The 69,183-nt window shown below is 35.1% G+C and overlaps 8 protein-coding genes and 3 non-coding genes across 15 annotated transcripts in view; 6 read left to right on the top strand and 5 right to left on the bottom strand.

The window, feature by feature from the left end:
* Window positions 1–1,380, top strand: part of LOC21388324 (50S ribosomal protein L30) — a 3,054-nt gene extending 1,674 nt beyond the window's left edge. For both annotated transcript variants that reach the window (XM_010112334.2, XM_024174949.1), the window contains exons 2-3: window positions 621–828; window positions 916–1,380. In XM_010112334.2, the coding sequence (XP_010110636.1) occupies window positions 637–828; window positions 916–1,047 (324 nt within the window). In that variant the 5' untranslated portion in view covers window positions 621–636 and the 3' untranslated portion in view covers window positions 1,048–1,380. The remainder of the gene's footprint in view (window positions 1–620; window positions 829–915) is intronic.
* Window positions 1,348–4,209, bottom strand: LOC21388323 (protein NRT1/ PTR FAMILY 6.4). Its single transcript, XM_024174948.1, has 5 exons — window positions 4,036–4,209; window positions 3,803–3,926; window positions 3,489–3,706; window positions 2,860–3,407; window positions 1,348–2,494 (listed from the first exon to the last, which is right to left on the bottom strand). Exons 1-5 carry the CDS (start codon window positions 4,036–4,038, stop codon window positions 1,609–1,611), a joined length of 1,779 nt encoding a protein of 592 aa, XP_024030716.1. The 5' UTR covers window positions 4,039–4,209; the 3' UTR covers window positions 1,348–1,608.
* A 10,310-nt stretch (window positions 4,210–14,519) lies between these two features.
* LOC21388322 (endoglucanase 11) lies at window positions 14,520–18,774 on the bottom strand. The gene is made up of 5 exons (XM_010112332.2): window positions 18,297–18,774; window positions 17,939–18,151; window positions 17,629–17,829; window positions 17,162–17,416; window positions 14,520–15,386 (listed from the first exon to the last, which is right to left on the bottom strand). Exons 1-5 carry the CDS (start codon window positions 18,687–18,689, stop codon window positions 14,718–14,720), a joined length of 1,731 nt encoding a protein of 576 aa, XP_010110634.2. The 5' UTR covers window positions 18,690–18,774; the 3' UTR covers window positions 14,520–14,717.
* A 5,416-nt stretch (window positions 18,775–24,190) lies between these two features.
* Window positions 24,191–28,580, top strand: LOC21388321 (probable plastidic glucose transporter 1). Of its 4 annotated transcripts, none has more exons than XM_010112331.2 (12): window positions 24,191–24,422; window positions 24,515–24,635; window positions 24,715–24,915; window positions 24,995–25,094; window positions 25,803–25,915; window positions 26,318–26,411; window positions 26,503–26,659; window positions 26,935–27,081; window positions 27,173–27,246; window positions 27,526–27,614; window positions 27,756–27,870; window positions 28,077–28,580. In XM_010112331.2, the coding sequence occupies exons 1-12, from the start codon at window positions 24,227–24,229 to the stop codon at window positions 28,272–28,274; spliced, it is 1,605 nt and encodes a 534-aa protein (XP_010110633.1). In that variant the 5' UTR covers window positions 24,191–24,226; the 3' UTR covers window positions 28,275–28,580. The 4 variants fall into 4 exon arrangements, with proteins under 4 accessions (XP_010110633.1, XP_024030721.1, XP_024030723.1 ...); XM_024174953.1 differs by having other exon boundaries at window positions 24,992–25,094; XM_024174955.1 differs by lacking the exon at window positions 27,173–27,246 and having other exon boundaries at window positions 26,503–26,670; window positions 26,935–26,979.
* Window positions 28,581–31,153: 2,573 nt separating this feature from the next.
* Window positions 31,154–35,521, top strand: LOC21388320 (solute carrier family 35 member G1). Its single transcript, XM_024174957.1, has 10 exons — window positions 31,154–31,430; window positions 31,808–31,961; window positions 32,662–32,836; window positions 32,944–33,059; window positions 33,508–33,567; window positions 33,733–33,883; window positions 34,016–34,082; window positions 34,516–34,587; window positions 34,723–34,788; window positions 35,241–35,521. The coding sequence occupies exons 1-10, from the start codon at window positions 31,251–31,253 to the stop codon at window positions 35,373–35,375; spliced, it is 1,176 nt and encodes a 391-aa protein (XP_024030725.1). The 5' UTR covers window positions 31,154–31,250; the 3' UTR covers window positions 35,376–35,521.
* Window positions 35,522–40,979: 5,458 nt separating this feature from the next.
* Window positions 40,980–46,208, top strand: LOC21388319 (nucleobase-ascorbate transporter 1). Its single transcript, XM_024174950.1, has 14 exons — window positions 40,980–41,196; window positions 42,372–42,469; window positions 42,595–42,771; window positions 43,206–43,306; window positions 43,405–43,480; window positions 43,782–43,841; window positions 43,931–44,118; window positions 44,202–44,298; window positions 44,449–44,535; window positions 44,684–44,742; window positions 44,838–44,929; window positions 45,008–45,085; window positions 45,246–45,406; window positions 45,798–46,208. Exons 1-14 carry the CDS (start codon window positions 41,121–41,123, stop codon window positions 46,008–46,010), a joined length of 1,563 nt encoding a protein of 520 aa, XP_024030718.1. The 5' UTR covers window positions 40,980–41,120; the 3' UTR covers window positions 46,011–46,208.
* A 491-nt stretch (window positions 46,209–46,699) lies between these two features.
* Window positions 46,700–46,787, bottom strand: LOC112094339. The gene has a single exon (XR_002903481.1). It is a non-coding gene; the product is annotated as a small nucleolar RNA snoR77Y (small nucleolar RNA).
* Window positions 46,788–46,880: 93 nt separating this feature from the next.
* Window positions 46,881–47,031, bottom strand: LOC112094341. Its single transcript, XR_002903482.1, has one exon. It is a non-coding gene; the product is annotated as a small nucleolar RNA snoR2/U65 (small nucleolar RNA).
* Window positions 47,032–47,284: 253 nt separating this feature from the next.
* On the bottom strand, window positions 47,285–47,352 carry LOC112094342. The gene has a single exon (XR_002903483.1). It is a non-coding gene; the product is annotated as a small nucleolar RNA U49 (small nucleolar RNA).
* A 1,973-nt stretch (window positions 47,353–49,325) lies between these two features.
* Window positions 49,326–52,140, top strand: LOC21388318 (AUGMIN subunit 2). Its single transcript, XM_024174956.1, has 6 exons — window positions 49,326–49,462; window positions 49,999–50,124; window positions 50,271–50,375; window positions 50,745–50,813; window positions 50,943–51,056; window positions 51,595–52,140. Exons 1-6 carry the CDS (start codon window positions 49,340–49,342, stop codon window positions 51,946–51,948), a joined length of 891 nt encoding a protein of 296 aa, XP_024030724.1. The 5' UTR covers window positions 49,326–49,339; the 3' UTR covers window positions 51,949–52,140.
* Window positions 52,141–64,120: 11,980 nt separating this feature from the next.
* The window catches only part of LOC21388316, a 5,644-nt gene continuing 581 nt past the window's right edge, over window positions 64,121–69,183 (top strand). The window contains exons 1-8 of the mRNA XM_024174946.1: window positions 64,121–64,798; window positions 65,240–65,381; window positions 65,475–65,756; window positions 65,836–65,983; window positions 66,678–67,613; window positions 67,689–67,927; window positions 68,010–68,083; window positions 68,603–68,711. Of these exons, the coding sequence (XP_024030714.1) occupies window positions 64,743–64,798; window positions 65,240–65,381; window positions 65,475–65,756; window positions 65,836–65,983; window positions 66,678–67,613; window positions 67,689–67,927; window positions 68,010–68,083; window positions 68,603–68,711 (1,986 nt within the window). The 5' untranslated portion in view covers window positions 64,121–64,742. The remainder of the gene's footprint in view (window positions 64,799–65,239; window positions 65,382–65,474; window positions 65,757–65,835; window positions 65,984–66,677; window positions 67,614–67,688; window positions 67,928–68,009; window positions 68,084–68,602; window positions 68,712–69,183) is intronic.

The raw sequence follows: 69,183 nt of genomic DNA, 5'->3' as shown, positions 1-69,183 counted from the left end.
AAGAATGTAGGAGTGGGAACAATGTAGATAATAAACAGACCTATTTAGGGGAAAATAGAAAACAGTAGAATGACAAGGAGGGGATTTTCGTTAAGTTGCGTCCGAGCTTGCGGTTGTTGACTATAAGAATGAAAAAGGCTGCAATTGTGTTCTTCTTGGTTTGAAGTTGAAGTTGGGTTTATAGATTATTGAAGCTTTGTGTTTGAAATTTTAATTTGAAGTTTAATTTAGGAAATAGAAATTAGTTTATGGAACTCATTTTATTTAATTGTTTGATTGTTCAACGAATTATATTGTTTTGAAAAAAAAAAAAAATTCAAGCAAAAAGGTATATGCCCTATAGTGTTCAAGGTGTTTCAATTGCTTCAAGTGATTAATGATGATTACAGATAAACGCCATACATTTCTGATGAACAGGTTCTTCTTTGATTGTTGATTTTATCCTGTTTTTCGCTTTAGTGAAGAATGGTGGGACTCTGATGTTTTATCACAAAACTGATCTTTCCTAGTTCTGAATTCTGTTTTCTTGTTATATTTCTATTGTTGTGGTTTAGTTCACTATAATGCAAAACCTATGTTTGTGGAATTGTAATTTGTTGGGCTCATTTTGGTGTGTGTAGGTTTTAAGACACAGACATGAATGCCTTCAAGGCTTTCAAAGCCTCTGTCCCCATTGCATGGAGTCCCAACCTATACATCACCTTGGTGAGAGGTATTCCAGGGACCAGAAGGCTTCACAGGCGTACTTTAGAGGCATTACGTCTTCGCAAGTGCAACCGAACTGTCATGCGATGGAACACCCCTACGGTTAGGGGAATGCTCCAACAGGTTTCCCATTAACTTTCATTCATTGCTTGAATTTTCCTCATTTCTATGCAGCTGCTAGTATTTAGCACTCTGTATCTTTTCCTTCAGGTCAAGAGATTAGTTGTTATTGAGACCGAAGAGATGTACAAGGCCCGGAAACAAAAGGAGGCGAACCACCGAGCTTTGTGTCCCCCATTGTTCATTAGTCACCTACCTCCTCCTGCAAGTACCTCTTCCTAAGGGCCCGTGTAATACATCGGAAGGTCAGGTCTAAGAGTAATAGATGCCGGTTTGTAGTATGGGGCAAAAAAATACTTATGATGGTGTAATTTCTGTGAGCTGCCAATCCTATTCAGTTGTGGGTTTGATGTCATTTTTATTCTGGGTAAGAAATTCTATGATGTCTCTCAACTAGGTGTACTCAAGGGTAATAAAATTTTGTTTCCCAGAAGTAAACTGCAACCAAGAACCCCATCTATTTGCATATGCAATTTGGTAAAAGCTTTGTTTTTGTGAATGACTTGAGGCTAATTTCAGATGTTCAGCTTGAATATATCTTTCTTTCATATATTACTCTTTGGATAGCCAATCCCATTATCACATTGTTATCTAAAACACTAAAATCTCTAATAGGGCATACAAACAAGAAGAATGAATAAGTGCAAAATGACTAGGGAGCACATGGGTTCCCTTTTTCGTTGCCTGTCTCTTGGGCTACGAAAAACATCATGTCTCAAGTATAACAAGGCCAATATATAAATAGAACACTAAGATTTCTTTGAAAGTGGATATTTTTAATTTTTAGGGCCCCTCCATGGCTATTTTCTCTCCCAACTTCTCTGCTGTAACATCATTTGAGCTCTTAAGCTCCTTTTCTTCGCTGTCATCTGGGCCAAGGTAGTGCTGTTCTTTGTACTGATGTCTTGATGCAAAGATAAGAAAAACACCAAAATTCAACAATACTAGCACAGCTAGTAGCCAATAGAAGTTTTCTAACCTCCCTCTGTTCAAGTTACTCCTGAGCCAGCTTTTGTTGGTCACTTTATCCACAAGGGAAACCAATAAACTGCTGACAAAGAACCCCATTGAGAGGGTGCTTAGGAAAAGCCCTGTGCTCATGGACTTCATCCTTTCTGGTGCCTCTCTGATGAAAAACTCCAATTGCCCAACATACGCAAAAGCTTCCCCGGCACCCACCAGAAAGAACTGAGGGACTAGCCAGAAAGCGCTTAGAATCGCATCATGGTGAATAGAAAATTCCCTTCTTTGTTTTTCGACAATTGCAGCGGCCACCATAGCTACCATTGACAAGACAAGTCCGATGCCAATCCTCTGAAGGCTTGTGAGTCCTTGGGGGTTGTGGGTGAGTTTCCGAGCAAGCGGGACAAAGATCTTTTCATTCATCGACGTGAAGAGGAGAATGGATATGAAGACAAAAGTGGAGAAAGAGCCCGAAGGGACAACGAACGAGCCAATGTTTCGTTTCATGAAGGTGGCTTGCTCGATTGCGAAGGTACTAATTTGAGAGTAGACAGTCCAGAAGAGGATACAAGTGGACCAGATGGGAATGAGCTTGAGAACCATTTTCACCTCTTCAATTTGGGTGACTGTGGATACTATCCAAGGGTTGTTTTTGTTCTCACCACTACCAGCGTAGTCGTCCAAAATCGCAGCTTTATCCAGACACCTAAGCATTCACATGCGATGGAAAGGAACCTTATTAATGTCGATGACAGATAATTCTAAATAGCATGGAAGTTACTTGTTTATGTCCGCTTATAGAAATTGATCAAAATAGGGCTTAAAGATAAAAGTCTTAAAGTTAATGATTGCCTGTTGCTCGTACAATCTTATAGTTGATAATTACCAAGATTGATATATTTATTTCATTCCTCTTCCTTTCTTATTCTTACCAAGACTCATTAACTAGTTTTTACTTAATGAAAATCAGTCAAACAATCATCTCCATACTCGCATATATCAGTTAACATTGCCTGAAAATTCTATCTCATCCCTATCATAGATAGCTTCATTGAAGGTTATATAACTTACTTGAACTTCTCTGTGTGTGGGACCCTTGCTTCATGGTACTTATTCAAAAGGCTTGGATGAGAAGGATAAGGTTGGTTTCTCTTCTTCCAAGCCAGGAATATCACCCTCCATATTACTGTTAAAGGACTTCCACGGGGCTTCTTGAATCGATAAAATGGCGTCCCGCTGAGCAACACAAGAACTGCAAGAACCATTGTCCCTGCTGATATTCCATAACCCCAACCTCTTCCCACATTATCTTGCACATAAACCAGTACAATCACAGCAAAAAGAGACCCAATGCTAATACAAAAATAGAACCTATTGAAGAAGAAGATCATGGCCTTCTCCTCCTTGGGGTCTGAAACATCGAATTGATCAGACCCGAAACCCGAGACATTCGATTTTATTCCACCTCCACCGAGTGCTATTGTATACAAAGCTGCATAGAGCAACGCAAGTTGATTTCCATTGGCCTCAATGCACTGATGGTGTAGATTTCTGTAGTTGTCACATGGAGGCGGTCGCATACCAGAAATTGTTGTGGCCAGTGTTAAGATAATAACCCCCTGTAGTAACATAAAATAGCATGAGCCCTAACACTTTAGAGTGAGAATTTTGTGTACTTTGGGGGGGTCAAAAAGACTTACAATTGCAGTTATGGTTGCAGAGAGTACAACGGTGAGATACCGGCCAAGTTTAGCATCTGCTAAGAAGCCGCCAAGAAGGCCGAGGAGATTGAGAGTTCCCATGAAGTTGGTGACAATTGTTGCAGATTTTGCTGATGAAATATGCAAATTTCCAACCAAGTAGGTCACCAGATTCATTGATATGCCCATGACACATATCCTCTCAGAGAGTTCTACTCCTGCAAACATATTATGACACATGCTAATTCATGAGCATGGAATCAATGATTTCGAAAATGTTAAAAACAACATTTGTTCAAGTTGATTTAAAGCACCTAAGGCAAGCCCTGCGCCAAGCCATCCACCGGTCTTGGACTTATCCGCGGGGTTCCCGCGAAAATCGTACACAGCTCCATCACTTCCTCCTCCAACTTTCTCACCGTGTGATGAGACCAAAACCTGTCAACAAGCAAGAGAAAAGTTGAAGGAAGTAGAAAGAGAGAGAAATCCTATAACAAGTTTATCGAACTCATCAAAGAATTTGAGTAATTTGAGCAAGTTTATCTACCATCTTTGTTTCAGCAGCAGAGAAGAGGACAGACTAAGACTACTTTTAGCTGCTGATTAGCTATATTGGCTCGTAAAGATTGATAGTATTATGGAAATGCATATAAGATTTGAACTTGGAAAGAAGAGTTCTTATAAGATATGAAAGCTATCAGCTGGCCCTAGCCTCCACAACTTCTAGTGGTGAAGAATGGTTTAGAGGAACTGCATTAAAAAAGAGGAAAAATAAAAGCCGTGGAAGTTTTGGCAACACCTTCGAGGACGTTTAGTTGATAGATTCAGAATCATAATTCAGAATCTATTCTTGATTTACGTGTATTTTTTGTGAGAGAAAACACTGCGTTTGGTTCAAGAATTCGTATCATGGTTCAAATCATAGTTCGTGACTCGTTACAATATTTTCTCTCACAAAAAATATACGTAAATCGAGAATGATTCTGAATCATAATTCTAAATCCATCAATTAAACGTCTTCTATGATCAAACAGACTCTTGAGAGAGACAATTGCTTTCTAAATTTGATTCCTCTCTCTTCTATTATTACCAACCACTATATGGCACTTGGACGCTTTGATTTGTGTCATGGGAGATTTGCATAGTAACACGGAGATAAGTGAAACTAATCCGTTTTGCCAAGGGCCCGTTTGCATATATAGTTATCATGATGATTTTGATTATTATTATTATCATCATCACCATTTTTCATTGCTGGAAGGGGACTATCTAACACTTGAACCTTTAGCCACAAACTCAACCACAGTTTGCTATTAACAGTGATAAACCGAGAAATTTTTATTAGTGGGGAGTAAAAACTAAAAAAATAATGATGACATCATAAGAACAAATTTTTAATATCTTGATATCTTAAATTACACATTGACATATACGTTTTTTTTTTTTCAATAAATAAATTGAATTGGGTCTTGAGTCCCCACTAAAAATATCCGTGGATCATGATAATTTGAATGGACACAACCAAATATATATGATATGATTAAGTACTGTTTAAAGCTGATATTTAGCGTAAGTAAACTATATTTATATCTATTATACCATTAATGTGTCTGTTTATTCTTTTGTCATGCCAAACTGATGATACATATTTATTTATTAAATCCTAAGCGTTACTGATTTTGTTTAGCAGTGCTTAAAAGCTTGGTAGCATTTTGCTGTGTGGTCATAAGCTCATAACGATAATTAGGGATCCGGATTCCTTTGCAAGTGTGCAACTAACTAAACATGCACACACAATATATATGAATATCAACTTCTTCAAAATGATGACTCTTTTAAGATTTACATAATAAACAATGCAACTATAGTGTTTAGCAAATTTGTATAAAAGTACTTTGCACATAAATCAATGTATTTTTAAGTTATTTTAAGAAGTTAGAATGTGTAGTTTTTAAGGGTGTGTTCGGCAACCTCAAAAACTAAAAAAAAAAGATAACTCGAGTTATAACTTTATTCAAGTTCATGTTCTTTTAAGTTTGAACTCGAGTTTGAGACTAAAACTCGAGTTCAAGTTTTCCCTTCAACTCGAGTTCAGAAACTCGAACTCAAATTAATGAACAATATTTTTTCTATTCTTAAAAATGTTATAACTTTTTCGTTTTAATCTTGATTGAGATGATTTTTTTTTCTATGTGTTTACAACAAAAAGACGAATAAAATCTCACCCATATACCCTATTAAAATTTTTCATCACCATTGAGTTTTTATTAAAATACTATCTAAATACAAATTTAAATTTTGACTCACTCAAACACAAATTCAAAAAGATTCTTATCTCAAACTATAACTCAAATGTACACAACCAAATACAAACTCAAGTTACAACTTCAACTCAAATTATAACTTAAACTCAACTCAAAATCTTCACTCAAAAATGCCTAATTCAAAAATGCAAAAGAACTGTCCCTAAATTTTACTTCTACTTTTATTTTTACTTTAAGTAAAATCAGTGTTTCTATTAAAAGCACAATAATTATTTTAAAGGCACAGTTACTCTAAACTGACCATAGCTTAGATTGACATTTTGGATTTGCTAGTGGGGAATTCATTATTGTTTCACGAGACATGCCTAATCCGCTGTTACGTGGCTAATGACAAATATCTTCTGCACTGTTCCAATTTCATGTTCACTAAAATTTGTCACATATCAACAGGACAAAGGCATCAAGATAGAAAAGTAACTTTCTTTTTTTCCCTAAAGATACACATAATTGTGCATTGAGGATCTCTTTGTTTGCCCTTTTGGCTCTCTTTTTTTTTTGACTAGGTAACGCTGCTCCTAAATGATTGATGCATAACCTTTGTTGCATAGCAATGATTGATAATGGTCTTGGCTGAATCAATAGTTATCAGAAAGTGCAGCAGAGCAATATATATTGCGGATTCATTTTCTTAATCTTGCAAGAGTTTTCAAGTAGAAAAACTAAGGTCCGTTTGATAAAGAGATTTGGAACGTGATGGTTTAAATTTTTGCGATTTAAAATGGAAAGTTTAGATCATGTCTTCGAATTTTTGCTTTGAAAATTGAAACATTGAAAACGGACAGAGGAAAAGGCTAACGTTAAAATCAGAACTCTTATGTTACACAAAATCATTAGTTTGAACCAAGCCTTAAAAAATTTTGCTAAATTAGGCTGGTTCAAAATACTTGAACCTATTTACCAAATAGCCTCTAACCCTTTTGCTGTTTAAGAATTAGTTGTAATTTAGGCTGTTTGAGGGTTAATAACTAGAATCTTGCCTTTTTAAGAATTTGCCATATTTATCAAATGACTTAATCATTAGCCACGGCTATTCCCTGGCCAGAAATTTAACTTTGAAATGCATGAGAAAGTGGTCCAAGAGCCGAGTTAAGTTGTTTTTTGTGTTCTTGTTTGATTTCTTATAATAATAATAATAATAATAATATTATTATTATTATTATTATTATTATCATCAATATTAAGGGGAAAAGGAGATGACAAGAAAACAAAGTGTGTGTACTGAGAAGATGCCAATAGATGTTGGGTGGCATGTATAGGTGGAGTGGGACAGCATAAAACGAGAAAGACGTGAAAGAATGAATTCATCTTTATCATCTTGGACTGGTCCAGTTGCTTCCCCTCTCCTCTTGTCATTTTCAATTTCACCATCAACTGCTGATATGAGAGCAAAAAAAGTGGAATATGTGGTATTGCCTTTAGCTTTTAGGTATGGTTCTTCTTTAATTTTTCAGGTCGGTTGTATACATATTCACGTGAAAAATATCCTGATTTGCAAGGGAAAATACGTACGTACGTACGTACACACACATATGATGTGTATCTTAAGCGATGAGATCTACTATATCCTTAACAAAGTCCACTTCCGAATCAAAACTCACCCTAGAGCCAACGCCTCCGCCACCACTATAGCGTCTCCTTTCAAGACTGACCGGATTGACAATTTCATGTAGTTTCGCTAATTGTTTGATATATATATATATATATATAAGTTTTTTAGCATGTTGTATTATACATAACATAAATTGTCACACTCGGTTTAAGAGAATCGTTTATGACAATTATTAAGTGGACGTAAATCACCTTAACCACTTGTTTCTGTGGGACCAACTTGAGATATTCCTGTGGGAGCCATTTGTTTTATAACAAAATGTGGAAACTCGTGATACTTGGTCGCAGATGATCTTAAATGTGCGGATTTTATTGTCTAAAAGCAGAGAAAGATAACTCTTTCAATAGTGAAATGTCTTCTAAATTCGATCAAATAACTCACATTTGGGTTTGAGTAGAAAATCTGTGATCCCTCTATAAAAAATTATTTGAGAAATGGCAATTTGAACGCATAACTTGCAAGTTGCAACAAATACATCTCTCATAATTAAAAAAAACAAAAAAAAGAAGAAGAAGAAGAAGAAGAAAAAGAAAAACAATTACAAATCTCAAGCTTGAATGTATATCATGATTTACTTTCTAAGATCAATCATTTCACGTATGCATTGCAAATTGCAATGCAACTATGTAAGTCACAACATTCTTATTCTATCTTCTTCTTTATTTTTGGTAGGGTCACAAAATTGTTTTAGCATAAACGCAAAGGAGGAAATAATCACAAAAGTGATTCAGGAAATGGTTTTTTTTTTTTTTCGCCCTGAGCTGACAAGTATCCACTCTTGGGCCAGACGTATAAATTAGGGTCCCTCCATTGTCTCGATGCTTTAGTATCTACATTATCTGAACTCAAAGACTATGTTTTCATATGTGGACAGAAAATAGGAAGCAAGCACAGGTATAATTGTATAAAATGTAAAGTGAAGAAAATGAAATGAATGAAAGAAAGGGATTTTCTTTTATCGCGTTTGTGTGTGTTTGTAATACTTTTATTGTGTAATAAGAAAACAAAAATCATCTCTCCCTCATTTGGTATAGAGAACAAGGGGAGGGTAATATAAAACATATCGTTTGCCAAATTAGTGAATTACAACTATTTTTCCCATATTGGTGCTTACAATAATATTTTTTTTTTCCTGAAGCTTACAATGATGAATTAGTTAGATAGTAATTCTACAAAATACTAGTTTTTAAATTTTTTTTATTTTTATTTTTCTGCTGAAGCTTACAATAGTGAATTAGTTAAATGGTAATTCTACTCAATACTAGACCCCTAATTAGTTTTCTTCCCTCTAGAACTCCTCGCAATAGTTGGTTTCAATCTATACATGCTCCTTCCTACTAGGGCGGTAAGAAATCACCCCGAACCCGACGAACTCGGCCGAGCCGAGCCGACCCTACTCGAAAATCACGGGTTTCTAATTTTTTATTTAATTTTCAGTTTTAATTATGTCCAACCCACATTGTGCGGGTAAGAGCGCGGGGTGGGGTTCCATGAACCTGAGGTACCCTATCAGGCCGAACATGTTCAAAAAGTAGGTAAAATAATGCCCAACCCTAATGGTAATAAGTTTAAAAATCTTCCGAACACAATATAAAGAGCCGAGTCTTTAAATAATTCTTGTTGATTCTTAATTCTTGTTCAGGATGAGTCTATCAAAATTGAGTCTTAGATGAGGTAAGTAACAAAAATAAGTTAAAAAATGGTTTTTTTTCCAAAAAAACTCATAGTTTACCTTAGGTAACCCAGCCGACCCGAGGTACCCGAATGGTATACGGGTATCCTAATTCTACAAGCTGTTGCGGCCCAAATCATTCTCAACCTGAAATTTGCGGGCCGGCCCAATTTTTCTTCAACACTGACCCACCCCGGCCGACTTACAGGCCTACTTCCTACCTCTTCCATACCAAGTAAGCACGCTGCAATCCAATAACAACCAAACAGTTTAGTAAGTACCTTAAGTGGTCAAAAATTCGAGTGTTGGAGGATGATGTGCTCCTCATCGAGGATTGGTCCCATTAGTATTTAACGAACATTCTTGTCAGCTGAGAGCCTCTTTGATAATGCCTAAGAAGACAAGTATATTAACACCGGTCGTCCTTCTCCAAACCTTTTATGTATATATAAAGAAAAAAAGGGCTCATTGTTCTCAAGTCTCAACGTCTCCATTAGCATTATAACTTAGATGGTGCAGATTTATGTTCTGAACATTTTGTAGCAAAGAAAAGAAAAATCAAGCAAGTTCACTATGTGCAAGATTTAGACAAAATGAATTGTACAGTTCTGAGAACAAACCCTCCCCCAACTCTTTTTTTTTTCTTTTCACTATTAAGACAAATTAATCATCAAATTGAACTGAAAAAACTTTGAGAAAGCAGGCACCTTGGATATAGTATTGTAGTTGAGTACCATAATGTAGAGTAGGACTGACAATCTGGGTAGCGACATGACGATACAACACAAAATTCACACGAAATTAACGGGTTTGGATTTACTATAAATAAGTTTGGGTTATAATCGGATTGACACGATTAACAAGATTAATAAATTGGTTGGGTTAGGGTTGACCTCATAACACGAATTGACACGATTAACTATATGTGTCATATGCAATCTAATGATATGTAATATAACTTGAAAGTTTATATAACATAATAAATACAAATAATGTGAATTTTAATATTTATAGGTAAAATTCATTTATTTTTCTTAAATGAAAAGATAAATTGACTAATAAACATGTTAAACATGTCATGACCGTGTTAAATACGTCATTATTATATTAGTTATTTATTCAATATATTAATTTAAACATGTTATACATGTTGACACGATTATTACGATTACAAACACGACTTACTTGAATTGTCACCACAAATGTAGAGTAGAGACAATAATCGGTTTGGTCAAGTCTTCATAATTGCTCCCTATGTATTCCATCGCTCCAGTCCTATCCACATGCAGAAAGAGAAGAAAAAGAAAAGTCGGTTGATGAGAAAGGCTTGGTCATATTGTGGAAGTTTTGGAAAAGATGACGAGTGGTGCTTTTTTTGAACATCAGGAAGAGGATTGGCATTATCTTGTATTCGTGTCTATTACGAAGTTGAGTGGTGACACTTGAAAAATCGGACTTACTTCTTGTTCTTATGAGACTGATGAGACAGTACTTCATATGAACCACAAGCGATTCATTTTGTAATGTTATAATAAACTTGTATTACATCAAAAGTGAAAGGACTAGACACCTTGTTTCGTTCATAGAAGAACTTAAAATTCTTGGATCGATATAAGGTCTAACTTTTCTTGTGGAATTTCTCATAAAGGTCAAAATTCATGACATATTTAAAGAAATATCTGATTAACTTTTGACATTTGCTCTAGCATTTGGAACAAATATGCCTAAAACGTCTCATGATCATCATTACTTTGGTGCTTCTAACTACGTCACTATTTTGAACTTCTCATCAGTTCTTAATTGACAGTTTTTCACATTGCATCATTACTTCACAAGTGGGATTTCAAGTCGCTCTTTAGAATTCAGTTGAATACCTACCGACGCTAAAATCAAATTTTCATAGTACTAATTCTAACAACCGTTGATATTATGACTGAACTTCTTGTGTTTTTTTTTTTTCAAGCTTTTTATGGTAGAACATGCTATTTTATTTAATCGGTGGGGACTATATTTTTAATGTGAGACTAACATTTTAATAGGCCGAACTATAATATGAGTAATTTTGTATACCGCACTGTAAATTTTTAATACGAATTTGTACAGATTTAACTGTTAAAAAATTAATTTAATGATTAAAAATAATTATTTCTACTGGTGAAATAAAATAACATACTCACCCTAAAAAAAAAAAATTTTTTTTCAAAAAAAAAAAAATAATTCTTGCCTAAATGATTACGTTTATCATGAATGATTAATGGGGTCCAGTGGGATTACATGTTCCTTTTGTTGAAGGTGAATGATGAGGCAGTAGTTGTCATATTTAGCACAAAGTGTAGATCAGTCAGATCACTACTTATAATTAGTTGTCATTGAAGAAACCTCTAGTGCAGTGCGCTGGATGAGGTCTTTTATTTTTTTATTTTTTTATTTTTATTTTTTGAAGCTGAAGTAGGAACTCAATTATGCATCCCAGAAAGGATTAGTACAACACTACGACTAATTAAGAGGGTGGTCCAAATCCAATTTCATTCCGGATAGATATAAAATGGAAAAGATTTGAACTGCGTAATGGATTTAGATTCCAAAGAAAATAACATGACATGGTCATAGACTCATAGTGATGTGTCTCTTTTCCGAGCACGAAAATAAAACGAGTGTCACAAGGACCCGCATATATATAGGAGAAGAAGATTGAAAATTTTGGTGGTTTTATTTTTATTAATAAAATGAGAGTCATAGATCTTACAGGTAAAGTATAATAGAGAGAGGAGAAGAAGATCAAAAACCTTTTTTTTTTTCCTTTTTTTGCTGTTTCTTTGAATAGTTTTTGGTAAGCACAGCAAGCACACATTTTTAGGTCTCGTTCATTTTACCGATTTGAGTTTTCAATTCTAGGTTTTTACAGTTAAAATCTCTCAAAAAATATCACATTTAACTTTTTTTATTGCAGTTAAAAGCTCTCAGAAAATGTTACATCTCAACTCGAATTGAAAGCTCAAATCCGCGAAGCAAATGAGACCTTAGAGTTAAAAGAATTAGGTCAAAACTTGATCAAGAGTACTGTCTATGTCATATAAAAAAAATTATATTTATTCCCATTGAGATAAAACTCCATCACCTACTTAGTTAAACTCATTTTACGTGAATAGTGGAGTTTTAATTTCATTAAATAGGGATGCTCATGAGACTTGGAATCTCACTTAAAAGCTTTCGCTGCCTGTCCATCCAAGCTCCAAAATAAAATGTCGTTTTTATAATTATTATTATTATTGCCCCACAAGAAAATTAAAATAGAGTGGGTGATGCACGTGTTAGTTGTATCAAGAAAACCTTCTTGTAAAATTACATCACGTGGAATATTTAATATTGATAATACTATATAACGACATTATTTACAACAATGTGCTTCGTTACCTGAATTATAAAACGTAATTTTAAGATTAAGCTGCCTTATGTAGGCACAATGCAAGACTTAGAAGGGTAATTTTAAGATAATAATTTATATTTCGATTTCTTTCATGGCAAATAGGTTTGAGAAAGTACAATTTTTTTTTTTTTTTTGCTAATCGAGAAAGTACAAGTTGAAATGTGAAAAATACATATGTAATTTCTAAGAATAGAGGATTGTTGTTCATTTCTTATTCATTCAGGGGTGTCGGCCGGTGCTCCTTTTTCAAACCAGAATAATTCTGAAGATTACGGAGCTTGTTTCGTACCCTCGCAGGGAAATTCAAAATTTACTAAACATTAAAACTACAAAAATAAATTATGCAATTTTTAAATTTATTTTTTATTCTATGTGCATCTATATGTATATATATATATATAGACTAGTTATATACACGAGTTTTTAATAGTTACATTTCTATCGGTAGTTACTATTAAATATAAAAATATAATGACGTAAAGTGATAATAATTTAATATCGTTAATTGTATTAAATTTTTTTATCAACTATTCAATTTATCACGACCGTTACCATTGGATTAATATCTTTATCCGTTAGAATCATATCTTTATATATATATATATATAACAAATTAGATATTGCACCACCTCAAAAAAAATAAAAATATAAAAAATCTAATCTTTAAACTTCTAAAAATTAAGAAAAAAATACTACTTTTAAAAAAATGCCCTTAAAAGTATTACTTTCTAAAAACACAACTAATGTTAACTTTAAAAGCCTTTTAAAATAAGAATAAATAATACATATCTACTAATTTATCTACTTCTAATATTATATTAACTCTACTTGTTACTCCTACTATATAGAGGCATTTTTTGTTATGAATATTGTGAAAAATTGGCTACGAAATCGAATTGGAGATGAATTGATCAATAATACTTTACTTTTGTACATTGAAAAAATTATCTTCAATAACCTTGATAATATGGTTATTATGCAATATATTCTATGACTTGAAATCTTGTCGAGAACAAATTGTACTAACTTAACGGTTAATTTTGATCAAATTTTTTAATGTAGTTAAAATAACTCTCCCTCACCGAAATTTCTGACTTTGTTACTATTATAGATAGTCCTACCCTTATTAATATTTTCTAACATGACATTCATGTAGAAATGAGACATGTAACATGTTTTAAAAGCTTTTTCCACGTAATGAGAATAATAATATATGTTTCATAAAATAATATGACATTCTTGTAAAACTGAAAATTTATGTTAAAAAAAATATTTTTACTAATTGTAAATAAAATATTTACACAGTAAATTGTTATTTATCTGTTATTTATTGTATTTAGTTTCATAAATCTACTATTTACTACCATCTTCAAAATAAAAAAAAGTATTGGTAGTAAAAATAAAAAATAAAAAAAGTGTAGGTCGTGATTTTGCTTCACTTTTTTTAATATTATTTTGGCATACTAAATAAATCCTTAAATTTCGTCCTGTCAGATATCAATTCCAAGAAGTACATGATTAAAAGTCGGATGTGATTTGGAAAAAATAATACAAGATGATTGAAATTATTATGAAGATATGTAACATGACAGAATTAAAGATATTACAAGAATATCACGTTACATGTCTCATTTTTACCTATAATATTATGAGTTGAACCGCTTCTTTATAAATAGTTGAGGCGTTTGCCATTGAAATTATCCTTAAACTCTGAGGATGTTGTTCAGAGAGAGCATTGTCAATTTAATATTGGCATGTGTGAGTCCAAATTGATAGAGGACTAATTAAAACATGTGGTAATAATTATTTAATACGAATGGAATATTGTTCAAGTTGAAAACTCAAGGGGCAAATGGCACAATCCTCTGAACACAAAGCCAAATCTTTCTTTTGATTGAGTCCTCGTATTTCAGAGTATGATACAACGGCACCAAAGAGTACATCTTTCTTTTTAACTTACAAAACAAAAATAGAGAGCAAAGAGTATGAAGTAAAACAACAATTTTTTTTTCTTTCTTTCTTTTTGGAAGGAAGTGAAACAACAGATTTGAGCTTTATATTTTAGTATTATAAACACTTGAAACAATGAAGAAGGATACAAAAGTAGAGGTGAGAACCTTGGTTCACCCACAACTAACAAAATGGCACTAAAAAAAGGGCTCATTTCTCATAGTAAGATCCAATGTGATAATTTTCCTCAATAAGAAGCAACCAAAGGCAAACTCCTCTCACCACCCAACTTTTGGTCCCCTAATTGTGACAACTTAGCAAAAACTCCCACTAACGGCGCCGTATTGTAAGTGCATGCCTCAGTTTGCATGTAATTGTATCTCTCGTCACTAAAATTGTCTTGACAATCTGGGCCTCCCACCAATGCCCCCACCAACACATTTGGGTTGGGCTCGTCCCTGCCGTACCAATTGTCGTACCCTTGGGTGCACCCAATGAACCCTTTGTTCTCCCTATACGACCCAATTGAGGCTCCTCTATGGTGAACCCTTTTGGGGTAGTTGGGCCCATAGCCCACCAAGTAGCTCTTGTTTTGTGGGTTCGAGCCCAAAATATAGTCCACTTGTGATTTGGCAAAAGTGAACACTTCTTCATGGCTTATTGCTTCTCCTTGGCACGTGAGCTTTTGGTTTGAGGCTTTGAGGTAATCTGAGTAGACTATGAGAAGAAACGAAGCTGTGGAAACGTATTGCATGTTGTTCCATTGCCTTACGTACAATAGGCCTGAGGGTGTTCGTTCGACGTTCGTGCCGTTGATGTTCTTGTTGAGGCATGAACACATGTAGTGCTCGGCTTTCGACCGGTATTTTTCGAGTGTTTTCCGAGCGTGGTCTTGGTGCTTTCCTTCCGTTAGCAACTTGATAAACAGAAATTTGATTTGATAACAAGTACAAAGATGGGAAAAAGTAGACAGTACAAGCAACATCTTTTGCTACGTCGCGTTACATGTGTTCCAAAGCTTGCATTGTCAAATTAAGAACTATTTCTTCTAGCAAAAAAGTTTGAGAGCTATTTCTTCCTTAAAAAAGAATTAAGAATTATTTCTATCCAAAATTCTCGACATAAAAGTCTCGTTTTAATCCCTAAACTTATTCAAGTAGTGCTAAAAGTAACATATAAAAAGAACCAAAGTTTGAATTGTTGGATCTTACAAGAAATGATAAATTTTAACATAAGTTTTTTGTTTAAAAGAAACAGGCTTAATTAGAACAAGGCTCTTGTCATAATCTATAACCAACACGACGACTATGGCCTAGTACTTAAAAGTAGAAGGATACTCTAAAAGCTATAAAATTCAGTTTCTCAAAATAACTTAAAATTTACAACAATTATTGTGAAAATTGTATATTTCATACCTTTACTAGACACTAAGATAGTAAAATCAAGATCTATTATCTCATTTTCTTGTCTCAATGGATGTCCCTTCAATTAAATTTTGACATATCGTGATTTGTTTAAATATCTTTAATATTTTATTTCTATTTATGTGGCAAAATTTCTAAATATAAATTACATGACAAATAATTAATAAAAGGACAATCAACGAGATAGAAAAATTAAGACAACAGATCTAAACTCACCATCGTCTCGCTTTTCATACAAAGCGAACTCAATCCCAACCGGCCTATATCATTTTTAGAGTTTATTAAGTAGTGTTTGAATAACACACTTAAATAAAGGGATTGTGTCCACTCACTAGGTTTAGGCAGTGTGGGTCAGCCAAATGTGACACAAGGCTCCACCTCCACTCTTAAGTTTCAGAGAACCAAGCAGTCGGATCATTCTTGTGTTATCTTTAAGAGCATCTTGCCACGTTCCATGCCAATTTTTACAGTGCAATTAGTTAAGTTGGGCATATATTTCTCACTTGTACCACTTAAAAGAAGCATTGCAATTCATGGAAATGGCAGCTGATAGCTTACTCTAGGCCATCCTCTTTATTATTATTATTATTATTATTATTATTATTATTATTATTTTCACTCTCTATGAATCCTAGTAATGTGCCCTTAATTGAGGCGTACACCCTTTATAAAGCAAAAGAGCGTGGTTTTCTTAAAGTTGTACAATTATTCCCTCTTTGAACTTAGGGAAGAAAAGCAAAATCCCAAAAAGATTTTCATCGAGCAAAACTAAAGACACGTATCCGGGATTGGGAGAGACCCGACCAACGTAACCCTATAGTTTCTCCTTGAAAAAAGGGCAATTTAAATTTGTCTAAACTATAGACTTTTTGACTTAGGAAGTTGCAAACGAAAGAGACATGTAAAAATGGACACAAATTTTCTATTCAATTCCGTTTCTTCTAAATAATATTTAACCAATCATGATATCGAACACTAAATGCTTGTTTAGAAAGTATATTTAAATTTATGATTCTTAATTCTGACGTTTGAAATTTAAATTTTATGTTTGAAATTTAAATTTTATGTGAGAATTTTACATTGTAATAGAATTAATCATTTGAGTTTGAATATATAAAACAAACATCTCCTAAAACATCTAAAAGTTAGTTAAAAAGCAGAATTAATGTTTTAAATGATTTAACATAGGATTAATTGAGACATCAAGAATTAAATAGATGATTTGAATTATGTATTAAAAACGAAAAGCAATGTAAAAAAAATTTACCTGAGAGGCAATGAGTTGAAGACCAGCATATTTAACGTCCCAACTGAACTCGGTTATGGCCCAACCAGTTCCACCAAAGTCATGAGCCATGTTTATAACGTATTTCAAATAATTTTCATTGTCGGTGGCCTTGTACAGCCACAAAGCTGCCCACAACAACTCATCCATGTAACCGCTCACCGACGCATAGTAGCTCTTCACCACTCCCACACTCCCATCATACTTTCCTCTGTACTTGTCTCCAAATTCAAACAACTACATTTAACATTTTAAAAAAAGAAAAAAAAAACAACCTTAATTAATGCAAAGTTAAGGTACTAACTACTAAGAGACAACTTTGGTTTACTATAAAGTTTGGTATTTTCCTACTTAATTTGCAGGAACTAACACACTGAAAATCCCAACAACCCCCATTTGATCCGTATAATTAAGTTGACCGTCCAAGTAAAATAGTACTAAATTGGAACCTGTTGGGCGTGTTGTAGGAGCAAGTGAGAGTAATGCGGGTTCGTTGACTTGAACACTATGGAAGCAGCAGCCATGGCGGCGGCCGTCTCTCCGGCGAGATCCGACCCGGGGTTGCTCTCGTCGATCTTGTAGGCTTGCCGCGAAGTCGTCATGTCTTCGGGGCGTTGCCAACAGTAGTGGTCGGTGTCTCCGTCGCCCACCTAATAACGATGGAATGGATTCACCAAAATCTAGCTAAATCACCGCGATTTTAATTTTATTTTTTTAAAATGTACCATATGAAGTAAGTGAATTTTAATTAAATTTTACCTCTGCCCACAACACATTTGGGCTAGTATGCGCTTTGATGAAGTAATCGGTACCCCACTTGATCGCCTCCAAGGCGTGGCGCAACTCGCCGGCGTCGGCGATTTGCTGCCGGTATTCCATGACGCCCCAAGACAGCATCGTCACGGTGAAGGCCATTGGCAGACCAAACTTTACGTGGTCACCTGCATCGTAGTATCCTCCTACCAAATCTACCTACACAAAATTAATTTAGTGCCCACATTAGTACGATAGAGAATAATGTAACTACTTTTTGTACAACAATTACTTAGTACATGGTATTTGAAAAAAAAAAATGAACAGTTTTTGGACAAAACGGTAGAGCTAAGATTTGACGTACTCCTTGCTCTAGGCCATCGGTGAGGCCAGAATGGTCACGCCAAACGACCCTTTGGTTGTACGGCAAGCGACCCGAGCGCTGCGATTCGAAGTAGAGAAGGCTCTTTCCGAGTGCGTCGGCGTAGTCGAAAGCTTGATCTGCTTTGGCTAAAATGGTGGAGATTTGAAGAAGAAAAAGGATAAGAAAAAGACTCCAATTGTGAGTTGAATTTTGGAGCTTGCTGTTTTCCATTTTGATCCCTACCCCTCCTAAAGGAAAACTAGGCAGTTTTTCTTGTAGGAGTGAAGGGAAGGAAAAATAGCAAATGAAGGGAAAGTTGAACTCTTTCAAGTTTGAAAAACAAACTTTCTTGTCTATTTGTATTGACGGTATGATGGGGACAATCTTGTGCATGTGAGATTCACATGACAATGTGGGGGAGGGAATTGAAAAGGAAAAAAAGCAAGAAATAAAGAAGGAGAAAATTTCCCACTTTTTTTTTTTTTTTTTTTTTTTTTTTTACTACTACTGAGGTTGCGTGATTCTTGCAATGTCTAATGTTTCTGTTGGTGCTAAATATGGAAAACGGTGTGGACTGTGGTGTCACTTTTTATGACTTATTACTGAGATTTGGCATCGACAAATGGATCGACCATTTCCTTTATTTCTTATAGTGGTGCACTCATTTCTACAAACACATTTTAGAATTAAAGGATAGGCGGCCGATTCATTTGAATTTTCTCTTTTAATTATATATATTACTGAACTTTATAGTTTTCTCTCTTTAAAAATTTAAAATTATAATTTATTTTCCTTCAAAAAATGAAATTATATGTTTACTTTGCCTTGTGGCTGTGACTTCTTTAAGATCATTATCTAATAATTTTACATTTTGCATATTTTAGAATTTAGAAATGCCCAGATGACCATACAAGAGGCAGAGCCTCTCCTTTTTAAGGATAGACAGTCGTTTTATCCGAATTTTTTCTTTTAATTTTATAAATTAGTAATATTAAAATTTATGGTTTTCTCTCCTTAAAAATCTAAAATTATTTCATATTTTCTCTCAAAATATGAAATTATACGTTCGCTTTGCCTTGTGGCCATGACTTCTCCAAGATCATTATTTAATAATTTTACATTTTGCATTAGTGAATTTCTTTTCTAGGCTTGTTGTATATGCTTAGAAGTTAACTAATTCAAAAATCTTAGATGGGTGAGGTCAGCATAGTTGCTTGTAAAGTTTTTCATTATAATTATAAGTTGAGAGTTCGAGTCACCTTAAAATTTAAAAATAATGGCATTCTTCTCTTATCAAAAAAATAAATAATAAATAAATAATAAATAAAAATTCAAGGGTCTTGGAGGATGGGTATGAATTATTAGTTGTCTCCATAAATGCTTTAGGTAGGACTTCTGTACTTTGTCTTGTAAATAATTCTTGCACACCATTTATTGATGCATGGATTCATTATTTAATTAGATTTAGGACTAATCGATCATTATGGTGTTATTTTAATTTATTTGTTTGCCTCGTTTTAAGAATTAGATAACATAGAAAAATGTTTGACTAACAAGTGAAACTACACGTAAGGTGTACTTTGACCCCAGTCCATACTCACTCGTTGCTTCTGCACAGGACAAAACGGAGAAATCAATAAATTCAACGTAAGAAAGATACATAAATATTTTGAGAGATTTTTTTGGTACGCTCAACACAGTAGGTTAGATTTTTTTAATTGTTAATTTATGTAAATTTTAACTTTTACGTTATTTTATATAAATTTAACAGATAAAAAATTTAATTTAATGATATATTATCGTATCAGAAAAGGTCTCAAATATTTTATAATAATTTTATTTTGTATGATTAGGAATTTAATTTGGTACTCTTGGTGATATTAGATGCGTATCTTATAAATTCCAATGCCAGATTTATATTATATGTTTGTATCCTTGTACTAATATAATTTTTGGACTTGGTATTAATAAAACGTGTTATGAATCCCAAGGGACCCACAAAATGAAATAAAACCCATACATTGACGATTACCGTTAGTGATTGCAACATATACTCCAAGATTGGTGGTTGTCGTCATGTACATCATATCTATCATATCATGTCTTAATCATAGAATTAGTACAAATCAACATAATTATAGCAAAGTGATTAAAGAGATTTCAAAAGTTGTTTGCTTGAGCCTTGATGCACACCTAAAAAGAAGAAAAGGCCGTCCCACAAAACCTGGTAGTGAATGATAATTTTTTTAAACACTAATTTCAAATAATATTAATGTTGTTATTCTCTTAAAAGGGTGCCGCACGGTGGACTTACTTTGACTTAATATATATATATATATATCTGTGTGTGTGTGTGTGTGTGTGTTTGTGAAGATGAGGATGTGCGACAACCGCTTTAAAGGCCTTTACCAACTTTTGTTTTCCAAAAATAAAAAGGCACACCTAATGAACTCGTTGCCAATAAAATTTAAGATAGTAACTAACAAATAATGTTCGAAGAGAAATGCTATTATTATCTTTTTCTGTTAATTTTTTTTTTTACGTTTTTGATTCATTATTTAACACGTAAACTATATTATCATGATAAATAATAAATGTAAAAAGTGATAAAAAGAGATGATATTATAATTTCTCATATTCAAAAACATATGCATCGAGTTTTTGTTTTAACGATAAGAAGCTTAACATTAATTTTGAGGAAAATATTACATTGGATATAAGAAGCAAAACATTGAATGATAAAAGTTTCGACGTGGGCAGTTGAAATTTTTATTGTTTTTACCATGTATGGTCTTTTTTTTTCCCCCTAATTACCATTCCATTTCTATACTTGAATAGAGTTTCTATAAACAATATAATTTAAACGTAGATATCATGAAACTTTCGAAGACGTTGACCCATTTGTTTGATGCAGGTAAGACAAGAACAATGTGCATGCGTGGAGCTAACGATCATCTCCATCAAGCTTTTTTATTTACTTTTTTTTTTTTTATTGGGTGAATGTAACAAGAAAAGTAATAATTAAAAATTGCTCATAGATGGCTTCTTTTTTTAAGTCAAAAAATACAATTAGGAGTGTAGATTTGGAATTGATTATACACAAAAACTAAACGAAACAGAAGTTGCATACCTATTGAATTCTTCTTGTGCATAAATTAGACGCAATCCAAGTATAATATTTGTATTCCTTTATAAATTAGAATGAATGATCTAATAGTTAATAAAATCTTTAGAAATAGTTATAATAACTTACATGACTTATTTGTGCGAATATATATTTAATAATTTAACGCGTTGTTTTTATTAATTAAAGATTTTGAGTATTAATATTTGGATTCGCTTAATTATGCTTCACATATACGGTGTCGGTGCAAGGTTGGCATGTGTGTAGCTTTGAAAATAAAAAAGATTGGCATGTGTATGTATTTATAATATATTGGAATAGAAGATACATAATTAGTACGGCCACCCCCACAAGGAAGTTCCTGTATTTGCGGTGTTGTGTTGGGTCCCTCTAAAGCTAAACCGTCGACCGGAAGCACCGACGCCCGGTGGACCCGCCCTTTGCTCCCTCACCGACAACTCGGAAAATACTTTTTTACACCATTTTACTGCTCCTAATTTCACAAACTTCTCTCTCTCTCTCTCTACATATATATAGTTTTTTTTTTAATTACTTTTCAAAGTAAAGTACTGCGATTGAGAGTTTCCCTCCAAAAACTAATATCCAACCATGGAAACTTTTATGCGGTTAGTCCAAATAATTACCCAACAACTAACCAGTTGGTACAAAAAAGATCAAATTATGAGTTTGACTTGTAACAATGAGTAGTGTTTTTCCGAAAGCTTCTACTGGTTTCCAATTTCCATCCCCATTAATAAGTTGGTACAATTTTCAGCTTTAAAAAAAAAAAAAAAAAAAAAAAAATGTTAGCCACATCGCTGCTGATACTTTTTATTTTAGATTATGATAAACTGTTCTACAGATAAAATCAGTTTTTTAACCGTCAGATCTTATTAAAATTAAATAAAATTATAAAAAAAATACAGAATAAATAATTTTTAATACAAATCTGACGGTTAAAAAGGTTAAAAAAAATAAAATTATCCATAGTTTTATTTTTTGAGAAACTCCCTACTTTTTATTACTTTCCACTAGAAGGAAGTTTTTGTAATTTTGTCTACGGAAATGTTCAATCGATTCTGAAACGAAGAAGTTTACTTCTTTCCCCTAAAAAAAAAATAATAATAATAAGTTATTTATTGTTTCGTTTTATGCAAATAATGGATGTTACTATGGAGTGGGTCACTTGGCCTTTTGTTTTGCTTCGATAAAGCCAGGTTATAGTTAGACTCGGCAAGGGAAAAAAAAAAAAAAAAAGAGTTGCTTTTCGGTCAGAATTATGACATTCTCTTTCTCACATTCAATATATGAAAATGAAAATATGAGTATTGTCATAATAGACACTCCAAGTTTATAATATAAACTTAAAAGAAAGAATATTAATTTCTGTGTAAATGTCCCAACATAAAAAATACAGAAATTAAAAACATCTATAAATAAATTTCATATGATAAAACTTTATCTATTAGATTAAAATCTCAATATTAAAAGAAAGTTTTGTACTACGTTTCGATCGAAAAAAAAGAAAGTTTTGTGAGACTTAAACGTGATTAGAATCCATCTCAAACATTTACATGATACTTTGGTCTTGGTGTATGGTCGTTTCAAAACTCAAAAAATGAATTACACAATTGTGAGTATGTTTTATGTATAAAACCAAGTCCAATTGTTTATTTTCTTATAAAAAAAAAGTCCTATTATTTGTTTATGCCATTTTATTTTCATTTTTTTTTTCTAAAGGCCATTTTATTTTCATTTGAATTGGTCAAATAGTGATCAGCAGAAAAAAAAATAGTAGTTTTGAATAAATAGTCTACTCGTTGGTAGTTTAGAACTTTAAATTTGGTTAGTAGCTGTAATTTAATTGCTTATTATTTAAAGTTGATGAATAACTTTTCCTTAAAATAAATTAATATAGTTCATGAATTAAAAAAAAAAAGAAAAGAGTTAAAAGGGGATGGCAAGAAGGTGAAGCATGAGGCGAGGGGAAAAAGCGCATGTTAGAAAGAAAAGAAAAGGAGGAATAAGGTGTGTTGGATTGTAATAAAAAGAAAACACATTAACACTTCTCAATCTTATACCAAGAGTTAAAAAGAATACTGAAACAACAATATCTTTTTAACCGTGAGATTTTAACCTAACGAGCTTTTGATGTGTAAATATACATGTTCCATCAAAGGCTCCCAAAAAATAATATTAGAAAGTATGTTTAGGTGACATGTTCAAACCACTTCATTTTAAGTTTTAACAGTGTTTTTTTTATAAAAAATTTAAGAGAGTATTTATTTCATAATTTAAATTGTGTTTGTAAGAAATAAAATACTATAATAAAATTTAAATTTTAATAAGAAAAAAATACTATAATAATAAAATTTAAATTATATAAAAAATAAGATTTAAATTTAAAAAATTTTATTATAATATTTTTTCTAACGAATTGTTTTAAATCACCTGATTTAAACTCACGAGATCCTAAGAATGAGGCGGTAATTCAAAAGTTGAAATGAAGAATTATACATCACCGCATGTCTCCATCAACGTCCATTCAATAGGGACTTGTCGTGGGACATTTACTAACCTGTCCAAAATTGGGAGGACACGTGGTAACCACAGACGCATCCTTCAGCTGAAAATATACTTCTCATAAGTCATATCTTCGTGGGACCCTCACAACCCATATATCCATCCACTTGTTCACCACCACGTGTCACACAATCTTCCTCTACACCGCTGTCCTGACCATTATGTCCTCGCCAAACGAAATATTTGTTCCATAGTATCTCTCTCTCCGGACCTATCTGATCTGATGTGGGTGGCTACCGTTTTACTTCACACACCGGTCGGACCGGTCCGAACCGGCTTGACATCCCACTCGAACCGTAAAAAACTCTTTTATCTTCCCAAACCGGACGCGTTTCTTCCCGGTTCTCGTCCCCGGTCCAGCAGCTTCCGAGTCTCCGCCGCGAAGAAGCAGCTCTCCGAGTTGCGGACTCGGAAACCAGGTCCTCCACCCAACGATTCCGAGTTCAATAGAATCTGTCCATGGCGATAATTTTATTTTTGATTATGAAATTTAGGGTTTTGAAAATTGCAGAAACCGAGAATTTCTCGATAGAGAAAGACGACGGCGAAGGCTCCGATGTCGGGTGGCTACCTGCTTTTCCTCACGTGTTGGTGGCTTCCATGTCGAATTTTCTCTTCGGTTATCACATTGGGTGAGTAATGAAGATCCATCGTCCGAATTTTCTCTTCGAATTGGTATATATTTACTGAGTTTTTGTTTGTTTGTTTTAGAGTGATGAACGGTCCGATTGTTTCTGTGGCGAGAGAACTTGGTTTTGAAGGGAATTCGATTCTGGAGGGACTTGTGGTGAGTATTTTCATAGTTGGTGCTTTTCTCGGAAGCGTATGCTCTGGTTCAGTGGTCGATAAACTCGGTTGCCGGAGAACCTTTCAAATCGACACTATCCCTTTGATTCTTGGCGCTTTAATAAGGTAAAATTATTAGAGTTTTCGATGGTTTCACTATTTTGTTTCGGAGCTTTTTTGTTGTTGACCCATTTTTATGTAGTAGTGCACAAGCTCACTCCTTGGATGAAATACTTTGGGGAAGATTTCTAGTTGGACTTGGCATTGGTGTAAACACGGTTCTTGTTCCAATTTATATCTCAGAGGTACTTGTTAAGCACTAGGCGTTTAATTCTTTACTACCGAGAGCAATAAATCTGAGAAAGAAAAGCAAAAAAACAAGAACACACACAAAATTTATAGCGGTTCACGCTACGTGACAATAATTTACTTCGAAGAAGAAGCTTACTAGAGAAATCGCATGTCAGTAATAATTCGGTTGCACAATTTAATAGTTTCAAAGAATTATGCTAAGTGCAAGTGTCATTTTATACTGCATACATAAAAGCTGAAATTTTAACTCTATGATGTTTACAATGGCAACGACATAAATTCTGATCAGTATAAAGAAATGGGTAGCCAAAGTGTCGTTTTATACTGCATACATAAAAGCTGAAACTTTTAACTCTATTATGTTTATAATGGCAACGATATAAATTCTGGTCAGTATTGGAAAGAAATGGGTAGCCAAATGGTTAGAAGTATTTTTTGGAATTGGGCAAAATACTTGAAAATTGACTACCAAGGATTTCAGCTCTATGCTTGTAGGACGATACTTACATTGTGGTCACCATACTAGTTTCCATAGATTTTCTTGTCTTCAATAAGTGTCACGTAGTTTTTAGGATCAGTCTAAGTTTTACTTCTGTCCTTGGTAAAGTGGGACGCTTTTGATTGTTGGTTTTCTTCATACGCGAAGTAGAGGTATTTGATCCTCTGACAATTCATCCATTTCATATTGCTATTTGTTGCAGATTGCACCAACAAAATATAGGGGTTCACTTGGCTCCTTATGTCAAATTGGAACATGCCTTGGTATTATTGCATCACTATTTCTTGGCTTTCCCTCTGAAAGTGATCCGCACTGGTGAGGTTCTTTTCTTTATCTCTTGCTGCTATTTGGGCGGAACAACAATTGCCAATGATTATTTCCCACCAACACCCTCACACCCACCAACCACCACACCACACCCCAGCCCAATTAGCCATCTGATTATGTCAGTGCTACCGTGAGAGTGATGATTTGTGTTAAATAGATTTCAGAAGTTTTTCAAGTCGAGGAATGAGGAAATTCCCAAGATTTGTACGGTTCTTTAGTTACACTGTATGGTTATATCGTAGTACGTGTCTGCTTGAGACTTCTCCAATGGATGAAACCATTAAATGCTATTCCCTTATTGAGTGGTGGATTTTTTTTTTCTTTCATTCTTTCAAGTCTTAACACATGTTCGAAAGCTTTTGGTAAAATTTTATGACACTTATTTCTTAGGTGGAGGACGATGCTTTACATTGCAAGTATACCTGGATTTTTTCTTATACTTGGTATGCGGTTTGCTGTTGACAGTCCCCGCTGGCTCTGTAAAGTAGGTTTCTCTTCATTTTCCAATGCAAAACTCTGAAAAATCTCATCCCTTGGTATCTTATTCATAGGGATAGCATATTTTGTCTGTTCAGGTTGGGAGGACCGATGATGCTAAAGAAATCGTCAGAAACCTTTGGGGGGCATCTGAAGTTGAAAGAGCAATTGATGAATTTCAAGCAGTCATAAAAAATGATGGTAGTGATGTGGATAGCAGTTGGTTGGAACTCTTAGAGGAGCCACACTCTAGAGGTTGTATCAAGGTGGTTTTCAGATTTCAGGTTTTAATGGCACTTCCATGGTTCAGCTTATATTTTCTGGAAGATATAATTTGTTTTCCCATATAAACTGTGATTTTTTTACAAGGAAAGTTGAAACATCCGCTTGATCTTAATTTATGTTGTCGTGTTGTGAGACATATAAGCAACTTGATATAGTTGGCAACGGCTTGAAGTTATTATCTTAAATAGAATATTGGGTTTTGCATGAAAAATCTCACCTTTGGTCACTTATGTGTATTGGTGCAGTTGCGTTCATTGGAGGTTCCCTCTTTGTTCTTCAACAATTTGCCGGTATAAATGGAGTTCTTTACTTTTCATCACTGACCTTTCAAGATGTTGGAATTACAAGTAGTGCTCTAGCAAGTTTACTGGTTGGGGTTACCAATTTTGCAGGTTTGCTATTTTAGATTTTGTGTGTACTGGTAGGTACAACAAAATTCTTGAATAAACCCTTTACTCTTTTCATTTTTGTGCTCATTATTAGGGGCAATCTTTGCTTCTTACTTAATTGACAAGGAAGGGAGACAAAAGCTCTTGATTGGAAGTTACTCAGGAATGGTGAGTTGCACAGATAAAGCCTGGGTACACAGATCTCTACAAAGTACAGTTAGAGAGAGAGTTTATGTTTCTTGTGTTGAACCCGCAAAGCTTCTTTAAAGTCTGTGTCTTTTTTACCTCGATTTGCTGTTGATTAAAATGAAAGAGAGAAGCTACCTTGAACTTTAGCGCAGAGAGAGAGAGAGAGAAGCTATCTTGACTTTACGCTGTGGAGTTCTGTATCTCATATTTTTGTCTCAATAATCTAATCCTGGAGTTGGAATTCCCTTTTCTGGGCAGGCTGTTGCTATGTTCCTTGCAGTTGGTGCTATCAGTTTTCCACTTGACGAAGAACTAAGCCACAATTTATCCATACTGGGAACTCTCTTGTAAGTTGTAAACCTTAGTATACTTTCCAGCATATGCTTTTTTCGGCTCCAAGTAAAATGAAAACTTCAGATACATTGTTTAACATGTGAAGTACTCTACCTTTTATTAATACTTCTTCACGTCGTTTTGTGTATTTGTAGGTATATATTCACCTTTGCGATCGGAGCTGGCCCAGTTACTGGTCTTATCATACCCGAACTTAGCAGCAACAGAACACGCGGGAAGATTATGGGATTCAGTTTTATGACTCATTGGGTGAGGAAGACTATACGACCTAAACCGAATTACATTGCTTAAAGTAACTTTTAATCTTTGTAATTCTCAGTTGTCCTACAATATGGCTTCACTAATTTGCCAATTGTACTTCTCTTCCACTTCTTTAGATGCCTGCCCATTATGCTTTTCTTTTTTCCTTGGTGAGAGTGTTCTTGGTGTACTTATGAATGTTGATTTTGATTCAGGTTTGCAATTTTGTGGTGGGTCTTTTTTTCCTGGACTTGGTGGAGAAATTTGGAGTTGCTCCAGTTTATGCCACTTTTGGTGGTGTCTCCTTGTTGGCTGCAATATTTGCGTATTATTTCACAGTGGAAACCAAAGGACGCTCGCTAGAGGAAATTGAAATGTCATTAAACCCCAACTTCGGTGCTGGAGATAAGTAATTAACAGATGTAGTCAAGCGACGGACTCTGAAGGTTGCAATTACCTCACTGTCCTTTTGTATATGTGCCATAACTTTTATTCAGGTATAATAAAAGTGTAATTCTATTGCTGGAGTTGGTCTCTACGACTACAAGGCTGGTTTTTCCTGTTAAGATAAGTAGGGATACACTTAGGGGGCATTTGGTACGCAGTAATCAATAGGAATCATATTCCTAAGAAAGTGATGGAGAGTAATATGATTCTCAGGAATAATACATTACGTGTTTGGTTCTATATATATGAATCTTGTCTCAAATTTCCATGAATAATATATTACTGTGTTTGGTTGTGCATAGAAATATTGTGTATTAAAAAAACATTTAAGGGGTTAAAATATAATTTTTAAAAAATTAAATGTCAAATATAATTTTAAAAAGTTAATGTTTGCTAAATGAAGCATTTTTTGGTTAAATACATTTACCAAATAAAAATAATATAAGGATAAAATTGTAACACGTTGTATTGAAAATTTAAACTATGTTATTTATTTTTACTACAAATGGTTTAATAAAATGGGCTATTACGATTTCTCAAAAAAAAAAACCTATATTGACCTTATAGAAAAATGACCCGACCCGATAGTTAATTAGCATGGCTTACCATTATGTGCATGATTATTGATTCAAGAATACCACTTTCTTCAATTTCCTCTGAAATCCATTACTTCTGAATAGGCGGAAGACAGTTTTACCATTTTATTCAATCATTTGTGAATCTAGACCATACCTTCCATCTTCTTGAAGGTGATGTGAGCAAGATCGGTGAGAGATCCCCGATGTCACTTTGTTGGCTGACGGCCATATCAGCCGAATGAGCTTCTGTGGAGATCTTCGTCGGATCCTATGAAGAGAACAGAGTCACTCAAATGTCGGTGAAATCTCCACCGCTACCAGCAAACGACCACATCTTGCAACGGTGTTCTCCGAATGGCAAGCTGTGACGACAACTTCTCCAACGGAATTACAAACTGACGATCATCTCGAACGATGTAGTGCATTAAATTGTTCCTCATCGTCGCGATAAGCGTATGGGCTGAGAAGAAATTAGTGAGAGAGATTTTGATTCCCGTGTTATTACTTTCCTGATAAAGTGAATAACACTTTATTGGGTGGGTTTAAGATTACCCCAAAATGTGGTCATGTGAATCCCATAGGCTTCACTTATCAGGATGTTATTTGAAAAAAGAGAAAAAAAAAAGTGTAATAGAGCAAAGAATATAAAAATGAAAAAAAAAGGAAGACAAAAAAATAAGAATGAGAGAAAAAGGAAGGAAAATAAAAAATAAAAATAAAAAAAGAGAAAAAAGCGCCACTTACAAGACGTTTTGTCAAGAGGGTTTGAAAAAATTTTAGGCAGTGTTGTGAAAATTTGGATAATCATATAATCGTTTTTATGAACAACTTTTATTGAGAGTAGTTTTGTTAGAACATTTTGCATAACAACGTGCCTGCTAACAACTTGCCAACTTACTTTAGCAAAATTAAGGAAGCTCTGTATGGCCTCCTATTTCAATTATAAATTGGCATTAGTTGCTTATTGTTGTAACATATCATAAGAAACGTGAAGAGAAGCCTGTATACGAGAGAAAATATCGAGAGAAGTAGTGCGAGGTAGTGAGAAAGAGTAAGCTAAAGTCAATAGAAGAAAATTTTCTCTATATTAATTTTCTTTCTTTGCTATTCATTTACCTTACTTATATAATAATATATACATACAACCCAATTCACAACAGGCAGGAATATTTACCAGAAAATATTATTTTAACGAAAAAAAGGAAAGACAAAAAAAAAAAAAAGGACAAACTAAAAAGAAAAAAAAAAAAAAAAGGACAAACTAAAAAGAAAACAAAAAAAAAATAGAAAAAGTAAAAAATATGAGTGGGGGAAAACGTTTTGCCAGTTTCTTTATCCCCCCCCCAAAAAAAAACAGATTTATCTTTAGATAGTAGGTAAAGATAAAGATAGAGATAAAATAACATTTGATATGTCAATTCAATCGTCAAATTCCCTTTACATATTTTCCAAGAAAAAAAAAATCCTTATGTCTACTTCTTATGTTCTGTAAAATGGCAGGTCAAATGTCAACCTATACTGGCGTGCTCAGTTCCATTAAGCAATCATCGATTGAAATTCAGGGAATTATTTTCTTTGCAATTGTTGCCCACACCACATCAAAGTGTACTAAAGTTTGTCATTTGTATAGCCACGTTTTTTCTTAGCTGTTTTTGCAATATTTACATTTTGTTTTTTTTTTCCCTTTTTAGATACTATTTATTAGCATCAATAACGTAATAATCATATACATACGACAATTGATTAAAATAATCACATTATAATGATTTTTGTTTTATGATTATCAGTACCATCAGTCAATGCAATGCTTAACTTTTTACCTTAAACAAAAATCAAAACAGTTAAATTTATGAGGGTGAAATCATAAAATAAGAAGGATAATAATAGTTTTCACGGCAGTATATTTCACAGTATACGATATTTTTCTTTAATAATTCTATTGTGGACGGGAAAAGTCTATTCCTCTCCATTCCGTTACTGTTTGTAATCGCTATTAAATCATTTACCTCCAAAACTGAATCTTAACAGCCGACGCTCTGACTTTTTCTTGGGTCCACTACTCAACAAGAGAATTACAACCGTACGATTCGTCATCGGTCAAAATCTCATTAAAATCAACGGTCCGGGTTCAGATCCATAATCGTCCAAACATATTCTTCTTACTTACTTGGCAACTGGGTCCCGCAGTCTTCTAGTCGTTGCCACGTGGACGAGCCGCCAAATTACCGTTTACGCGTCACTTTCCAGCAAACTGTGCCAATGTGATTCGTACTTCCTCGTTATACCAATGGCCTCTTTGAGAAAATGAGTTTCGAGCTTCCGTACATAACCTAGGGTTTCTGCAAAATTTTCAGTTGCTCAGGAATGGCGTCGCTGGAGAATGGCGGCGATGACCACGTGGTCGAACTGAGCGTGCGTGAGGTATCGGCGTTGGAAATTGACGCCGGCGGCGAAGTTCCCGAGGAGATAAGCCCTCTGTTATCGCAGGCTGAGAGGCCCAAAATCAACATTTTCACGGTCTCTTATCCTCGGAGAAAGCCTAGGGTGAGAATCATTGCTTGTTGATATTTAATTTTGGCTCTAATTGATTGTTCTTATTGATCACGGTTTTTTTCCCCCTTTCTTTAATTGTGTTTTCCGTCGGAATTTTATTGTGGATAATCTGTTAGAATATTTCAATGGCCTGTTTGGTTGCTGGGAAAATTTAGGAAGGGACATATGAGGTGTTTGCAGTTTGAGACTTGCTTAAATGTATACTTCTTTTGCTGTGGCATGGAACTTTACAAAAAATATTCTCAAGATGTTAATTTTCTTGTTGAAGCCAAGAATCAAAGGGGTTTCGGAAAGAGAAGCAAATAATTGAACTTGGAAGAATGGTTTTGGTTTAGGTTTATTAAACATATTTTGGTTGTTCTATGCAGGAACAAGTAACAAGATTACCAGAAGCGGAGACATCTCCAATTACACAATTTGTTTTGTGGGTATGGAGTGGATCTAGATACTCTGGTCTTCTCTGTATGGCCGTTTCATCTATCATCTACTTTCTCATGGGAGTCATTTCTGATGTTTTCTCTGGTTAGTATTGCGTAAGTTTCGCGGCATAATGCAGATTGGTTGATATTATATGTTCATTGACACCGAAAAATATGAGAAGCTGGAGAATCTATTAGTAAATATGTAAAGGAAAATTGTTCGCGTTAGTTATGTATTTTGTTGCATAAATCCCACACGTTTGGAATTGTTTATGTGGAATGAAGTCATAGAGGATCTACTTGGAAATTGGCAGTTTGATCTCTTGGGATGGTTAGAACATTTTTAATATGGATTTAATAACTACTATAAATTTTGCATTCTAATCTACCAAAAGAATGAAATGGAGTAATATAACTGAAAGGGAAAATGAAAACTTTGAGGGGTTGTTTGGTACATGTATTCAAACCCAAACTATGATTCTGTGTTTTTCCTCGTATGAAAAATTTGAATAAAAAAAAATTCCCGCCAATAGTTTTCTCACAAAATATTTGAATCGAAACCCAAATCATGGTTCAAATACTCTTCCCAAACGGGCCCTCAAAGGTTGGGTTGCTCTAACCTTACTTATTTGGGACTTATATGATATATATTGATATGCTGCATATCTTTGTAAAATATAAGTTTTTGCTTACTTATATGTCCAACAATGTATATCAGAAACAGAAGAACTTGATTGATTATTTATGGTCTTTTTATGCTGTTCTTTGACACTTATCAAGTTCTTTTTGTTTTCTCGTGACAGTTCAGTCAATTCCTTTGTTTGAGACTGCATTTACAAGATGTACAATAATCTTGATTTCTTCATATATATGGCTACGAAGAAGTGGACAGCCGATACTTGGGCTAGCAAATAGTAGATATCTTTTGATTTCAAGAGCCCTTACTGGATACCTTTCATTGATGAGCTTTATTTATTGGTAAGTTCGGTCAACTGCTGGAATTCTTCTTTTTTGCCGTAATACGAAAAACTTTGCTAGCTGGATCATAGTAGCAATGACAAAAGGTTGGATAATTTTCGTTTCAGCATTCAAAGATTACCTTTGTCTCAGGCTGTAGTTCTAAGCTTTACAACTCCAATCATGGCTTCAGTTATAGCAAGAATCATTTTACATGAGAAATTGAAAATTTCAGATATTGGAGGTATGTATTACTTATATTCATCTTTTTTTATTGCTTTTAATGGTAAAAAATAGATCTGAGTGATGAGTTAATATGTCATGAACATAAAGTACGTTGTTAGAATTGATGTAACAAATGAGGGAGTATGTGGTCCCAATCTCTATGCATCTTCCACCTTCATGATGATTTGCTAAATTCATTGAGCCGTCAGTTGCGAGGCTCATGGAATAGGGTCATAACAGTAATATTAATTAGCCTGAGTTGACTTCCAATTCTATATAGTACAACATTTAGTAACTTTTGAGGACTCCCTTCTTTAACTTTGAATGAGACTCCTTTTTTTCCTTTTAAGAAGCTATATCTTGGTGGTCGCTATTTCCCTCAGCCATGATGTTCTGAAGTAACAGAACTTTAATTACCTTTTGGTAGGCAGGGAATGATGTTTGTCCAACTGTCTTTAACCTTTCAGGTCTGGCTTGCAGTTTCTTTGGGGTACTCTTCATTTTCCGTCAAGTGCTTACCATACAAGGTACAGTCCGTATGGAATTGAGTTAACAGAACTTGAACTGCTCTGGGTGGTATCATGCATTTATTTTTCAAAAATAACTTAATATATATATATATAAAAAATAAAATCATCTTTTAAGGAACTGGAATTGGGTGGCAAGTATTTACCATTTACAGATGCATGCAGGAGGATTAGCTAATAAAGGAGAAGGAGCCAATGTATATATCAAGGGAAGTAACCATATTTATGCAATCTTAGTCGGTATATTTTCAGCCATAACAGGTGGAATCAGCTACTGCCTTATAAGAGCGGGAGCTAAGGCATCTGATCAACCAATGTAAGACCACTGTTTGTTTTTTATCAAATATTGCCCTGCTATGGATGAAAATTACAGTGTGTAAGAGGAACAGTGTATGATCTTTTCATGCTAATCCTGTGCGAATGCTGCAAACTTCTACTTGATTTTCAGGGCTACAGTTTTTTCATTTGGCGTACTGTCCAGTCCTGCTGTGGGAATTTGTTCTTTTGCCTTTGAGGTAAACCTGAATATTGCCACTAGAATGCTTTTTATGTTTTGTTCTTTTCCCTTCGAGGCAACCTCATTATAGCTTTTACCAATAGATATACAGGTATGAATTGGTTTAGTAGGAAACTTTTGTTAGACAAAAGTAGCTGGATATAGAAACGTTTAAATGGAGGCTCATTTATGTTATTTACTCGAGTTCTATTGCGTTTGTAGAGCAGCTAGCTATTAACTATTAACTTTCAAAGTTTGGAAAAGTACAAATAAGTTGCTTCTCCAAACTTTGCCATCACCTTTGTTTTATATTAGCTGTGCCAATTGCTCAGATCCATAATCGCTTACTTCAGACTTTAGAAAATCATCGTTTTGTTGGTGTTTATTATTATCATTAATTTGTCCCTTTCTTGTCTGCAACGAGTGAATTGTTTTTCATGTGCATTTTGCAGGATTTTGTTTTCCCAGGTTTTTATTCGGTTACACTTATGCTTGTACTTGGCTCTCTGGCTTTTCTCGCCGAGGTTCCTTTCTGAACGAAGTTCACTCAAATTAAATTGCAATTATTACTGCACTAAAAACCCAAATTTTTTTTTTTTTTTTTTCTGACACTTTGCACTAGCATGTTTTGGCCTCTAACCATTTTTTGTCAATGTCAGGTATTTCTAGCCCGTGCACTTCAGCTTGAGAAAACCAGTAAAGTTGCAAATATTCAATTCATCGAGGTGCTCTTTCTATTCTGTTAATAATCTCTTCTTCTCTTCTCCTCTTCAAATAAGAAGTTTGTAATTTGCTAATTTTAGTGGTTCAAAGAGACGTCGTATGGATGACATGCCCCGTTTAGTATATATCATGTTCTTCCCTGTCCAAAAACCTTGCAAATAATTCTATGGATGGTCATTGGCCAGTAACTAACAATAAAACTAGATCCTGAGTTTCTGCCAATTGGTCTGTTCCTTGTTCAATTCTGCATATGATTAGAAAGGACCTAAGTTCAGTTTGTGCTCGGGGATGACTTTGCTTTTTTAATTTTCTTCTTTCGCTAAATTTTTTGCCCATGCTGTAAATTTTCTCTCTGTAATAACCTTTTCTTTCCTTGAAAGATCCTCTGGCAATAAATTAAATCTTGATAACTTGCAAAACCCCAAACTTAATTTTGGATTTTCTCATCTTGCAGGCTGTCCTATCGCAATTGTGGGGCATTGGTTGGTCAGGCCTAGCTCCATCTTTTGGTCGACTTGTTGGATGTCTGCTCATTGTAATTTCAGTGTGTTGCACTATGTACATTGGACCCGATAAAGAAACTGAGTGAAAGATGCGGATTCTTCTGCTTTCTTAAAAGGCATACGCACCTCTTTTTGGTGCACCCATTTTTTTGTACTCAACTTGGCAATGCCAATCAATATAAGTCCTAAAATTGTATATCTAATCGCTCCTGCATTCTTTACATCAAGGCCAGACAATCATGCAGTAATTTTAACATTGATGTCGTTTCATGGCTATAATAAGATTAAATCACCTTCTCACTGCAGCTTCTTGAAATAAATGCCATAGAATACCAATTTACACTCCTAATTGGAGATAGGAGTCCTATGAAAGTTTTGAATCGTTGCATCGCGTTAGAATCATATAGTAACATAATCATATGGTAGCGTTTTTTTTTTTTTTTTTTTTTTTTTTTTTATCAACGTCATTTGGACTTGAATCTACTCCTGAATCTCTAACACGATTTTAAACTTGATTTGACTTTTAACCATTTTCAGTTACACTCGTGGGAAACTCAATAGATACCATCAATTTTTTTATTTCTATTTTAATTTTTTTAAATAGAGATTAGAAGGGAAACGAAGAATCTTGCAAAACACAGAATGGTTTAAGGACTTATCGGGGGCAAAGGCTGATAGGTCACTATTGATCTATTAATGGATGGAGAGTGACAACTCAGAGTGGAAAAGAAAATAAATTTATAGCCAAAACAATCTGTATTCCTCAGCTGCACAAACTGACTTTATTCCCATTCATGATTAATTTATAATTTTATGCCACAAATACCTTGTCTAACACTATAGTTTTTGGTTTGTCACACAAAATAAGGGTACTTTTTTTTGTCTTTTTGCCCGACACAAAATAAGGGCACTTACTATCCCTAGTTTACAACTCACCAAGTTTAAGCATAAGCGCTTTTTTTTTTTTTGTTTTGGGTTTTTTTTTTTTGTTTTTTTGTTTTTGGTTTTTTTTTTTGTTTTGCCTTGAAATTGAGTATTGCTTGGGGCTAGATATTGGTTGGTAGACTAAATATTTGATAGTGTTTTTCTTTGTACTCTAAAGCTCTAATTTATTAATACATGGCATTTATTCCCAAAGCTTGGAGCAATTGCTGTACAGACTAGAGAGTACATGAAATAGAATTATGGGGGCAAAAAAAAAAAAAAAAAAAGAAGCAAATGGCATTTCACATTTGACATGGGACGGGAGATTAGGAGGATGTGATTTGTGAATACGCCGAAAGTATCGGAGCTTATTACGCAATTGCCCCTAACAACTATTGAGGGATAGTTTGGTAATTAAGTATAAAGACCATCGATCTTATAGAGCAAAAGGCAGATTATTTTAGCTTATTGGTTCGGGCAATGCATTGAAAAGCGCTTTTTTGTAATTGTATCGTATGGTGGTATTTCTATTTGGAAGCTAACCAAAGTTATTCCAAATTCCAAAACATTAAAAAAGTTAGGCTTTATCCTAAATGTTCGCTTATCATATTCTCGATCACTTTTTATTTATTTTTTTTAATAAGTTTCCTCGCATGTTCAGGAGGCACATTTTATGAAGCAAAGTGTCCCTTTTTTTTGTTCTTTCCTCCAAATCTCCGAATTGTTAGATCGTGTCGTTTGGGTTAGAGCCTTCTTCTCTTCTTCAGTTCTTCTTATGTTTTCAAGATTTGAAGGTTTTCTTCTTAGAGAGAGAGAGAGAGAGAGAGAGAGAGAGAGAGATGGCTTGGTAGGTTTCTTGCAAGTTGGTTAACTTTTAAGGCTCCCATAATGAAGATCATCTATAATTATTGTATTGTTAAAAAGTATGCATAATACAATTGAATTGGATGTAAACTTGACATAAACTACCCTAGTTCCATATTTTCAAGCGTCAGACTGCATATTTTTCTAATATAATATAATTTTGAATAAATTTAGCCGTTAGAAATAAATTTTACCGGTAAAGAAACCCTACCCGATTAACTTTTTCTATATATATAATCTAATGTGATTTTAAATAGATTTAACAATTAAAAATAAATTTTAAATATATATTTACATATTCTATAGAAAGATCTCCACAATAGCCAGTGACTATGAAGTATTAATGTTGAACTTTTGTCGGAAGTAAGTTGCATCATGTAAAACTTGAAAAGATAAAAATTCAAATATGGTGAACTTTGTAGGGTGGAATTACAATGTGATCTAGCAACCAAGGAAGTAGCCAAAAAGGTTTTTGTTCGCGAACGTGATGAACGGCAAGGCTTTTAATGCGTTGGGATTTGGTGCTGAGGCCTCCTTTTTTTTTTTTTTTTTTCTTATGTTTTTATAAATTTTGACAAGTTGTGCCTTAAGGCTTTAGTTTTGATAAATTATCCTGTTTAAAAGAAAAGTTATAAATATAGGTATATGATATCTTGTACACCCATTTATTTTGAACCTCATCAATTATATACCAAGGCATTTTAAATGTATAACAAATTCATACACTAACTGGTCAATTCAATTGTGACCATTGAAAGGCCAAAACTCCTTAAAGGGAAAAATGAAAGAAAAAATTAAAAAAAAAAACAAAAAACAAAATCTCCAGTCATGCACTGTTGATTTTTTTTAATAACAATTTATTTTTTTCTTTTGGTTCAAAAAATTGAATTTTTATTTCTGTTATCCCCTGAGAGTAATTTTGTGATTAAATTAGTCAAAATTAAGCATTGAGTATGAATTTGTTACACATTCTAAATGTGCTGGTTTATATTGGATGAGGTTCAAAATATGTAGTATACTTTCTTAATAAACCCAAAATACATACTACATTTATATGAAATTTTCATTTAAAAACGTGTTACAGAATATCCCAAAGTGGTAATAGTTAAAATTTATGATCCGTTTGGTAAATAAGTTTAAATTTGTGTGGTTTAAAATAAGTGCTCTGAACTTTTGGTTCAAAACATTGAAAACGATGGGATGTAAACTCAAAATTCTTAAGGATTTTTTTTTTTTTTTTTTTTCAAAACATCAAATTATTGGTTTGAAACAAGTCTAAAAAAGTTTTATTCGGAACACCTTTTTAGTTCAAAATATTCGACCCTGTTTAACAAACACCCCCTTAGATTAAAGTGTCCTCTTGCACATAGGGTTTCACAAATGGACTCAATGGTGTTTCTATCTAAATTATAATAATCTTAATTTTCAAGCGATAATTTGTCATAATTAAAAATTTATAAGGTAACTGGCGAAAAAATTAAATACGTATATAGTTCTACAAATTTCCTTCTGGTCACTAATTACATGAAGACACTTGTGGTCAATCTATCCGTGTATAAATTATAATGATCTTTAAGGGTCTCACCAATTGAAAATTAGCCAGTCCCTTCAGGCTTCAACTAAATTTTGACCACTTCCTTTTAACGCCTTTTGATTTTAAACCCATTAGAATACGTGAGTTGGAATGGCAATGGCTCTAGTATTACTCATTGATGCAATCCATTTGATTGAACTGTGTGTTTGTTTGTTGTCTGCAACCCACTATAGTACCATTCTTATTCAACAAATTGAAAAAAAAAAAAAAAAAAAAAACTACTATAGTACGATAAATGAATTATAAGAATAGATGGTGATACAAAACCTAGGCAAGTTTTATTGGTGTCACTTGATACTTGACAAAATTTTTCCCACAAAAAAAAAAAAATAATAAATAAAAAAGAACGAAGAGAATCTCGCAAAGGCCCAATTGATCCAGAGTGTTCATTTCAATTTCAATTTTTGAAAAAAGGTTAGAAGGCTCCTGATTCTTAGGCTGGAAATGCATGCAAAAACCAAATCCAAAGTTACCAACTAACCAACCCAAACGGAAAGAGAGAAGAAAGTGCGCCTAAGATTCTTATCTTGTGAGCTTTGAAAATGACTCGGAGTTGTGGGATATTGCGTCGTTAGAAATGGGCCGTGCCTGTTTTTCTTTTTTTTTTTTTTTTTTTAAATTGTATTCCATTTTCCATGGGAATCGAATTTTGTGGGGGAAATGTCACAGTCGTGGAGGGAATGAGGGAATATATATATATATATATATGTGTGTGTGTGTGTGTGTATGTATATGTATTTATATAAGGTGTTTATATATATAGCCGAAAGCTCTCTTTGTGCATGGCCCGTGCAAAGCCACCTTTCAATAATCTTTGAAAAAACTTTAGAAAAAATAAAAAATTTACCCATAAAAATATATTTCTAAATTTTTACTCTTTACCCTTATAAATATTCTTTTATTAATCTAATTATTTAACTAAAAATATTATGAATTAAAAATAAAAAATAAAAACTATAACCATATAATTTTAAAGAATATTTATCAATATTATTCTTGACTTTACACTCTCCTTTGACCTTTTTCTCATTTTGAATCTTGCCTTTTTCACAAATTTTACCATTATGGCCCTCTTCAGAAACAACCTTTCAATCTCATATATAATCCTTCTTTTGCCCGGCACAAACTTGAAATTCCTTTTACCTTTATTCCACACATAAATAATAAACGAAGCAGAAAACAAAAAGAAAATGAGCAACAAAAGGAAACAAAGGCCCCAATTTTGGAATTAGGAAGCAGAAACCATTAATGTTACACCAAACGCACACAACAGCTATTTTCATTAAATGCCCTCAGCAATTGCTTCTGTGAATACACACCTGGGCTGAATTTTGAGTTGTGACCCAACAATGGATCCCCACAACACTCAATAGTCATTGGTCAACACATTTTCTCATTAGTTATTCCTCTGTCTTCACCAACAAGGTCAATTGGTCATGGTCCCTCTTCTTTCTGCAAATAGTGTGTGCTGAGAAAAAGAGTACACAAAGCTCAAACAGCTCATCTGGATTGCTCACTCTCTTCACAAAACTTACCCCAAGTATATCTAATAGAATACGCTTCTCATGTTTTTTTTTTCAAAAAAAAAAAAAAAAGTTACAAATTAATGTTTTAGCCTATAAAATTTGATATGTCTTCACTGGATTAAAACTTCATCGACATCTAAGCCATCGTATAAGATTTACGGTTTATCTATGGTCTTGCCGGTGTGATCATATTGTAATGTAACATACACGATATGGATGAATAACGTCTTATTTATTTCATGTAACACTTGTATTGAATTAATATATCGTAAATGTGACATTGAACAAATATCATGTGCTTACATTATAGTTATGCTAAGGTGAGGAATATTACCAAGTGATTAAATGTGGATAAATTCCATTAATTTTGTCACTGTATAGTAATAGTGCTTCATCATCTAGTCCTATATTTCACTGTGGCAGTACATGAAAAACATAAGCAAATAAGATCATCACCTGCAACTAAAATAAAAGTTGGTACCACTAGCACAGAGGGTATTCTCGGACCCCACTTTCAAGATTTTCCGTACAAATGAAACCAAAATTGCACTATTACTGTGTTGGGGAAATGTGTAGCTCCAATGGCAATTTCGTAATTTAGTCAGTGACTTAGGGGATACTAATGTAATTTCGTCACTGATTCAATAACAGGCTAATCGACGACAGCAGGAGGGAGAGAGAGCGTAGCGTCACAGAGAGGCTTTGCTTTGCATATTGTTCTTTCTTTGCTTTCCTTTCCTTTATTTTTATTTTATTTTTGCAAACAAAAACTCTGGCTTTTTTTTGTTCACTTTATTATATCTCTGTACTTTACTTTGTTCTCAGTTCTTCTTCTTCTTCTTCTTCTTCTTCTTCTTCTGGGTTTTTTGAAGTTCCTCACTCACTATAGAAACATTAATAAAAAGAAATTGTTCACAACAACAATGGCGGACATTAGCCACCCTCCTATGGAACAGCTTCAAGACCTTGAGTACTGCATAGACTCAAACCCTCCTTGGCGTATGTTTCTCTCTCCTCTCTCTCTCTCTCTCTTAAATGGCTTGTGGGTATTCAAAGAATCAAAATAAGTAGTGTTTATTCATTTCAGAAACTTCTCTCTCTCTCTCTCTCTCTGAATATGGTCTGTAACAGAAAGGACGCCATAGAAGGAAGGAAAACGGGGTCATGGTTTTTGAGAAATAGTCTGTTAGCTTAATGGTTTGAAGTTAAATGCACTGTGTCATTCCAAACTTAAACCCCAGTAGAAGAAAACTTTTCTTCTTCTTTTTTTTTTCCCTTTTTCTGAAGAAAGATTTTTGTCTTCAAGTGGGTTGTTCACTAGTGTCCTGGCTTGGAGCAAAATGGGTGATCAGGAAAATGGAAGATTGCGCCTTTAGTTTGAGTTTGGTAGATGATTGCGAAGGCATATACCTTGAACTTGAACTTGAATTTTCATCATGTTGAGACTGATGGGACCATTTTTCTTTTCTTTTTTTTTTTCTTAGAAAACATTCGAGTTTTGCCAAAAAAAAAATAATTGAAAATGTAAATTCTTCTACTGGGTCCCTGTTTCAAAGTTTTAAAGTCTATTATTCTCTCGGGTATAGAACGAAGCTTTGGTTGTTACCAGGAGTCTGTTTTGCCACACTTACAAATCCTGTTCTAAAATAAAACTTCCAACAGTCCATTTTTTTTTGTCGGGCTGTCGTTATTCTTTACTGGTTTTTATTTTTATTTTTATACAACTCATGGCACGGCCTGCTTTGACCATAAATGACTGGTATGATTTGCTTGGGTAAGGATTTTTTATCAAGTGGGGCCTCATCTTGGAAAGATGATCATATCATGCACATGTTAGTAGTAATAATTTTGTAATGTCAGTTTCTTTTTCTTTTTCTTTATCTTTTTTTTTAATACTTAATGTAGAGGAGACTTTTGTTCCATAAAATGCAAGAATTTTTACATCCTTTTAATTGACTCATTGATCAATAATCAAATTCAAATATTTTGTAGTTCATTCAGTGCATTGTTATTGGATTCAGATCCTTGTATGTTTATTATGAGAAGTCCAGTAGATTGAACTTTGACCGAGGAAGGATATGATACAATCTTATAGTATTGAAGAGTGATTGTTTCTCACTAAACTCAAGAGCCATTAGTCGTTAGTTTGATCGATTTTTTTGTTTGTTTTGCAGCCGAAACCATCCTATTAGCATTTCAAAATTACATACTTATGTTGGGCACAAGTGTAATGATCCCTTCGATGCTGGTGCCTGCAATGGGTGGAAGTGATGTAAGCTTGTTTTCCAGTGAAATGCCACTCTTTTTTTTTTTGTTTTTGTTTTTGTTTTTTCTTTAGGTTAGTTCATCTAGAGATGTCAAAACCACCTTTTCAACTAGTTTATTGTTTTTGTACAGGGTGACAAGGCACGGGTTATACAGACTCTCCTCTTTGTAGCTGGGATTAACACACTTCTCCAAGCACTTTTCGGAACCAGGTTGCCTGCAGTTGTTGGAGGTTCTTTTGCCTATGTCATTCCCATAGCTTATATTGTCGGAGACTCTTCGTTGCAACGGATTAGTGATCCTCATGAAGTAAGCCACTTTCCCTACTCGCTTTTTTTCTTTCCATTTTCACTATGATTGATATGATAGAGGCTTAACCAGATGGCATTTCAATCAACAGTATGATAGCGAGTAGTTTGTGGGTTGAAAAATCGTGTATGGTTCCTTGAAACTGCTAGAATTTGTATTTGTTTATTGTATCTTCTTCTAAGGACCGATCAGATTCCGAATTTTGTTTAAAATTTGACAGAGGCTACAGATTCTGTTAGCCTTGGACAGAAGGAATAGAAGCTTCTTACTTGCTAGCATATCATGCAAAACGGTGTTGATTACTTTTAAGTAATGTCATAATGAATTATGTCCATAAGATATCTGAGTTTATTCCCTCTTCAGCAAATGTACTTAAGAAACTCTCTTATTTGGTAGGGTATTGAAAGAGATCTTCCCATGTCATTGGTTTGCAGAGATTTGTACAAACAATGCGAGCAATTCAAGGAGCTCTAATTGTAGCTTCAAGTATACAAATTATCCTGGGTTACAGTCAAGTATGGGGTCTCTTTTCACGGTATGTTATTGTCCTAAAAATAACTTCAAAAGTATGAAACTATCATATCAGTTTAATTGATTCACTTTATAGTTCTCATTTTTTGTTGCTTTTTTCAGTTTTTTCAGTCCTCTTGGAATGGCACCTGTGGTTGGACTGGTTGGATTGGGATTGTTTCAACGGGGATTTCCTGCAGTAAGTCTTTAGCAAACAACATTTTTACAGCTTCCATTACTTTTGAGAAAACGGAATGTTGCTTCCTTCTTTTTTCTTTCTTTTTTTTTTTTTTTTTTTTTTCCCTTTCAACCCAGAACTTTCAAAATCCAGTTAAACCTTAGCCATGTACCTTTAGTTTTTCATTGGCATAATGCATGCTTAAAGGATAAAAAGCATCTAACCTGATATATTTTAGATGGATACAGAATACTATTTTGCCAATTCCTGATCAACCTCTTCAATTAAGATGTAACTTTGTTATGCTCTCTTCTTGTTTCAGTTGGGAAATTGTGTGGAAATTGGAATTCCAATGCTGTTGTTGGTCATTGGAGTGTCACAAGTAAGTGATTTTGTTCTTATTATTGAAGCCGTATCCTTTTGTTTTAGAAATGTCTTCTTTCACACAGCAATGACTTTGCTAAAATGCAGTATCTGAAGCACGTCAGACCATTTAGAGATGTTCCTATTTTCGAGCGATTTCCTGTGTTGATCTGCGTCTCGATTGTGTGGATCTATTCTCTTATCTTGACTGCCAGTGGGGCTTACAGAGACAAGCCCAATAGAACCCAAATCAGCTGTAGGACAGACAGAGCAAATCTCATATCTACTGCCCCATGGTATGTCAAGGAAGAAATTTACACCGTGTTTCCTGCGTTCTTACTGATGGTGAACTGAAATCCTATGCGTTATGCTATTCCAGGTTCAAGTTCCCATATCCTCTGCAGTGGGGGCCACCTACGTTTTCGGCTGGTCATTCATTTGCAATGATGTCAGCAGTTCTTGTCTCAATGGTTGAGGTATATCTAATCTTTGTGCTCTACAATTTGTCCAACATGTAATGAGGTTGATCTCAAACGGGAGTATGATGTTACGCGCATGTGTGTGTATGCGCGCATGTATTTTTCCAATTATGCCTTAGCTGATTTCACCATAAATTTTTGGTGTAGTCGACTGGTGCATACAAGGCGGCATCTAGGCTGGCAATTGCCACTCCTCCCCCTGCTTATGTGTTGAGCCGGGGCATTGGCTGGCAGGTGAGCTATTTTGAAACAAGGAAGTTATCCTGGCAAACTTAATAATTTTTCGTTTCCTTTTCAGGGTCTGTTATGGAATCTTGTAAGTCGGTTTGTATTCTATGTTTCCGCATAGTTTGCGGACCTGAATTTTTGAATACTTGTGCAGGGAATTGGAGTTCTGCTTGATGGTCTTTTCGGAACTGGAACTGGTTCTACTGTATCCGTGTAAGACAGCAAGCTGTGGCTTTGCAAAACCTTCTTTTTATTATTCTCTAGATTGAAACTTATTTAACTGGAGAACTTGTTAATGTAATCTCCAGGGAAAATGTGGGACTTCTTGGACTGACCCGAGTAGGAAGTCGCCGAGTTGTTCAAATTTCAGCTGGCTTCATGATATTCTTCTCTACTTTGGGTGGGCACCAACTTTTTAGACTTTGAGGAAGTCACAAGTTCCTCTTTGCTTCATCGTGTTTTAATGTGGTTTTTGCAGGTAAATTTGGAGCTGTCTTTGCATCCATACCCTTCCCCATATTTGCTGCATTATACTGTGTTCTCTTCGGCCTTGTTGGTAATTCTTGAACCTTGAACAAAGTAACACAGTTGTAATTATAAAAAAAAAAAAAAAAAAAAAAAAAAAAAAAAAAAAAAAAAAAGAAAAAAAAAGTAACACACTCGTATGGTTTTTGTTTCCCCACTTTCACAACAATTCTTTACCATTTCTCTTTCAGCTTCAGTGGGACTATCATTTCTCCAATTCACAAACATGAACTCAATGAGAAATCTCATCATCACTGGGCTTTCCCTGTTCCTTGGCATATCTATCCCCCAATTCTTCAATGAATACTGGACACCCTCACATCATGGCCTCGTCCGCACCAATGCTGGATGGGTAAGTATTATTAACTTATATAGCCAATGATTTCGAGTAATTTGAATATTTTATGGAACGTTTGGTTTATGGGTTTAGAACTATGATTCATGATTCTAATTTTTGAAATTTAAATTTTGTGAGAGAAAAACACTATAGAGAATCAAGAACCATGATTCAGAACCAGTGACGAACCCTTAAAACAAACATAGTATTATTCTTGATGCCCGTTTATCATGAAAAATACTCAAGAACATTAGTGGTGTCCAACACCACAACTAAAATAAGATGCACTGAATTTTGAAAAATACCTATGTTGGACAACACCGATGCCTCCTAGTATTGTCTTATAAATTACGTTTTCTTCGTGTGATTGTACAATAATGTCAGTATCAAATGTGTTATTCGGCAGTTCAACGCATTCTTGAACACCATATTCTCGTCCCCGGCGACCGTTGGTCTAATAGTGGCAGTGTTTCTTGACAACACCTTGGAAGTTGAGAAATCAAAGAAGGATAGAGGAATGCCATGGTGGGTTAAGTTCAGAACATTCAGAGGAGACAACAGGAATGAAGAGTTTTATACTCTGCCATTTAATCTCAATAGGTTTTTCCCCCCAACATAATTACAAGCAGCCAAGAACTTTGAGAAAAATGTCCTGCACAAGAAAGAATGGTTACAACATCTTTGAAGTGACAGCATTCCATTGTTAACGTCCCTTTATTATTATAATTATTATATTTTTTTGTGGGACCTGATTTAAGCGGTCCCGAGATTAGGATTATAGATTTTAATCCATGCCTTTTTTGTAGATGCATTAATAAATTAGTGGAAATTAGTTCTTATTCATCTGTCTTAGATTCTATGGTTTTTCCACAGCATTGGCCAATCACTTTCTACTGGTAATTTGCAAAACGTTCTATTAGTGAGTTCCAGTTCGGATGTAATCATGGAAAATAAAAAAAATAAAAAAATAAAAAAAAACGAGGAAACAAACTACTTGTTAAAAGCACATCGTAATCAAAATATATGCCATTGTTGAAGATGATTAATTCTTTTTTCTTTCAGAATTTGCAATTCACAGTGGGTTAGTATGTTAAATTATAATTTTTGAGGAATTTCTTTGATAGGACAGTTATATCACTCAATCTATCACTAAAGTAGAAGTTTCCATAGTTCTTTTCTTTCTTTTTTTTTTGTCCTACAGAGAAACTCTCTAATTGCTTCTCTAATTTCTTTAATTAAATTGTGTAATTACAACCCCCAAAATAATACTGATCAAACAGTTGGAAAATTAACAAAATTAACAAAATTGTGAAGCCTCAGAAAGCAGCCAGTATGTTTGACATCAAAAGAATTCAGACGGTAATTCCAACAAAAATAATACAATCATCACCGGCTTCATACAATTACCATAAATTTTACCAAGGCAACAAGGCATTATTACGTTAGAGAGAGAAGAAAAAAAAAAAGAAATTAGAATTAAAGTTAAAACAAATGTAATCGCACAAAACGGCTCCGTGGACCAACCGGAATCAAGATCCACAGGTTCCTATCAAGATGCGAAACAGAGGATCACTCTTGGACCAATCATAGCATCGCCGGTCAACGCTCTCTCTGAGCTACCGGCGACGTGGCATTGGCCCTCAGAAAAAAATAATTAAAAAATAAATCAAACTTTCCGAGAAAATGGAAGAAAACCAGGAAAGGAAAATGGAAAATGAAACCCTCAGAGACCCGTTTCAAATCACCCACGCATTGGAAACACACCGAGAAGACCAAATCGATCCCGGCCGGTCGGCGAAACGGCGGAAACGACGTCGCCCCCACAAAGGAGGCGAATCGTCCGGCGTTTCACGAGCGGCGGATGGGAAGGAATTTGGGGGTTCCGCAGTGGTGTGCTCCGCCGCTGGTTTAAGTGTCATACGGCACTTCCTATCAATTTTGGGAGTGCTTCCTCATCGGGATTTCTTCTTTCGCTATCCTTTCGTGAGAAAAAAGAATAAAAAGAATAAAAAGAATCCTATCCTCAATCGAATCGCCATTTATTCTCAAAACAGACGAAAAACCGCCATACGCAGAGCCCTAGCCCTAGATTCTGAGAATGAGAGGTGGATGGGTAAGTAGGAGACACTCGGAGCGCTTATAATTTATATAGAGACGGAGGATTCAAAACCCTAATCCCCTATTGTATTTTGTTTTTCCCCTTTTTTTTAGTTGTTTTTTTTAAGTTTTTTTTTATTATTGATTTTTCTTTGTTTTAGGTAAATAACACAATTGGACAACGATCTTTTAATTTTGACTAATCAGTCCATGACCTCTTTAATTTATTTGGTCCAATTGATGATAATTAACTGCAAATGTAGGTTAGTTTGAAGGTAATAAAAGTATTTTGGGTGAGATTTTGATTGACTACGGAAAGTAAAAGAGACTTTAGGGTGAAAAATTATGGTTGATAAAAAAAAAATGTGGAAAAATTATCTCTAAGATTTTAAGCCAAATTGACATATGAAAATAATATTAGCATCTATAGGCGTAGTGCTGCGCTTACACGGCTGGTCACAATAGCAAACATGCATATCTTGGTCCTCTAGTCTAGTCAATTTTAGACGCCCATTTAAAAAAAAAAAAAAAAAAAAAAAAAAAAAAAAGACACTACAAAGTATAAATCAAGAGATCAGGGATTGATTTGGTAAATTAAAAATTTGAGGATCAATTAATTAAGAACTTAAAAGATCAAGGACCACGTGTGCTAATTATCCTTTACTCTTGTGGGCTTATATTTGGTAGTTTGAGCCCATTTTGATAGGGAGTTCCGACTTCCGAGGTAAAATATGAGAATTTTCTCAAAATAGTTAGATTATTTGACATGTTTATTTATTTTTTTAAGGTAAATGTATTATAAACGCTAATACTTACCTCTCAACTATTGATCAGTTCCACCACTTATTGTGCAACGTGGGAGGAGAGAAAATGTTCACAGAGAACAAACACATATAACTATTTAAAAACACAGAGCTCGCGCGATGAGAAACTGACACGGAGAACAAATACACATATAACTATTTAAAAACACATATCTGAAATGAATGGACAATTTCGATCGATTGAGTTTAAAATATATGTAGATCAAAACTCACCCATAACACCATTGAGAAACACCTTATGCGAATGGAACACGACAAAACAATCAGTCGGTGTGAAAATCACTTTCTTTATTGTAAACCTAAAATAAACACACTAAAACAAGATATAAAACCTAAGCGACAGAAAACACATCACGTCCCGTTATTTTTTGATATGTTTATAATTGTATAATTGAAACATACTCTACTTTTTAAAAACACAGTTAGGAATAATATAATTATTTAGTAATTATTTTAATGGTTTTTTACTTTTGCAGCGTTTTAGTTCATGGTATTTGTTAAATTTTCTAATTTTTGTTATTACATCGCAACATGATTAGTAAAATACTGTTATATTTATGAAACGCCAAACTATTTCGAGTAAAAGATAAAAAAATGATAAAAAAATGTAATATAACGACTTGTAAGAAAAAAATTGCTAAATGTAAAAAATTGAGCAAAACAAATTTTTGTCCAAAATTTAATTTAAAAATGCAAGCGACAAGTAAAATGTAATATCCACAACGAAAATTTGAGCAAAAGACAGATTTTTATGCGGGGTAACTGCGTTTCTTCTTCTTCTTTTTTTATTTTTTATTTTTTTATTTTTTTATTTTTTTATTTTTTTATTTTTTTATTTTTTTTTTATTTTTTTAAGGATGGTTTGTTACTTTGTTCATTTATTTGGTGGTATTTAAGTATTTTTCTTTAAAGAAAATAATGATCACGTGATGGGCACGGGATAACAACCATCTAATTTTGCGTAAATTTTAATAAACCTGTAAAAATCTGTTTTTTGAATTTTGGTACTGGAAAGTGTGTTGTTGAGATGTCGATGGGAAGCGACACTACTTGGGTCGGGAAGAAGCCTCTTCGACGGATCGGAGGAATGTCCGATGCTCTCTCTATCGCCTCCGATCTTGGTTTCTCTGTCTCTCCACCTCCTACCCAGGTCAATTTTACTCTTTCTTTTCCTCAGTTTGCATGTGTTTTTCCCATTTGAACTTTTTTATGTTTTCGGTTATCATGATGAACTATTGAACTCGACCCCATTTTGCTTCTGAGAAAGATCAATTTGATTGTGGTCTGTATTTTCAAATTTTGGGTGTGCTTAAGGTTTGTTATTTGATTAAAGTTCTAATTTTTGGTGCCCAATTACCATGGAGAAGCAATTTGGGTGCTATGGGTTTAGGTCGTGGAAACGAATTTTGAGTAGTCTGTTGGAGAGTTTTGTTTGTATGTTTGAATTGGCTTTGGCATAGAAACGTTTTCCTTAGTGGCAACTAAGCAATATGAAATTTTTGAAAAGAAAACGAGATACTTTTACATGTTGTGATAGTTTAGTTTTTCTTAATATATATATATATATATATATATGTTTATATATTGGTGTATATTGTAGGAAGCAATGGCATGGCAACATTACCTATTAGGTCAATCATGTAAGATGGTTGAAACTGAAATTGAGTTCGTCTTATTGTCTTGTAGGAAGAACTTCAGAATTTAAACACTAGCACTGGGGAAAAGGGTGATGACTTAATAAGGGTTTTAAGAGAACTTACCACTGTTCAAAGAAAAATAGCAGATCTGCAAGTGGAACTTCAAGGGAGAAAGGTAAGTTTTTGCGGTTTCGAATTTCCCCTTTTCAGTTTGCATTACGGAAGTTTTTGCTAACTAGGAATTTTAGATGGTAACGAGATGTAGCATTCTTTTTGCATCATTCTGGGTGTCATCTGAGTTCATGTTCCGATCTTTTTTAGGATGACAAAAATGTGGCCCATCTGACTCATGTAAGCGAAATGCAAAAGAAGTGCGAAACATTGGCAAGGATTACTACTATACTGAAAGATGTAATTCAAAACAAGGTAAGTTAATTTCTTTGGTTTTTTCACCTTATTTTCGTCTTTTCACTTTAAACATATACGGGTTATTTCATTATTTTATGCTTTTACATGACTTTGAGCCAAATAGTTCCACCAGGCTCTGTGGCATTGCTAGTTGATCTCAAAGAAATCAACGTGGTTCTGAGTTCTATGTTTATAACAGAATCAATTGTTTCTTTATTTTCCTCCAAGAACGAGTTTCACTCCTTTGTTTGGAGGATGGAGGGAGGATGAAGAAGGGACAACATTCTTAATCTTCCTATGAATTTATGAAATACTTTCCTTTTTCTAAAATGAAAAAATTCTAATTCTTGAGGCCTCCTGATGCGGTATGTTCTTGTTTGCTGGTAGGATCGCATTATAGCTCGTCTTCAACAACCATATTCTCTAGATTGCATTCCAGTGGAAGCCGAGTATCAGGTTGGTTAAACATAAAGTCCATTTATTTTGATAAGATAAAATAGTAGCATTCTATTGTGCCAAGTCTGCATTCTAATGCACTAAGAATGTTCTCTCAGCTTATGGTATGTTTCACTTTGGTTTATCCAGAAACAATTCTCTGAATTTTTGATGAAGGCTGCTAGTGATTACGGGGCCTTGACGTCATCCGTTGCAGATTTCCAATGGAGTCAGACATTTAAGGAGCCACCTTCAGTATGGGGGGTATGCATTTAGAAGCATTTCATATTTTTTCTTTATCTTACTCTCCATTAATTAGAGCTAATTATATATGTCGTTTGTTTTTTGACGAGTGATCAATTGTCAAATTCAATATCCACAACCATGAACCTATTAAATGTTGCTACCAGTATTGTTGACTATTGAAGGAAAATTTTGTACTTGTGGATGTCCATAGATTAGGACCCCCAATTATTAGATGTTAAGAAAGCAAAAACTGGCCTCTTCTCTTTTATGTTTCCCAAAAATGCACTGATCTGCCTCAAAAGTACTCTTGTTGATGTTGAAATGTTGGCACCTGAGCGAAATCCTTCAAAAAGATGCAACTTATAATGCCTTTGAACTTATAATTTCACTGCATAGAATAATATTGGGTCAACAATTTTATTACTGGAAACCTTCAACTTTCTACATGCTTTAGAACTGAAATAGATTTTCCCCAAAAACTATGATATTGTTTGTCAAAGTAAAGGGATAGTATTGGTACATGTAATGGTGCGACTTCATTGGGTAATTGATGCAGGAAATGCTTCGTCCGATTCCCATTGCTTTGGCATCATGTACCCGGTTTTTCGAAGCAATGTCGGCAATGAGAGAATCGTTTGCGACACTTCAAAATCTAAGAGTGGGTCATTCTGCTCCATCCCTGCCTGCGACACCAGCCAAGGATTTCTCCCAAAGAGATTCTGACTGTGTGACTCCACCTCCTTGGAGAACCGAACCGAGCTGCGATGACTTAGCCATCAAAAGCTCCAGAAGGCAAGAAATCGACCAACAAATACAAGATGGAAGTAATCAGCCAGGTGACTATAATCAGGTGGATGGAACAAGCCAAAGGAGATTGTCTTGGCCTCCAGTTAAAAAGAATGTTAGTTAATAATACGAACTTCTATTTTCAATGGTGTTTGTTATTTCAGCTTTTATATTATGTGTCAAATAGCCAATGAAATCACTTTTCAGCTCGGGCAACCGAAGTCGAGCAATGTGTGTATTCTTTTGTGATATTTTAGCACTGTCGTGCTAGCTGGAACTCGCTTATTTGTGCAGTTATACACATTATTTTTTTCTCCTTCATAGTTTCATACTTTCGTTAACAATCTCAGTAGCCAAAAATTAAGGCATGTTCTCCTGCCAAATGTTTTGGAAAAATTTAAAAATTTTAGACAAGGGTCTGCTTTGAATATGTTTTTATGTTTTGAAGGTAGGAATTTCCTCAAACAGCGCCTTATGAAGATTCTTACCCTTTATTTCAATTTTAAAACGAAAGGCAAAATATGGGTCCATTTGGTTGTACTGTAAAACTGATTTTTTGAATCAAATTCTCCCCAGGGTCTCCCGCAGGTGTGTCTCGGGGGTGTCCCGGGAGTGTTCCGGGGGTGTCCCGGGGTTGCCACGGGGTGCCCTAGGGGTGCCATGGGGGTTTCCCGGGGGTCTCTTGGGGGGTCTCCCGGGGTCGTCCCGGGGGTGTCCCGCAGGTTCCCCGGGGGTGCCCCGGGGGTTCCCCGGGGGTGCCCCGGGGGTTGTCCCGGGGGTGCCCCGGGGGTCTCCCGGGGGTTGTCCAGGGGGTGCCCCGGGGGTCTCCCGAGGGTCTCCCGGGGTTGGCCCGGGGGTGCACCGGGGGTGCCCCGGGGTTGCCCCGGGGGTGCACCGGAAGCGCCCCGGGGGTACCCCGGGGGCGCCCCGGGGGTGCACCAGGGTTGCCCCTGGGTTGCCCCGAGGGTGCCCCGGGGATCTCGCGGGGGCCTCCCGGGGCTCTCTCGGGGTGTCCCGGGAGTGCCCTGGGGGCCTCCCAGGGGTCTCCCGGGGTTGTCCCGGGCGTGTCCCGGGGTTGTCCCGGGGGTGCACCCTGGGTTCTCCGAGGGTGCCCCATGGGTACCCCGTGGGTGCCCCGTGGGTGTCCCGGGGGTGTCCCGGGGGCTCACCGGTGGTGTTCCGGGGTTGACCTGGGGGTGCCGTAGGGGTGTCCCGGGGGTGCCCCAGGGGTCTCCCGGGGGTGTCCCATTAAAGTTGATCTGGAAGAGAGCTGCTCAAGCATGGCCAAATTCGCATGACATCCCAAGGCTCACGTGCATGGGAATGCTCCAAGGGGTTAGGCGCACATTCTAGGAAGTTCCAAGAAGTTAGGCGCACATTCCAGCAAGGGATCAAGTCAAAATTACGGATTAAACATTTAAATTCCATATTATGTGATTTAAGGGAGGAATTGGATTCAAATTCGGATTTAGACTCTAAGTCGGATTCCTTCCCTATGAGTTATCTTTGGGCGATTTTATTTTATTTTAGGAGTCTATCTTCATTTAGGCACCTACCTCATTAAGGGTAGGATAAGACTTTTCAATTTTTAAACATTTTCAGCTTATATTCGACTATTTAAGGCTGAAAAATGAAAATTAATAAAGTTTTTATGTTTGTTCATATTGTGAGTTATTCTTCTTGAGTTCTTGAAAAAACTATTCCGAACTTATCAAGGGTTTCCTTGTGGCGTTCAAACTTGACTTATCAAATGGATTTCCATACCCGTTTGTGGCGTCTTCACCATACCAAGGTTCTTGCTTTGCTAAGCAACAGGTCGCGGTTTCCATCAATTCTTGATGATCTTGGATCGTATCCCATATTTGGCTACGGGTTTCGTCACATTGTTGGTGGGGTTCGTATCAGTTGGTATCAGAGCTTAGGATCGTCAGGTTTTGCTATCATTTTTTTTTGTTTATTACGTTTTCTTTCTTTATCAAAAAAAAAAATCGCACATTAGGGTTAGGGTTTTCTCAATTCAAAAAAAAAAAAAAGAGAATACGATTAACGATCCCTTCCTTGTTTTGAGTTTGAGTCCAAACCCTATTGCTGAATTTGAATTCAACTAGGGTTTTACCAAGTCGAAAAAAAAAAATTTGGGAAAAGAAGGAACCTCATGAAAACTGCTATAACTTTTGATCTATGAATCGTTATGGGACATATAATATATCAAATCGAAGATCTTTTCGAGCCCTACAATCTTCACCAGGGCGGAGCCCGGGATGCTCCTGGGGTGCCTCGGGGCTGCCCCGGGGGTGCCACGCGGGTGCTCTGGGGGTTCCCCGGGGGTGCGCCGGGGGTGCCCCGGGGGTCGCCCGGGGGTGCTCTGGGGGTGCCCAGAGGGTCTCCCGGGCGTCTCTTGGGTGTCTCCCGAGGGTGTCCCGGGGGTGTCCCGGGGGTGCCCAGCGGGTGCGCCGGCGGTCTCCCGGGGGTCTCTTGGGGGTGTCACGGGGGAGTCCCGGGGTGTCCGGGGGTGCCCCGGGAGTCTCCCGGGGGTCTCTTGGGGGTCTCTAGGGGGGTTTCCCAGGGGTGTCCCGGGAGTCTCCCGGTGGTGTCCCGGGGCAGTCCTGGGAGTGTCCCGGGGGTTTCCCGGGGGTTTCCCGTGGGTGTCCCGGAGGTTCCCTGGGGGTGCCCCGTGATGAAGACATCAGGGATGCAAGGAATACTCACTATCCAATTCAAGTCCCAGTTGGTCCGGAGATGAGATATCGAGTCATTACATGGTCAAATTCGCATGGCATTCCAAGATACACGTGCAAGAGCAAGACCAAGAGGATTAGGCGTATTTTCCAGCCAAGAATCAAGTCTAGATTGCAGATCAATACTTGATTTCGTCCTAATCTTATCTTTTTAGAGTTAAGTTTCAAGTTAGCTTTTAAATTCCAAATTATGCATGTTTAGAAGGAAGGAATTTAAGTCAAATTCGGATTCCTTCCCTAGGATAGGCTTTTAGGAGTTTTTTTGGAAGGAGTTAGATTCAAATTCGGATTCCTTCCCTAGGATAAGCTTTTAGGCATTTTTAAGGAAGGAGTTTGATTCAAATTCAGATTCCTTCCCTATGAGTTATCTTTAGGCGTGTTTATCTTATCTTTAGGTGTTTATTTTCATTTAGGCGCCTACCCCATTAAGAATAGGATATGACTTTTTAATTTTTAAACCTTTTCAGCTTATACTCGACTATTTAAGGCTGAAAAATGAAAATTAATAAAGTTTTGATATTTTTATTCATATTGTGAGTTATTCTTCTTGAGTTCTTAAAGAGACTATTCCGAACTTATCAAGGTTTCCTTGTGGCGTTCAAACTTGACTTATCAAACGAATTTCCATACTCGTTTGTGGCCTCTTCACCATACCAAGGTTCTTGCTTCGCTAAGCAACAAGACGCGGTTTCCATCAATTCTTGAAGATCTTGGATCGTATCCCATATTTGGCTACGGGTTTCGTCACATTGTTGGCGGGGTTCGTATCACCCCGGGGGTCTCCCGTGGGTCTCCTGGGGGTCCCTCGGGGGTCTCTCGGGGGACTCCCAGGGGCCTCCCGGGGGTGTCTTGGGGGTGTGCCGGGGGTGTCCCGGTGGTGTCCCGGGATGTCCCGGCGGTCTCCCGGGGGTATCCCGGGGGCATCCCGAGGTGCTCCAGGGGTGCGTCGGGGCTACCCCGGGGGTGCCACAGGGGTTCTCCAGGGGTACCCCGGGGTTGCCCCGGGAGTGCGCCGTGGGTGTCCCGGGGTTGTCCCGGAGGTTCCCCAGGGGTGCCCCGGGGGTCTCGTAGGGGTGTGCCGGGATGTCCCAGGGGTGTCCCGGGGTTGCCCTGGGTGTGCCCCCGGGGTTCCCCGAGGGTGCCTTGGGGGTTTCCCGGCGGTCTCCCGGGTGTCGCCCGGGAATCTGCTGGGGGTCTCCCGGGGATCTCCCGGTGGTCTACCGAGGGTCTACAGGGGTCTCCTGGGGGTCTCCCAGGGGCGTCCCGGGGGTGTCCCAGAGGTGTCCTGAAGGTTCCCTGGGGGTGCCCCGTGGGTGGCCCGGGGGTCTCCAAGGGGTTTCTCAGGGGTGTCCTGAGGGTGTCGCAGGGTGCCCCGGGGGTGCCCCGGGGGTCTCCCGGGGTTGTCCCGGGGGTGCCTCGGGGGTCTCCCGGTGGTCTCCCGGGGTTTCCCCGGGTGTGCCCCGGGAGTGTCTCGGGGGTGCCCCGGGGGAGCCTCGGGGGTGTCCCGGGGCTACCCCTGGGGTGCCCCGGGAGTTCCCCGGGGGTCTCCTGGGTGTCTCTCGGGGGTCTCCCGGTGGTGCCCCAGGGGTGCCCCGAGGCACTATGCAAACTGGATTTTTAACTCTAAAATCAATAGGAGGTAATTCTGTAAGATGAAAAAAAAAAAAAAAAAACAAGAAAAAATCTTTCTGAATATCTGCTCATGTTGTTTGGGTTTAAAATGGTTAATTCACTTTACCAAACACAACCATACATATATAAAGGCGTGGGTTGTTTAGTGTTGACCAACGTCCTTCACATCCTTAAAATATAGGGATGATAGTGTGAAGTATCTATAAGTTAGATTTTTTTAACTGTTTGATCTGTATTTTTTTAATTTTTACGTGATTTTATGCAGATCTCATGGATAGAAAACTTGGCCACCGGTATGTTAGCGTACCAAAGAAGGTCTCAAAATGATAACATAACTCTTTCTGTTACTCTTTTTATCACTCTATGTATTTACTGGTGGACTCTGCTATCTTATTTTTTGTTTAAATAATAATATATCATATTAATTAAGGTCACGTGTCAAATAGTGAATAGAAGAGTGATATTAGCATTTAAAAAAATCCTTGGCATCCATTATTGTGTGTTTTAGACAAAAATCAAAGGACTACGATAATTTTATATATATAAATATATATATTTATATATTCTCATCTCCAACAAGGTGGCGCTTATGGGCTGTTTGCCAAACATTCTTTCACCTCAATCGTGTCTTCAATCTCAATAACCAAATATTGCCCATTACACTAATGTTTCTAGACTTTATTATTGACGTTCTTGAGCTTTTTAATTTTATAAGAGTGTATTTATTTACACAACTCAAATTATGAATTTAGTTGTGTATGTGATAGATAAATATTATAATAAAAAAATTAAATTTAAATTTATATAAGAAAAAATATTATTATTTAGTTGTGTATGTAATAGGTAAATATTATAATAAAAAAATTAAATTTAAATTTATATAAAAAAAATATTATAATAATATGAATTCACGCCTCCTAAGATTTTAAGGCTTTACTGCCTAAAAGTAGGAGCAATATTTCTCCTTTTCAGTCTACATTTATTTCTGTTCCATTTATGCATGAACTAACTCAATAAAAGCAGCCTTTTTCTAATGGTGATCGTGCCGCACTTGTTCCAACATTGTTCACTTCTTTCAAGGCAAAAGATAAATATAGGACATCATAGGGATCTAATATTAGGGCTGTTAATACACCACATGAGGGCACATTATTATTTTTCACTTTACTTTGAACTTGAGCCCCATAAAAAGCGTATGATTACACAAACTATTTGACTATAATCTATTAGGACAATTTAAGATACAATTATATGTGTGTTTTTAAACGTTTTCATGTGTTTCCTATGGAGATTAGAAAAATTAATGTCATTGTTAGCTATATAAATCATAGCTTCATTTCTGTTCTAATTAGTATTTAATTGCTGTTTTGTCTTAAATTATGATATCCATTTTCACTGATTGGTTATTTGGCTTAAAAACGGTTTTTTTTTTTTAATTCCACGACTTGTTTATTAAATAAATATGTTACACGATTTCGTGTTTATGTTTTTATTTATTCATATCAGGATAAATTTTCACTTTTTCAAAAGACATCCATATGGATTTACATTAGAGTCTATTAAATCCCGTATTATCTCAAGTCCCATCCTATATATGGATCTGTGGTTTTCATAATAGATAAAGAAAATAAAAGATGGGATTACTTTTTTTAAAGATATTTATGTAAATTTTATTTAATAGTTCATAAATTGCCAGTAGTGAAATTTGAAAGGACCCATCTCCACGTGTCATTTTGTTTTCAGAAGAACTTCATCAAATGTATGAAGCCAAAAAAGAGAAGAATTGAATGCATCTTTCACATTTACGGCCCTCAAAAGATGCAACAGATTGTGAAAGCACGGCCATCCATAGGAGGCATTTTTAAGAAAATCAGATTCCCAGATTTTACTTTCGAGATTATAAAAAAAAAATCAATTTTACTTTTGAAAAATTATAATTATCATGTGACAATGATCATATTGTCATTGTGGAATATGTAACATATAATACATGGATCCTACATGTATTATGGAATATGTAACATATAATACATGGATCCTACATGTATTATGGAATATGTAACATATAATACATGGATCCTACATGTATTATGGAATATGTAACATATAATACATGGATCCTACTTCAAAATATATGTATACGTATGTATAATACATGGATCCTACATGTGAGGCCGAAACATGTGCTTTGTTGAAAAATATTAGTGACAAAAAAAAAACTTAAAATACCTAATATTGCCTATTTCTATTACTCTTTTCTTTTTTTGGGCTAGTGTTTTTCTAATCACCGTTGAACGACAACTAACAATTAATGGTCCACAAATTTGGTCGTATTGTTATGGAGTGAACTGCAATCGTTGTGGAATTTTTTTTTTTTTATTTTTTTTTTATTTTTTATTTTTTTTTTTTTTTAGGGTAATAACGGAATTGGAGGTATATTTGACAAAAGAGCAGAAGACCTTAATAAAGTCGAGCTTGAAAATTTTTCAAAGTGTACGGTGAACGTCATGATTATATTATTATTCTATATTCTAACCGGTTGAAAGAATGAATGCTTTTCAATCCCAGAAAAGAAAAAAAAAATAAAAATAAAGGGTTGTAGAAAACGATTTTATTGAACGCGTTTGCAGATACGTTTGAGTTTAATGGTGTAAATACATGTCACACTCTTGAGCCGCACACTAGAATTTGAAAAGAACGTGATGATAAAATGTCAAATGAACTTAGTGTAGAAAGAGTCATTTTTATGCTTGATTAGTTGTGACTCTTTTTAATTTTTCTCTTTAAAATTTGGTATATGTGTTATTTTTAGAGCGTTTCAATCGAATTTATCAGTGATTCCAGTCTATAGTAAGGATCGAGTCATTAAATGTATTGTCATCTTTCAAGTATAAATTATTGATGATTTTAAATACAATTCCTATTTTTTTAAAATAAAGTAAAATAAAATGTTAAATGAATAAGACCCCATTTTGTATTGAGGTAATGAACTTTTCAAGGTTTTATTGGGATATTTATATTTTTATACTATGTGTTTTGGGTTTATTCAAAAATCATACATTCAATTTTTAATCTCATATACCTTCAAATTATATTTAATACTCAAATTTATACCTTTTCACAGTTAACTCTCGATTTTAAAACATAAAATACCTAAAGTACCATTAAATAAAAATAGAAAAAGAATAAAAACTAAAAAAAAAACTTTAAACTAAAAAAAAAGAATAAAAACTAAAAAAACTTTAAACTAAAAAAATCTAAAATACAATTGAAATGGGTTTTTTTGTGTTTTTATTTTTTATTTTTTGTAGTGTTGGAAAGTTTTAGTTTTATTTTCTCTCCTTTTTTTAAGGATAATTTGGTCATTTAAAGGTCAAAATCAATTATTGATTGAGATCAGCGATAGATTTGTATATTAAATCAAATTTAAAGATATACATTTGATGAGATCAAAAATAAAAAATATAAGTTTTAAATAAACTTAAAACATAAAGTATAAAAATGTAGATATCTCTTTTTTCTTTCCAAATAAAAAACAGATACATTTTTTAGGTTTTTTGGGAATAATGAAAAAGTTTGCAAAGTAGAAAAAAGCCAGGAAACATTACAAAAAAAAGGGTTCTTCTATTGTGGGACCTTATACGAAATGTGCATGTTTTTTTAATTCGTGTATTTAATTAAAATCACATCAAAATAAAAATATATACATAATAAATAATTTTTTAAACAAATCTAACGATTAAAAAGTAATAACATACCAGTAATTTATTTATTTTGAAGGTGTAGTTTATTTTTCAAACCATATAATAGAAATCTCTTTAAGAAAAAAAGGTGGGCAAATCATACATAATCTAATTGCGACTTGGTGGCCGGTGCATTCTCCACCTACTAACCAACGTGTCCTCAAATTTTGCCTTCTAAACTAAGAAATCAACCACTCGTTTTCCCACAATAATATTGGAAAAATGATTTTCAAACATCACAATCAAGAGCCCAACTCTTTGCACTCATAGAACTTAGAAGGGCATAAAAGTAATTGACACTCAATATAGTTCTCATTAAGAAAGTGGCATAAAATATCCATCATGTGTTCTAGAAAGGCCTCAAATTTGCGGAGCTAATCCTCTAGAATGGGCAAGGAATGGTTCAATTTTCTATCGGCCTATGCAACTTTAGCAACAAAATGATCACCCTGGATTTGATTTGCCTAATAGATTCCTTTAAATGAAAAACCATCACAAGCAAAAATCTTGCTAATCTAATCTAAACAAAAAGAAAATTGCCATTGTAAAATGGGCCCTACTAATCAATCCGGATAATGATTTCAGAAAATCATGAAATATTCAACAACTATAGCATATGGAATCATGCATGGCCTTTTGTCTTTCATTGTTCATTGTACTCTTTTCATTGCTCCCCATCTAAATGCCAACTCATGATACCCTCACATGAAATGCATAATGCTCATACAATACATCTGTCATATTGTATTATTTTACACAACCTTCCTTATTAGACTATATATATAATAATATATATTCCTCCTCAATACGACACAGAACTACAAACGGTTCGGTTGGGAACGGCTCCTGGGCCCTACCATGAGATCGCAGATTGTTCGGCTCAGATGCAGCCAAAAGGAATTGTGGGTCCCTTTAGTATAATAATATATATTCCTCCTCAATACGACACAGAACTACAAACGGTTCTGTTGGAAACGGCTCCTGGGCCCTACCACGAGATCGCAGATTGTTCGGCTCAGATGCAGCCAAAAGGAATTGTGGGTCCCTTTAGTTTATGATTGTAATTCTTTTTGGTGGGGTCCATGGTTCATGAATCATGGAAGCCTAAAGTGGGTGCTCTTTTTTTCCTTTGGTTCAAAATAGCATATTGTTCTGATCCGACTCATACAGGGATTGCTCATTTCTTCAATTTATTTATTTATTTATTTTAACTATATATGGATTGCCCTTTGAAAGAATAAGGCTTTATGTACATGCCATCTAGCCTCTCTTTAAGGTAACACATTTTTGACAAATGAGTGACAAGTTAAGATGCACTGACGCCTAGGTTGACCTAGATAGTGCAGAATATAATTGGCTAAAAATACGAAAGAAAGTATGAAAAGAACAAAATAATGTGAACCAGTTATTTCATAATCCTTGATTTTGTATTCTGTAACTCATTAGTATCACGTGTTAATATGAGTATATCCTTGAATTAAGCTCATTATTAATCTAGACTGAAATAATTAAGCTCGTTGTTATCAAAAGAATATCACAAGACACAAAGTGAAATGTAGGAGGTGCAGAATGCTTGGTAGCAATAGAAAAAGAAAAGTATCAAAAGGTGATTCCATCATTTGGTTCAATAAGACAATGACACGTGATTATCATGTGTTAATGTGCACGTTATATGTGCAAGTATATAATTGAATTTGTCATAATGTTATCAGTAGTGGTGAGTAACTTTACCTATAGAAAGTTAAAAAAATAAAATATAAAACAGAAAGTGAGCTGTATGAGGCTGCAACTCGATGCATGCCAAGGATTGTCCAAATTCGATAATTATGATATTTACTAGTAAATATGGTATTTACCGGTAAATATAGTGTTAAACGATCACTTGAGTCGATGACCAGATTTTCAGGTAAATATGATATTTACTAGTAAATACATTATTTATTGGTAAATACAATATTTACCTATAAATACAGCGTTAAACGGTCGCCAGAGTCGGTAGTCTGCTTTTCGGGTAAATGTGGTATTTACTAGTAAATACCATATTAAAAATTAAATATGATATTTACCGATAAATACAGTGTTAAGCGGTCATCAGAAAATTATCACCGGTCGTCAAAAAATGGTCGCCAGTTGCCATAACTGATCACCAGAGCCAGCTGCCGGTCGCCAGAGCCAGCTGTCGGTCCTGGCCATAATGGACTTGACTATAATTTACCTATTTTAAAGAATATGCTATGAGGGAGGAGTGAGGTGGAGAAAAGGTTTAGAGGTATATTTGGGTTTTTAATAATGTTTAAAACTTAAAATATCAAATTGCGATATATTGACTATTTTAAAAAAATATGCTATAATTTACTAATCACTTTACTAATTATGTTATTTTCTTCTTTATCTCAATTTTTAATGTGACAAAGGGAATGAGAGAGGGATAGCATCAATAATCGTTTTTATTTTTTTAAAATAATAATCAAATGAATTTGAAAAATCATTTTTTTTTAAATTTCTCTTAAGAATGAATTTTTAAAAATTTAATTAACTTAAATTTCGAATGTTGTAGAGTCTTGTAAAGAGGCAAATCAACACCGACATTAAAGAATCTAACCAATGTAACTTAGAATTACGGATATGCTTAATTTACTAATCCCATTTGCAAAGCTTAAGGCTTTGGTAAAGAAAAGAACCTCCACAACCATACCTTTTAAAGACGAGCACGAAAGGAATAATTGTGGCATATGCTAGGCAGCCCATATTCATATTATTCTCTTTCACCAAACCCAACGAAATATATAGGACAACGAAAGTTCCAATCCCACTATGCAATTTGTGGGAAATATTTGTGACTGTGAGTCCACACATGCGCTAGCTTTTGAGTTTCTCTTTCATCTTCTTATAGTGTTCTTCTATGAGGAACTTTAGGATGATGAAAACTATCTTATGGAGTTTCTTGTGAAATCTCCAAAGCATGCAATGTAATGGGAGAATATATATATATATATATATATATTAAGCTAATATATAAGCATGCAATGGAATAATAACATTATCTATTGATCATATATAAAGCTGATGTTTCGAATTGGCACTGCATGATGTTTTTCCTTTGATTCAGTAAAGTTTCCAAGCAAATACCATTTAAAACAGTATTATTCTTTTTTATTTTTTATTTTAGGAGACGTTCAAAACAACATTGGAATCTATTAACAATTCATTTTAAAAGAATATACTTCTAATTAAAAAAATGATAAGCAAATTAGACATAAAATATCTTTTCTAATTTTTTCTTTTTTATGGGAGTTTTTATGGTATGAATTGCTTGACATAAGCATATATATACATTTTTTATGGTATTAAATTAAATTTTTAATAGCCTGATTTAGGATTGTAATAATTTTATGTAATGCATTATAAATTTTAAATGCAGATACTCACAAATAAAACCGTTAAAATCTTAATTAAAAGACAACGTAAATTTATAATAACAGATAAGTGTAAAAATTCACATAACAGATTTTTGCCGTACTAAGAATAATTTTTTCAGACACGTATAATTCTCCTAACCAAAGAAAATTACGCTTTTATTAAATAAAAATTTAAAATGACGTGTCCAAACTTAACCAAACACACAGAAAGACAAATCAGGCCAGTTTAGTTCGCTGATTCGAGTTTTTAATTCGAGTTGAGATATGATTTTATGTGAAAACTTTTTACTGTAATAAAAAAGTTAGATATGATTATTTGTGAGAGTTTTTTACTGTAAAAAAATTTAAATTTTAAACTCAAATCAGTAAAATGAACCGGACCTAAAAAAGATGAGTAAGATTTGGTCCAAGCGGACGGCACCCCTCCAGGCTCCAAGGACCACTCAGAAAAACCGTACACACGGGAAAAACCATGCAGATGAGCACACGGCAGAGTTTTCATCCTTCCACGTCGTTTCGTTGTTATTTCGAAATTTCCGAAAATCGCTCGTGTCGTTTCATTGAGAAATCTCTCTGAAGTCTGACCTTTCTTTCTTTGTCTTTTTCTGTTTCACTGGATAACGACGACGATCCTGGCGGGAATTATCTGGTTATCAGTTTATCAGATGCCTCTGCCCCATTTTTACCATTTTACCCTTCATTCTTTCTCTCTTTCCGTATATAAATTTTAACTAACCGACCTCTCTTCCTCTCCGACGCGCCTTGGAAGCCAAGCAAATCCAACAATCGTAATATTGCCAATAATTTGAAAGAGAAAAAAAATTAGAAGGAAAAAAGAAAAGAAAGAGCTTGAAGGAGTTTGTTTGCTATTAATGGCGTTTTATGACAATTTCTGAGTCGTACTTTTCCATGTATTTATGTTTCTGAGTTCTCTTTCCGTTTTTCTCTTTGTTTCTGCCTAGATTTGCGCGTCGTTTGTCCTTGTCCGTTTGATCTCCCGGCGGTCCTGCAATCCCCGCCGTTGATTTCTCCACCGTGGACTTCCCTCCTCTCATTCTCTCTCTCTCGTCTCTTGTCTCTTGTCTCTTCCTTTCCGCTTTCTTGGCGTTGGCGGAGGCTCTTTCTTTTTCTTTTTCTTTTTCTTTTTCTTTTTTCTTTTTTTTTTTCAAATGTTATGAATGAAGTTTGCCGGCGATTGTTTCTTCTTCTTTCTCTCTCTTTCTCCCATTTCATGGAAATCACATTCTCTCTAGCTCTCTTTCTCTCTCTCTCTCTCTCTCCCTCTCTCTCTGAGTCTCTGTTGTTTGAATATGCGTTGAATTATGCAATTATTGATGGTGAATCGGGGATGCGAAGCAGAGATTGCTGCTAATTTGGGCGAATTTGATGGGGAATGGTGATGACCGGCGCTGTGTATTCCCTCTCACGAGTTTGCAAATCGGGTAACAAATTAAGAACTCATAATCATGATTTACTTACCTTAATTTAAATTCTCATTTGTTTTCTTATTTTACTTACCTTAATTTAAATTCTCATTATTATTATTATTATTATTATTATTATTATTATTATTATTATTATGTTAGTGGAGCAATTTCTGTTTCGAATTTAATTGAAAACTAGTGTAATGGAATTGAGTTGAATTGCGTTAAATTTACGCCCTTTTGTTGGATACTGAATCGAGGATATTTTTGCTTGAATTTGTTTTTGCATGTTCAAAGAAAAGAGCAAAATTAGAACCGAATTTCCTTGGAAATTGATATTTTTCTGGTTTAGTTCAATTGTCATTTTTATGCTATATGTTTTGTTTTTCAATTTAATTTCTTTAAACTTATTATTTTGCATGTTTGAACGATTTATTTTTGTGTTACATATAATTGCAGAGACTTGCAGTCGTATCTTTCCGATCTTAGCCTCTTTGTGGCCCTTGAAAGTAACAAGCTTTTTATCTTGGTCGACAACCGGCCATGGTTGAGAGACCGAGGTTCACGTCCGGCGCACTTGTGGCAATTTATGGTCACTAAGGTTGTTACGATAATCTTGATTTTATTGAAATGATTTTTTTTTTCCCTTCTTTGTTTAATGAAGGAATGTAACTGAATTCTGCTCAATTTTTAGTCAAGGTTATCTCCATTTGCAAATACCAAACCCCGGAGGGAGAAAAAGGGAGGCAAAGAGGCTTCATCCGGGTCCGATGTTGGCAAACAGAAGAAATTCGCGAGATGGTTCCGATTGATTGATGCAGCAACATTTTCTCAAAAGAGGGTTTTGCTACCTGTGAAGAAACTGCGCAATACTTCACTGTTAAGCAGTGAGCTGCATAGGACCTTGTATGGTTTCATTGTATTTGAAGTTGCGTGGAGCAATGTTCGAGGTATCAACTATTTGAATGAGCTTCAGGTAATACTCACTTCTACGTGCTTCATATTCTGTTAGTCCAGGTCTTTCTATGTTTACATTATTTTGGTTTATATTGCAGACTGATACCTCTCTGGCTATAGAGGCTAAATTCATGCAAAGATGGGAATTTGATAGTATAGCTCAAGCAGCAAGCTGTATGTTGTCATGGTTCCCAGGAACAGTCTCTGAGAAGCTGTTATTGAAGGAGTATCTAGATTCTGCCATAGGTAATTTTTGTTGTGGTTCCTTGTTAAGTTTTGTGCGAGGAAAAAAAAAAAAATCTCTATTCACTTTTGGACATGTCTGGGCATCACATCTTTATTAGTGGCACCTTTCATTTTCATGTGGAAATGACTTAGAGAGCCATTGTTAGTCATATGAATAGGGACTTGTATAATCAGCAAGCTTTGAAAATGCCTCGCACCAAAATCAGATATTAGAACTTTCTAAGCTAATCCTTTTTTTTGGCGGATGCATACATATAAGATTCGTAATTTCTTAGAATCCGAAAATGACTTGTTCTACTTCTAGGTGAAAATAACAAGCAGCATATGATACCAAGCTTTCATTTTGCGTATTCTGTTAAGAATTAACAATATTAGATGGTTTTCTCTGAGCTAATCAGTAAAAAATTCTGATTCTTCTTTGGAATTTATATTACATTAGGTTTTCGTTACTAATTATCGTCTCTTTTCTTTTCTTATTTTGCTTCATTTAGTAAGTAGGTTATTTATCTCTTTAGTAGTCATATAAGTTGAACTTGATATATGATCTCACATTTATTGCAAGAATCTTTTGTTAGTAATGTGATATTCTACCATGAGAGTAGATGTTCTGCCACATAGTTGTGGATGGAGTTGCTGTCTTTGCTCAAATTACAATTGAAAGAGCATATGCTGACAATTACGTTGATGTGTCCAGGAGAGGTCTTCTATGATGCTGAAGAAGATATACTGGAAACTATATCTGATGATAATGCTGAAAATATTTGCAGCAATAGTTTATCGATTGAGGACGATTCTCTCAACCTGGGTAGCGAGTTTGCCATATCATCTAATACCGATGAGGATGAAAATGGTGTTCAACAAACACCACTACCTCCTCCTAAAAGAAGGAAAGTAATAAATTCCCTTTGTAGAAGAGTAGAAGAGGATATGTGTTGTGAGGAAACAACAAACTCCGACGCCTATCCCAGCAATTGTGAAAATGCAGTGGAAGCAACCCAGTACAGGGATGTTCTGATTTTGTTCAGGTTCAATGACCATGATCTTCCTTTTACGCTAAGAAAAACAATAATGTCTGATTTGAGGTTACTTACTTTATTAGAGGCTGGGCTTCCATCTTGGGTTATCTTCCTTCAGTCATATCCAGGGTTTTGCCATCTTTATCGACCATGGATGTGCCCATTGGCAAGAGCTTTATATGTGCTTATCTCAATTGTTACCGTTCTTATAGGATTTTATGATCTGTACAAAAATGTCCCAGTTCTCAAGGCAACTGCATCTCGTTTGTTTGGGCCTCTTTTTGATTGGATTGAGACTTGGGAGATGATAACACGGATAAAATACTTGGGAACCATGCTATTTCTTCATAACTTTCAGAAGGCTGTTAAATGGTTTCTTACAATTAGGAGCACTACCAGATCGTTCCTTTCAGTTCTCACTCAACCATTTGCAGAGCCGCTGGTGGAAGTTTTCGAGGTTCTCCTTCCAGTGTGGAATGTGTTGATTGAAGTTGTAGAAAAATTGTTCTCAGTGATTTGGCTTCTAATTGGGTCCTCTTGCAGTCTTGTTGGGAACCTGGTAGAGATTATAGTGTTCCCAATATGGTTTGTTGTCTCACTCATCTGGAGCATTGGTAGGTCATCATCTGTTTTCTTAGAAAGTTTTGCATTTACGGGTTAATTACGATTTTTTTTATTTTGATTTGCAGCAACGACAGTTTTGTATCCTATCTTTTGGATCATTTGGGAGCTGCTCTATGCTCCAATTCGCATGGTTTTGGCACTCGCCAATCTCGTAGCTCTGGCGTGTGCCTCTATATACGAGATTCTTGTAGATATATGGGACTTCATTAGTAGCATCTTTCGGCTTGCGTCTGCTTCTAAGGCAACAGTGAGCACACATGAAGTTTCAATGTGGCAATCGCTTTGGAATGTCCTTTTTTCACAGGTTTGTCAGAAACTGTATATTTGTCTCTCTTGCTGGTGTTGTTTAATAAATATATTAATTGCCATTGTGTTTGTATATCCAGGTTTTTCGTGCTCTTAGGAGTATATTAAATGGTTTTGTTGCATTTTTCACAGCCTGCAACAGACATCGCCTTAGGTAGGCAGTAGGCTTATTATGTAACGCAGAACTACTTCTCTTTGTAACTTGTATATTGTTATTGCTACATTCTGGTCTCTAGCTTCTGATGTATGTTGAGTTTTGTTGAGATCTCATCTTTGTCGGTCATTTACAATTCGCATGGAACAGAAGATAGAATCTAATGATGAAATGGTGTCATCTTTGAAAATTTTTCTTATTGAATTTTGATGTACTTGCCTATAGTAGCAGATGGTTTTAGCTATAAATGAACAACTTTAGAGATGCAAATGTTAATGGACACTCTTGTTATTCTAATATGAAATATCTGATAGCATCTTAGGACCTCCACAAACCTGTATTCATGCCTAGCATAGTTGCATCTTACCCCCCAAAAAAAAAAAAAAAAAAAAAAAGGGATTATTTCTACTGTTTTGCAATCACAATCAACTGATTTGATATTTAGATCATTAACCGTCTAAACTTATTTTTGTAACCTTGATTAACCAAACTTTTTTTTTCTAATGCTATGGTTTACAGCATTTATAATCACTTTCTGGAATTTATTCGAAGATTGTTTGGTCGAACACCGAGATCAAGGCATGAAGATTCTAGGTTAAGTAGACCAAGAAGGGAGACTCAGAAAACGGTTAGTGTGCTTTTCAAATTTGTGTATTCTTGCTTTTTTACACAAGATTTCAGCACACAAAAACAGTAGCCTTAAGCCACAGTTACACCAGATGCACAAACCACCAAAAGCATCAATTTTCAAGATTACAAGTCTTTGAAGGGTAGTTCATTGCAACTCAGTGAAGTAGCTGGCTCTTTGCTTGATGATATGCCTGAATTTATCAATTTCCTTTCCCATTGTATAGTGTTTCAAAGATTTACTTTTGGTTACACAATTAATTCTCCGGACCATTAACGAATTGAAAGCATAGAAGAACGTTTATGTTCTATAAGAAGGCGGCGAAACTTCTGTGGGATGTGGGGATGATATTTTAAGTCTGATTCATTCATTTATTTGCTTGTCTTTTTCTTTTCCTTTTGTTGCAAATGGTACTGGGGATGATATTTTATTGCGCTCCTTGTTTATAGACAAAAACAGCCGACATGGGTTC

This window comes from Morus notabilis, unplaced genomic scaffold (assembly GCF_000414095.1).
Source record: "Morus notabilis unplaced genomic scaffold, ASM41409v2 Scaffold528, whole genome shotgun sequence".
Classification (NCBI taxonomy): domain Eukaryota; kingdom Viridiplantae; phylum Streptophyta; class Magnoliopsida; order Rosales; family Moraceae; genus Morus; species Morus notabilis.
Note: the sequence above shows the minus strand (reverse complement) of the source record. Positions and strands in the feature narration are given on the sequence as shown.

Bases quoted from the DNA above. Each gene is read 5' to 3' on its own strand.
- LOC21388318 (XM_024174956.1), top strand. From the start codon at position 49,340: ATGTCGATGGGAAGCGACACTACTTGGGTCGGGAAGAAGCCTCTTCGA. The intron at 49,463-49,998 runs GTCAATTTTACT...ATTGTCTTGTAG, and splicing joins TCTCTCCACCTCCTACCCAG to GAAGAACTTCAGAATTTAAA. The intron at 50,376-50,744 runs GTAAGTTAATTT...GTTTGCTGGTAG, and splicing joins AAGATGTAATTCAAAACAAG to GATCGCATTATAGCTCGTCT.
- LOC21388320 (XM_024174957.1), top strand. From the start codon at position 31,251: ATGGCGTCGCTGGAGAATGGCGGCGATGACCACGTGGTCGAACTGAGC. The intron at 32,837-32,943 runs GTAAGTTCGGTC...TTTTCGTTTCAG, and splicing joins TTGATGAGCTTTATTTATTG to CATTCAAAGATTACCTTTGT. The intron at 33,568-33,732 runs GTACAGTCCGTA...AGATGCATGCAG, and splicing joins TCAAGTGCTTACCATACAAG to GAGGATTAGCTAATAAAGGA.
- LOC21388323 (XM_024174948.1), bottom strand. The intron at 3,707-3,802 runs GTGCTTTAAATC...ATATGTTTGCAG, and splicing joins TGGCGCAGGGCTTGCCTTAG to GAGTAGAACTCTCTGAGAGG. The intron at 2,495-2,859 runs GTAAGTTATATA...GTGAATGCTTAG, and splicing joins CCACACACAGAGAAGTTCAA to GTGTCTGGATAAAGCTGCGA.
- LOC21388319 (XM_024174950.1), top strand. From the start codon at position 41,121: ATGGCGGACATTAGCCACCCTCCTATGGAACAGCTTCAAGACCTTGAG. The intron at 44,743-44,837 runs GTAAGACAGCAA...TGTAATCTCCAG, and splicing joins ACTGGTTCTACTGTATCCGT to GGAAAATGTGGGACTTCTTG. The intron at 44,930-45,007 runs GTGGGCACCAAC...TGGTTTTTGCAG, and splicing joins GATATTCTTCTCTACTTTGG to GTAAATTTGGAGCTGTCTTT.
- LOC21388322 (XM_010112332.2), bottom strand. From the start codon at position 18,689: ATGCACAAGATTGTCCCCATCATACCGTCAATACAAATAGACAAGAAA. The intron at 17,417-17,628 runs GTTCCAATTTAG...TGTTAAATGTAG, and splicing joins TCCTACAACACGCCCAACAG to TTGTTTGAATTTGGAGACAA. The intron at 15,387-17,161 runs GTAAATTTTTTT...CTGTTTATCAAG, and splicing joins TTCAACTCATTGCCTCTCAG to TTGCTAACGGAAGGAAAGCA.
- LOC21388321 (XM_024174953.1), top strand. From the start codon at position 24,227: ATGTGGGTGGCTACCGTTTTACTTCACACACCGGTCGGACCGGTCCGA. The intron at 27,247-27,525 runs GTGAGTTGCACA...TTTTCTGGGCAG, and splicing joins TTGGAAGTTACTCAGGAATG to GCTGTTGCTATGTTCCTTGC. The intron at 27,615-27,755 runs GTAAGTTGTAAA...GTGTATTTGTAG, and splicing joins TCCATACTGGGAACTCTCTT to GTATATATTCACCTTTGCGA.